At 35.0% G+C, this 72,089-nt stretch overlaps 2 protein-coding genes, 1 non-coding gene and 1 pseudogene across 3 annotated transcripts; 1 reads left to right on the forward strand and 3 right to left on the reverse strand.

The window, feature by feature from the left end:
• Positions 1-10,456: 10,456 nt before the first annotated feature.
• Positions 10,457-10,564, reverse strand: LOC148562132 (small nucleolar RNA R71). The gene has a single exon (XR_015887577.1). It is a non-coding gene; the product is annotated as a small nucleolar RNA R71 (small nucleolar RNA).
• Positions 10,565-23,824: 13,260 nt separating this feature from the next.
• On the reverse strand, positions 23,825-28,142 carry LOC148562133 (uncharacterized; annotated as a pseudogene).
• Positions 28,143-32,154: 4,012 nt separating this feature from the next.
• Positions 32,155-50,671, forward strand: LOC107604682 (secoisolariciresinol dehydrogenase-like). The gene is made up of 2 exons (XM_016306329.3): positions 32,155-32,265; positions 49,755-50,671. Exons 1-2 carry the CDS (start codon positions 32,231-32,233, stop codon positions 50,545-50,547), a joined length of 828 nt encoding a protein of 275 aa, XP_016161815.1. The 5' UTR covers positions 32,155-32,230; the 3' UTR covers positions 50,548-50,671.
• A 1,125-nt stretch (positions 50,672-51,796) lies between these two features.
• On the reverse strand, positions 51,797-53,441 carry LOC107648297 (momilactone A synthase-like). Its single transcript, XM_016352222.2, has 2 exons — positions 53,325-53,441; positions 51,797-52,732 (listed from the first exon to the last, which is right to left on the reverse strand). The coding sequence occupies exons 1-2, from the start codon at positions 53,342-53,344 to the stop codon at positions 51,883-51,885; spliced, it is 870 nt and encodes a 289-aa protein (XP_016207708.1). The 5' UTR covers positions 53,345-53,441; the 3' UTR covers positions 51,797-51,882.
• Positions 53,442-72,089: the final 18,648 nt, after the last annotated feature.

The following is a 72,089-nucleotide window of genomic DNA, read 5'->3' on the forward strand; positions in this document are numbered from 1 at the left end:
GACTGGGAGTAGATTAGTTGGAAGCCCTATTCTTGTTGAAGTACTCTCAAGATTAATTGATAATTGTAGGTTGTCCTGTTTAGTTATCCCTTACTAGGTAAGGGAAAGTCAAACAAGTTGGAATGCTACTTCTATTCACAAGTTCCAACCCCATCAATTGAAAGGGATTGGTGTCAGTGACTAGAGGGCAATCCAACAATAAACCCAATTACAATTTTTCTTTTGAGCATTCCAACTCAAGGGTTCCTTTCAATCAACTCCCCATCAAGTTAGGGAACTACTCGCTCATTGTGAATATAGAATTCATAACATAGGAAAGGGAATTAAAGAAAGACATGATAAATAAAAATCAAAGAAATCAATTAGAAATAAAAGTAATTCCTGTATTAATAAATTCTAAAATAATCCAATAGTAAAATTGAGTAAATTAAAGGACATGGAAGAGTAGAGCCAAGTAAAGAAAACGAACTAGAATAACGAAGTCTTGATGAGGTAATAACTCTTCTCAATATCCCAATGCAAAAAGCAATAGAAATAAACATCCTAAGAACTATGAATGTGTAAAGAGAAAACCTAGAGGAGGAGTAAAACTAGATCTAAAAACTAAAAATTGTGTAGAATGAATGTTGTTGTTAGTTTCTGCATGTTCTCTGGCTCTAGTCTGCTTTTCTGGGCCAAAAACTGGGTCAAAACAGGGCCCAAAATTGCCCCAAGCGAATTCTGCAGATTATCCAGATCGCGCACGTCATGCGATCGCGTCATTCATGCGGCCGTGTCATTCGGCGTTTTGCCCTGCCACGCGAGCGCGTTGTCCACACCTCCATGTCACTTGTGTTATTCCAATCCGCGCGGTTGCATGAGCCATGCGGCCGCGTCACTGCGATTTCCTCTTTTCGCGCGATCGCGTGAGCCATGCGGCCACGTCACTGCGATTTCTTCTCTTTCGCGCGGTCACGCGAGCCATGCAACCGCATCACTTCTCGCTGGTCATCTCCTCATTTTCTTGTGTTCCTTCCATTTTTGCAAGATTCCTTTCCAATCTCCAATTCATTCATGCCCTATAAAGCCTGAAACACTTAACACACAGATCACGGCATCGAATGGAATAAAGGAGAATTAAAATACGTAATTAAAAGTCTCTAGGAAGCAAGTTTTCAATCATGTAATAATTTTAGGAAGGAAATATAGATGCATGCTAATCATATGAATAAGTGGGTAAAGATCATGATAAAACCACACAATTAAACACATTATAAACCATAAAATAGTGGTTTATCAACCTCCCCACACTTAAACATTAGCATGTCCTCATGCTTAGTTGAAGGAGATAAAATAAATGAGTAGGAACATGTAAAACTCATGCAATGCAATGCAACCTATATATGTGAGTGCAACTATATGATTCTTGTCCACTTGATCAATAGTAAATAAGCTCTTCAAAACAATTACAAATCAAATTCCACTAATTCAATTCTTATACAGTAAGAACAGATAAAAATGCAAGAAGGTAGCTCATGAAAGCAGGGAACACAGAATTTTAAGCATTGAACCCTCACTGATGATGTATGTACGCTCTAATCTCTCTAGTTTATAGGGCAATCACTCTATCCTTCTCTAATCATGCTCTCTAATTTTTGTTCTTCTCCTAACCAATCAACAACATTTAATATACCAATGTAAACATCATGAGGTCTTTTCAAGGTTGTAATGGGGCCAAGGTAATGGTAAGAATACATATGTGGCTAAGTAAGCTTATAAACTGAATCTTTAATTAACCCAAGCTTTAACATAACCTATATATATTCTATATAACTTTAGAATTCATACCTAACTACCCAGAATTTCCCTTTCACATTCCATACTCGTGTATCAACTTTTTATTTTAATTTTATCATACATGCATTGATCTTTGAATTCTTAACTTAGCATTGGGGTAATTTTGTCTCCTTATTTATTTATTGAATACTTTTGGTTTTTTTTTTAACATAAACATAAAAATAAACATAGCTTATCAATGCACATAGATTTTTAATTCTTATAGTTTCACATGAGTAGGTATCCAAATTCTCATTGTATTATCATGACACATTCCCTTATTATCTTTTGTTCCCACAATTTCCCATACTTAATTAGCATACACAATTCTATCTTAAGCTAACCAAAGATTCAATTTGGGATATATAATTGTTTTTCCGCTTAAGGCTAGTAATGTGGTAAAATATAGAACAAATGGGATTTAAAGGCTCAAAGTGGCTAACAAAGGTAATTGAAAGGGTAGGTTTAATTTGGATAAGTGAGCTAAACAATTAATGGCCTCAATTATATGCAAATATACAAATATAATAAACATTGGACATATAGGATGAAACAAAATATAGATTACAATCATAGAGAAGTAAACACATAAGAATAAAATAATTATGGTTAAATAATGTAACCATGCATAAAGGCTCAAATCTCACAGGTTGTGTGTTCTTTAGCTTAAAAATCATGTTTCAAATACAACTTCAAGCAAATTTAACATAAAAGTTTTAATTAAAATTAGTGAAATTTTGTTCCAAAAATAGGGTCTTAGAGGAAAACTTATTGTCTTTTCAATCAAGTAGAACATGCATGCAACTAACCTATTACTATACAATTTATCCTATTCTACAAAAGAAAAACTAACTAAATATCCTAATTTATTGGTGTTTAGGAAAGAGAAATTACCTCCGGAAGTCAGGTACTAACCGACCTCCCCACACTTAGGTCTTTGCACCGTCCTCGGTGCCATCTGTCAGGAACAAAGGTGGGCTGGTAGCAGTATCTCCACAGTCGGGACCATCATGGCTTCCTGTGCTGGTAAAGGAAGTGGAGTCCGGGGTGTTCGAGTCCTTGAATTTTCCTATAATCAGCTCCTTGAGGTATGTGAATGGCGCTTGTTACGGCACTCTCTCATCTTAGCTTTGTGTTTCTGCCAATCCAACCTTTCGAGTATCTGATGGAGCAGTTTGTCTATTGTAGGTGCTTGTGGTGTTGAAGAAGGAATATCTTCAACCGGTTCAGTAGGATGGCTTGTGATGGCTGGTGGAGGTCTGATGTATTTCCCGTTAGGGACATACTGATCATCCCGTGGGAGCATGGCTTTGGTGTCCCCAGCTTTGTAGGAAATTTTGGCTGCTGAGACAAGATCTGAGACCAAGGCGAAAAAAGGTAAGTTGTCCGCAATTTGTACGTGTCCCATGGCATTCCAGATGTATCTTGGTAGGTTCAGAGGTTGGTCTGTAAGGATGCACCATAGTAGAACGGCCATGTCCGCAGTGAAGGAGGACTCGTGAGTGCTTGGAAAGACGTAATGGGACATGATCTGTGCCCATACGCGAGCCTCCAAGGTAAGTGCTGAAGCCGATATTCCCTTAGGGCGGGTACGATGGTATCCGTAGATCCAACGGCTGCCAGGTAGTGCGGTAACTCTAAGAACGGCATCCCAGTCAAATTGGTACATCTGGCGCTTGAGTGCGGCTTCTTGAAAGGCGTCCAATCCTTCTGGAATAGGGGGAAGACCTAGAGCTCTTTGAATGGCCTCTTCTGTAATGGGGACTTGCTTCTGACGGACAAAGACAGACTGCAGGGTTGGCAGGTGGAAGTTGGAGTAGAACTCGACTACCCAAGAAAGATTGACCTGCCTCGGCTGTCTCTGTAGGAAACCCCAGTGTATTTGTGCAATTTGCAGCTCAACAAAGGTAGCAATATGGTTTGGGAGGAAAAGAAGGTATTTGTTGTTGTAATTACTTTCTGCCAGGATGGGGAACATCTGCTCACAGTAGCGATTAGAAAATCGCGCAGTGTCCTTTGCTGGGAAGGCTTTTTCTTTATCATCAACCTTTATAATCCTCTTAGTTCTTTTTGTTGAGGGTTTAACCGCAGTTGAAGAGGGCTCTGCCACTAATGCTCTTTTTATTCTTCTTCTTGCTGGTGGTTTGGGAGTAGCTTTCTCTTTTCCTTTCTTGGTGGCCATCCTGAAAAGGGAAAAAAGAAAGTAACGTAAATTCAAAGAGATAGAGTAAGGTAGAGGGTTGTATAAGTGATAAACAATGCACGGTAAAGAGGATGTTGTTAACACATGGTCATGACTACATGTGAAAAGTTCATCAATGGAAATATAGTAAGTGCATTGGAGGATAATTAAATGCAAGGGGTTTATTGGCATGCAGGCAAAGGCATGAGTAGCATAGATCAAGCATTTAATTAGTAGAATGTGTTATCACTCGTAACAAACTAGCCATCACGTTTGTATTGACAATTAAATTCAATTAATACAATAGTAAAGGGAATTTGTGAAATGCAAGCATTGAATAGTAGAATAGAATAATGTAGAAAAATGCATGATGCCATATGGGCTTTTTCACAAACACATAGCATGCGTGGTAAATTAGGTATAGAAAGTATTAAAGTGAACATGCAAGCAACCCTTTAAAAAAAATAATATATAATTGCCAAATAATTTTACAACAATCCACAAGCATATAATGAGAAATAATGACTCAAATAAATTTCCAATACCAAGTAAAAAGGAAAAAGAAAGAAAAAGAAAATACGGATAATGAAAGTAAAAAGAAAAGAAAAGAAGATAACATATAAAAATAAGAAGAATAATAGAAAAGTAAGGGGGGAAGAAGAAAAGAAAACCTTGTTAATAGGGTGAGAGAGAGAGAGAGAGTAGAAAGTGAGAAAGAAGGAAGAAGGAAGAAGGAAGAAATAAGGAGGGAAAAGAGAAAATAGGATTTGGGGAAAAGAAAGATAAGATAATTGGAAAATCAGGGAAGCTGTGCGGCGCAAGTGACGCGGTCGCATGGGGCACGCGGTCGCGTGACTTGCACTTAAACTAATGGACGCGGTCGCGTCGGTCACGCGGTCGCGTGACCCGTTTTATGCTACTGGCGCGAGGGCAACCTCGCACTTGCACAACTCTCTGTTCAAACTCTTATTGCGCCAAATGTTGGGTGACGCGATCGCGTGGGGCATGCGATCGTGTGAGTGGCCATTAGAAGGATATGACGCGGACGCGTAAGCCATGCATCCGTGTGGGAAGAATTGTGCATTCAGCGCCAATCCAGCACCACTCTAGCACAACTTTCGGTCGTGCACCCTTTTCACGTCGAATTCCAGGGCACGCGGCCGCGTGGGTGACGCGGTCGCGTGGGAGGCCAATGTTCCCACTCGACGCGCACGCGTCGGCGACGCGGTCGCGTAGGGCGATTTGTGCCACGGGCACGCCTCCAGCCACGCTCTCGCGTGACTCTCTGTTCGTTTTATTAGTTTCTCCAATCACCTGCGACGCGGATGCGTCAATGATGCGGTCGCGTCGCGATTTTTTTTTTTAAAAAAATAAAAGTATGTAAATGCAGATGCATGAAATGTACTAATAAAGAGAAGAGATATTGAATAGGAAAACTAAGAATAAAGAAAAGAACGATCATACCATGGTGGGTTGTCTCCCACCTAGCACTTTGCTTTAACGTCCGTAAGTTGGACGCTCCACTAGCTCAGTCTTCGGCTATGTGGGGATCTTCCAAGAGGAAGATCTCGAGCTCCTTGTTTTTCTTCATCCTCTATCCATGGTACAGCTTTAAACGTTGTCCATTAACTTTGATAAGTTTAGAGCTTGAAGGATGACTTAGGTGAAAAACTCCGTACGGTTTGGCCTTCTCTACTCTGTATGGACCTTCCCATCGTGATCTCAACTTGCCTGGCATGAGCCTTAGTCGAGATTTGTAAAGGAGGACTAAATCCCTAGGTTGGAACTCTTTTCTCTTGATGTGCTGATCATGTACAGCCTTCATCTTCTCCTTGTATAGTCTTGAGTTCTCATAAGCTTCTAGGCGAAGGCTTTTCAGTTCTTGTAGTTGCAACTTTCTTTCAGCTCCGGCTTTCTCAATTCCCATGTTGCACTCCTTTACTTCCCAAAAGGCTTTGTGCTCTACTTCAACAGGGAGATGACAAGCTTTTCCATAAACTAAGCGGAAAGGACTCATCCCAATGGGTGTTTTGTATGCTGTTCTGTATGCCCAGAGTGCATCTTGTAGCCTGGTGCTCCAGTCTCTTCTATGAGGTTTGACTATCTTCTGCAAGATACACTTTATCTCTCTGTTTGACACCTCGGCTTGCCCATTAGTCAGAGGATGGTAGGCTGTTGCAACCTTATGAATTATCCCATGCTTCTTCATTAATCCTATTAGTCTCCTATTACAAAAATGGGTGCCTTGATCGCTCACGATTGCTCGTGGTGATTGATGAGCGGATAATTTATACGCTTTTTGACATTGTTTTTTAGTATGTTTTTAGTAGGATCTAGTTACTTTTAGGGATGTTTTTAATAGATTTTGTGTTAAATTCACATTTCTGGACTTTACTATGAGTTTGTGTGTTTTTCTGTGATTTCAGGTATTTTCTGGCTGAAATTGAGGGACTTGAGCAGAAATTAGATTCAGAGGTTGAAAAAGGACTGCTGATGCTGTTGGATTCTGACCTCCCTGCACTCAAAGTGAATTTTCTGGAGCTACAGAACTCGAAATGGCGCGCTTCCAATTGCGTTGGAAAGTAGACATCCAGGGCTTTCCATCAATATATAATAGTTCATACTTTGGCCAAGAATTGACGACGTAAACTGGCGTTCAACGCCAGCTTTCTACCCAAATCTGGCGTCCAGCGCCAGAAAAGGATCCAAAACCAGAGTTGAACGCCCAAACTGGCACAAAAACTGGCGTTCAACTCCACAAATGGCCTCTGCACGTGCAACACTTAAGCTCAGCCCAAACACACACCAAGTGGGCCCCGGAAGTGGATTTATACATCAAATACTTACTCATGTAAACCCTAGTAGCTAGTTTATTATAAATAGGACCTCTTACTATTGTATTAGGCATCTTTGGATTACCTTATGATCCTTTGATCACGTTTTAGGGGGCTGGCCATCTCGGCCATGCCTGGACCTTCACTTATGTATTTTCAACGGTAGAGTTTCTACACTCCATAGATTAAGGTGTGGAGCTCTGCTGTTCCTCAAGGATTAATGCAAGTACTACTGTTTTCTATTCAATTCTTCTTATTTCGCTTCTAAGATATCCATTCGGACCCAAGAACGTGATGAAGGTGATGATTATGTGTGACGCTCATCATCCTTCTCCCTTATGAACGCGTTCCTGACAAACACTTCTGTTCTACATGAAATAAGCTAGAATGAGTATCTCTTAGATCTCCTAACCAGAATCTTCGTGGTGTAAGCTAGAATGATGGCGGCATTCAAGAGAATCCGGAAGGTCTAAACCTTGTCTGTGGTATTCCAAGTAGGATTCAATGATTGGATGACTGTGACGAGCTCCTAACTCGCGATTGCAGGGCGTTAGTGACAGATGCAAAAGGATAGTAAATCCTATTCCAGCATGATCGAGAACCGACAGATGAATAGCCGTGCCGTGACAGGGTGCGTGAGCATATTATTCACTGAGAGGATAAGATGAAGCCATTGGCAAGGGTGATGCCTCCAGACGATTAGCCGTGCCGTGACAGGGCATTGGATCATTTTCCCGAGAGATGACCGAAAGTAGCCATTGACAGTGGTGATGTATCACATAAAGCCAGCCATGGAAAGGAGTAAGACTGACTGGATGAAGATAGCAGGAAAGCAGAGGTTCAGAGGAACGAAAGCATCTCTATTCGCTTATCTGAAATTCCTACCAATGATTTACATAAGTATCTCTATCCCTATTCTATTATTTATTATTCGAAAACCATATTATCATTATATATCCGCCTGACTGAGATTTGCAAGGTGACCATAGCTTGCTTCATACCAACAATCTCCGTGGGATTCGACCCTTACTCACATAAGGTATTACTTGGACGACCCAGTGCACTTGCTGGTTAGTTGTATCGAAGTTGTGACAATTATGAATTAAGATCAGAGCACCAAGCTTTGGAGCCATTACCAGGGATTGTTCGAGCCTGGAGATCACAATTTTGTGCACCAAGTTTTTGGCGCCGTTGCCGGGGATTGTTCGAGTTTGGACAACTGACGGTTTATCTTGTTGCTCAGATTAGGTAATTTTCTTTTTGTTTTGTTTTCAAAAATTTTTCAAAAATCTTTCAAAATTTTCTCCTTTGTTTTCGAAAAAAAAAATTTAATTAAAAATGTTTTCAAAAATAAATTATTCTATGGCTTCAGAATTTTTAAGAATGAATTCTAGTGTTTCATGAAGCATGTTGAAGCCTGGCTGGCTGTAAAGCCATGTCTCAATTCTTATACTCAAGAGAAGAGCTTCTTTATCTTTCTTAGCCAATTGGCTGTTGAATGTAAGGAATGTCAGGCGTGTCATGTCTGAGTTACATACTAAAGCTTGGCTGGCTATTAAGCCATGCCTGACCCTTTGATTGGAGCTTTAGAGCATAAGATTCCTGGAATTCATATTAAAAATTTTGGAATCCTTTTTTTTCTTTTTCAAAAGAATTTTTCGAAAAATATAAAATAAAAAAAATCCAAAAAAAAAATTTAGAAAATCATAAAAATCAAAAATATTTTTCTGTTTCTTGTTTGAGTCTTGAGTCATATCATAAGTTTGGTGTCACTTGCATATGCATCTTGCATTTTTTCGAAAATTTCATGCATTCATAGTGTTCTTCATGATCTTCAAGTTGTTCTTGGTAAGTCTTCTTGTTTGATCTTGATGATTTTTTGTTTTGTTTCTTTTCATGTTTATCATATGCATTCTTGAATTCTTAGTGTCTAAGCATTAAAGAATTCTAAGTTTGGTGTCTTGTATGTTTTCTTTGCATTAAAAATTTTTCAAAAATATGTTCTTGATATTCATCATGACATTCGTAGTGTTCTTGGTGTTCATCTTGACATTCATAGCATTCTTGCATGCATTCATTGTTTTGATCTAAAAATTTCATGCATTGCATCATTTTTCTTGTTTTTCTCTCTCATCATAAAAATTCAAAAATAAAAAAAAAATATCTTTCCCTTTTTCTCTCATCAAATTCGAAAATTGAGTTGACTTTTTCAAAAATTTTTAAAAATCAAAGTTGTTCCTTATGAGTCAAATCAAATTTTCAATTTGAAAATCTTATCTTTTTCAAAATCTTTTTCAAAAATCAAATCTTTTTCAAAATTCTTAGTTATTTTCGAAAATTAAAAAAATATTTTTCAAAAATCTTTTTCTTATTTTTATATCAAATTTTCGAAAATAACATAATCAATTAATGTTTTGATTCAAAAATTTGAAGTTTGTTACTTGCTTGTTAAGAAAGATTCAAACTTTAAGTTCTAGAATCATATCTTGTGATTTCTTATAAATCAAGTCATTAATTGTGATTTTAAAAATCAAATCTTTTTCAAAACTAATTTCAATCATATCTTTTCAAAAATATCTTCTTATCTTATCTTTTTCAAAAATATATTTTCAAAATATCTTTTCTAACTTCCTAACTTCTTATCTTTTCAAAATCTGTTTCAACTAACTAACTAACTTTTTGTTTGTTTCTTAACTTTTTCAAAACTACCTAACTAACTCTCTCTCTCTAATTTTCGAAAATATCTTCCCTATTTTTCAAAAATTTCTTTTTAATTAACTAATTATTTTTATTTTTAATTTAAAAAAAAATTTCGAAAAAATACTAACAATTTTCAAAAACCATTTTCGAAAATCACTAACTCTTTTTCAAAATAATTTTCGAAAATTATCCCTCCCCCATCTTATTCTATTTATTCATTCATATCCTAACATATCATCTCACATCTCTGCCATCCTCACAGTTGTGTTTCTTCCATTATATTACATTCTTTGTCTCCCCCTCTTCTTCTACTCACACAGGGATCCCTATACTGTGGTATAAAGGATCTCTATTATTATTATTATTTTTCTGTGCCCTTTTCTTTGTCATTATGAGCAGGAGCAAGGATAAGAACATTCTTGTGGAAGCAGATCCAGAACCTGAAAGGACTCTGAAGAGAAAATTAAGAGAAGCTAAAATACAACAATCCAGAGATAACCTTTCAGAAATTTTCGAACAGGAAAAGGAGATGGCAGCCGAAAATAATAATAATGTAAGGAAGATGCTTGGTGACTTTACTGCACCTAATTCCAATTTACATGGAAGAAGCATCTCCATTCCTGCCATTGGAGCAAACAATTTTGAGCTGAAACCTCAATTAGTTTCTCTGATGCAGCAGAACTGCAAGTTTCATGGACTTCCATCTGAAGATCCTTTTCAGTTCTTAACTGAATTCTTGCAGATATGTGATACTGTTAAGACTAATGGAGTAGATCCTGAAGTCTACAGGCTCATGCTTTTCCCTTTTGCTATAAGAGACAGAGCTAGATTATGGTTGGATTCTCAACCCAAAGACAGCCTGAACTCTTGGGATAAGCTGGTCACGGCTTTCTTAGCCAAGTACTTTCCTCCTCAAAAGCTGAGCAAGCTTAGAGCTGATGTTCAAACCTTCAGACAGAAAGAAGGTGAATCCCTCTATGAAGCTTGGGAAGGATACAAACAGTTGACCAAAAAGTGTCCTTCTGACATGCTTTCAGAATGGACCATCCTGGATATATTCTATGATGGTTTATCTGAGCTATCAAAGATGTCACTGGACACTTCTGCAGGTGGATCCATTCACCTAAAGAAAACGCCTGCAGAAGCTCAAGAACTCATTGATATGGTTGCTAATAACCAGTTCATGTACACTTCTGAAAGGAATCCTGTGAGTAATGGGACGCCTATAAAGAAGGGATTTCTTGAAGTTGATACTCTGAATGCCATATTGGCTTAGAATAAAATATTGACTTAGCAAGTCAATATGATCTCTCAGAGTCTGCATGGAATGCAAGCCGCATCCAACAGTACTCAAGAGGCTTCTTATGCAGAAGAAGCTTATGATCCTGAGAACCCTGCAATAGCAGAGGTGAATTACTTAGGTGAACCTTATGGAAACACCTATAACTCATCATGGAGAAATCATCCAAATTTCTCATGGAAGGATCAAAAGCCTCAACAAGGCTTTAATAATGGTGGAAGAAACAGGTTTAACAATAATAAACCTTTTCCATCATCCACTCAGCAACAGATAGAGAACTCTGAACAAAATGCTTCTAATTTAGCAAATCTAGTCTCTGATCTATCCAAGGCCACTGTGAGTTTCATGAATGAAACGAGGTCTTCCATTAGAAATCTGGAAGCACAAGTGGACCAGCTGAGTAAAAGGATCACTGAAATCCCTCCTAGTACTCTCCCAAGCAATACAGAAGAGAACCCAAAAGGAGAGTGCAAGGCCATTGACATAAGCGCCATGGCCGAACCTGTGAGGAGAGGAGAGGACGTGAATCCCAAGGAGGAAGACCTCCTAGGACGTCCAGTGATCAATAAGGAGCTTCCCTCTGAGGAACCAAAGGACTCTGAGGCTCATCTAGAGACCATAGAGATTCCATTGAACCTCCTTATGCCCTTCATGAGCTCTGATGAGTATTCCTCTTCTGAAGAGAATGAGGATGTCACTGAAGAGTAAACTGCCAAGTTTCTTGGTGCAATCATGAAGCTGAATGCCAAGTTATTTGGCATTGATACTTGGGAAGTTGAACCTCCCTTGTTCATCAATGAACTAAGTGATCTGGATCAACTGACATTGCCTCAGAAGAGACAGGATCCTGGAAAGTTCATAATACCCTGTACCATAAGGCACCATGATCTTTAAGGCTCTGTGTGACCTTGGTTCAGGAATAAACCTCATGCCCCTCTCTGTAATAGAGAAACTGGGAATCTATGGGGTGCAAGCTGCTAAAATCTCACTAGAGATGGCAGACAGCTCAAGAAAACAGGCTTATAGACAAGTAGAAGATGTATTAGTAAAGGTTGAGGGCCTTTACATACCTACTGATTTCATAGTCCTGGATACTGGAAAGGAAGAGGATGAATCCATCATCCTAGGAAGACCTTTCCTGGCCACAACAAGAGCTGTGATAGATGTTGACAGAGGTGAAATAGTCCTTCAATGGAATGAGGACTCCCTTGTGTTTAAAACTCAAGGATCTCCCTCTACAACTATAGAGAGGAAGCAGAAAAAGCTTCTCTCCAAGCAGAGTCAATCAGAGCCCCCACAGTCAAACTCTAAGTTTGGTGTTGGAGAGTCTCAACAAAGCTCTGCACATCTGTGAGGCTCCATGAGAGCCCACTGTCAAGCTATTGACATTAAAGAAGCGCTTGTTGGGAGGCAACCCAATGTTTATCTAATTCTTATTTTTATTGTTTTTCATGTTTTCTTAGGTTCATGATCATGTGGAGTCACAAAATAAACAAAAAAATCAAAAACGAAATCAAAAACAGCAGAAGAAAAATCACACCCTGGAGGAGCATCTGTCTGGCATTCAAACGCCAGAACAGAGCATAGTTTTGGCGCCGAACACCCAGAATGGGAGCATCCTGGCACTGAACGCCCAGAACAAGCATGGTTCTGGCGTTCAACGCCAGAAATGGCAGCAAAGGGGCGTTGAACGCCCAAAATGGGCACCAACCTGGCGCTGAACGCCCAGAGTTGTGTGCAAGGGCATTTTGCATGCCTAAATTGGTGCAGGGATGTAAATGCCTTGACACCTCAAGATCTGTGGACCCCACAGGATCCCCACCTACCTTCACTCACTCTCTTCTCTCTTCTCAATCATCCTCTATTCCCAATAAACACTCATCCCTTCTGTCTTCCATTTACCACTCACACCCATACACCTACTTACCTTCAAAAATTCAACATCTCTTCCCCACCCAATCCCACCCATATGGCCGAATACACACAGCCATCCATCTCCTCCATATCCTCTTCTTCTTCTATTCTTTCTTCTTTTGCTCGAGGGCGAGCAACATTCTAAGTTTGGTGTGGTAAAAGCATAGCTTTTTTGTTTTTTTCCATAACCATTGATGGCACCTAAGGCCAGAGAAACCTCTAGAAAGAGGAAAGGGAAGACAAAAGCTTCCATCAAGGGTCTATAGCTCAGTGGTAGAACATTTGACTGCAAATCAAGAGATCCCTGAGATACCTCAGGGGATACATTTTCTTCCACACAATTATTGGAAGCAACTAAGGATGGAACATCAAGAGAACTCCATCATGCTTCATGAAATAAGAGAAGATCAAAAAGCAATGAGGGAGGAGCAACAAAGACAAGGAAGAGACATAGAAGAGCTCAAGGACATCATTGGTTCCTCAAGAAGGAAACGCCACCATCACTAAGGTGGATTCATTCCTTGTTCTTAATTCTTCTGTTTTTTGTTTTCTATGTTATGTGCTTATCTATGTTTGTGTCTTCATTACATGATCATTAGTAGTTAGTAACTATGTCTTAAAGTTATGAATGTCCTATGAATCCATCACCTCTCTTAAATGAAAAATGTTTTAATTCAAAAGAACAAGAAGTACATGAGTTTCGAATTTATCCTTGAACTTAGTTTAATTATATTGATGTGGTGACAATGCTTCTTGTTTTCTGAATGAATGCTTGAACAGTGCATATGTCTTTTGAAGTTGTTGTTTAAGAATGTTAAATATGTTGGCTCTTGAAAGAATGATGACTAGGAGACATGTTATTTGATAATCTGAAAAATCATAAAAATGATTCTTGAAGCAAGAAAAAGCAGCAAAGAACAAAGCTTGCAGAAAAAAAATAGAAAGAAAAAGAAAAAGCAAGCAGAAAAAGCCAAAGCTCTTAAAACCAAGAGGCAAGAGCAAAAAGCCAATAACCCTTAAAACCAAAAGGCAAGGGCAATTAAAAAGGATCCCAAGGCTTTGAGCATCAGTGGATAGGAGGGCCTAAAGGAATAAAATCCTGGTCTAAGTGGCTAAACCAAGCTATCCCTAACCATGTGCTTGTGGCGTGTAGGTGTCAAGTGAAAACTTGTGACTGAGCGGTTAAAGTCAAGGTCTAAAGCAAAAAAAAAAAAGAGTGTGCTTAAGAACCCTGGACACCTCTAATTGGGGACTTTAGCAAAGCTGAGTCACAATCTGAAAAGGTTCACCCAATTATGCGTCTGTGGCATTTATGTATCCGGTGGTAATACTGGAAAACAAAATGCTTAGGGCCACGGCCAAGACTCATAAAGAAGCTGTGTTCAAGAATCATCATACTGAACTAAGAGAGTCAATAACACTATTCGAAATCTGAAGTTCCTATAGATGCCAATCATTCTGAACCTCAATGGATAAAGTGAGATGCCAAAACTATTAAAGAGGCAAAAAGCTATAAGTCCCGCTCATATGATTGAAGCTCTGTTTCATTGATAGTTTTGAATTTATAGTATATTCTATTCTTTTTATCCTATTTTGATTTTCAGTTGCTTGGGGACAAGCAACAATTTAAGTTTGGTGTTGTGATGAGCGGATAATTTATACGCTTTTTGACATTATTTTTTAGTATGTTTTTAGTAGGATCTAGTTACTTTTAGGGATGTTTTTAATAGATTTTGTGTTAAATTCACATTTCTGGACTTTACTATGAGTTTGTGTGTTTTTCTGTGATTTCAGGTATTTTCTGGCTGAAATTGAGGGACTTGAGCAGAAATTAGATTCAGAGGTTGAAAAAGGACTGCTGATGCTGTTGGATTCTGACCTCCCTGCACTCCAAGTGAATTTTCTGGAGCTACAGAACTCGAAATGGCGCGCTTCCAACTGCGTTGGAAAGTAGACATCCAGGGCTTTCCATCAATATATAATAGTCCATACTTTGGCCAAGAATTGACGACGTAAACTGGCGTTCAACGCCAGCTTTCTACCCAAATCTGGCGTCCAGCGCCAGAAAAGGATCCAAAACCAGAGTTGAACGCCCAAACTGGCACAAAAACTGGCGTTCAACTCCACAAATGGCCTCTGCACGTGCAACACTTAAGCTCAGCCCAAACACACACCAAGTGGGCCCCGGAAGTGGATTTATACATCAAATACTTACTCATGTAAACCCTAGTAGCTAGTTTATTATAAATAGGACCTCTTACTATTGTATTAGGCATCTTTGGATTACCTTATGATCCTTTGATCACGTTTTAGGGGGCTGGCCATCTCGGCCATGCCTGGACCTTCACTTATGTATTTTCAACGGTAGAGTTTCTACACTCCATAGATTAAGGTGTGGAGCTCTGCTGTTCCTCAAGGATTAATGCAAGTACTACTGTTTTCTATTCAATTCTTCTTATTTCGCTTCTAAGATATCCATTCGGACCCAAGAACGTGATGAAGGTGATGATTATGTGTGACGCTCATCATCCTTCTCCCTTATGAACGCGTTCCTGACAAACACTTCTGTTCTACATGAAATAAGCTAGAATGAGTATCTCTTAGATCTCCTAACCAGAATCTTCGTGGTGTAAGCTAGAATGATGGCGGCATTCAAGAGAATCCGGAAGGTCTAAACCTTGTCTGTGGTATTCCAAGTAGGATTCAATGATTGGATGACTGTGACGAGCTCCTAACTCGCGATTGCAGGGCGTTAGTGACAGATGCAAAAGGATAGTAAATCCTATTCCAGCATGATCGAGAACCGACAGATGAATAGCCGTGCCGTGACAGGGTGCGTGAGCATATTATTCACTGAGAGGATAAGATGAAGCCATTGGCAAGGGTGATGCCTCCAGACGATTAGCCGTGCCGTGACAGGGCATTGGATCATTTTCCCGAGAGATGACCGAAAGTAGCCATTGACAGTGGTGATGTATCACATAAAGCCAGCCATGGAAAGGAGTAAGACTGACTGGATGAAGATAGCAGGAAAGCAGAGGTTCAGAGGAACGAAAGCATCTCTATTCGCTTATCTGAAATTCCTACCAATGATTTACATAAGTATCTCTATCCCTATTCTATTATTTATTATTCGAAAACCATATTATCATTATATATCCGCCTGACTGAGATTTGCAAGGTGACCATAGCTTGCTTCATACCAACAATCTCCGTGGGATTCGACCCTTACTCACATAAGGTATTACTTGGACGACCCAGTGCACTTGCTGGTTAGTTGTATCGAAGTTGTGACAATTATGAATTAAGATCAGAGCACCAAGCTTTGGAGCCATTACCAGGGATTGTTCGAGCCTGGAGATCACAATTTCGTGCACCAGTGATCCAAAGCGACAAATAATGTGGTTTCTCACAAAGGAAACAACAGTGTTAGCATCATCAGTGCAGGTAGGAATTGCTTCCACCCATTTGGAAACGTAATCCACAGCTAACAATAAATAAAAATAACCATTAGAATTTGGAAATGGACCCATGAAGTCAATGCCCCAAACATCAAAAATTTCACAGAAAAGAAAAATTTGTTGAGACATCTCATCCCTCTTGGATATATTACCAAATTTTTGGCATGGAAAACAAGATCTACAAAATTCAACAGCGTCTCTAAAAAGAGTAGGCTACTAGAATCCACAGTCTAAGATTTTTCTAGCTGTTCTTTGAGGGCCAAAATGTCCTCCACTCTCAGATGAGTGACAGGCCTCTAAGATGGACTGGAATTCTGATTGAGGCACACACCATCTAATTACCTGGTCAGCGCCACATCTCCATAAATATGGATCATCCCATATATAATATTTAGACTCACTTTTCAGCTTGTCTCTTTGATGCTTAGAAAAGTTTGGAGGAAAGGTGTGGCTAACTAGATAATTAGCTACAGGTGCATACCAAGGGACTACCTCAGATACTGCTTGCAGGTTATCAAATGGGAAATTATCAGCTATAGGAGTGGGGTCATCTGTAATGTGCTCAAGGCGACTCAAGTGGTCTGCCACTAAATTCTGGTTACCACTCCTATCCCTAATTTCCAAATCAAATTCTTGTAATAGCAGTATCCAACGTATAAGCCTCGGTTTGGACTCTTTTTTAGCTAATAGATACTTTAGAGCTGCGTGGTCTGAGTACACTACTACCTTCGTACCAAGTAAATAGGCTCAGAATTTATCCAGAGCAAAAACAATAGCAAGAAGCTCTTTCTCAGTAGTAGTGTAATTGGACTGAGTGGCATCTAAAGTTTTAGACGCATAAGCAATAACAAAGGGGTCCTTACCTTCACGCTGAGCCAGTGCTGCTCCTACTACATGGTTGGAGGCGTCGCACATTATTTCAAATGGCTGGCTCCAGTCTGGTCCTCTGACAATTGGAGCTTGAGTCAGGGCGGTCTTCAGCTTATCAAACGCTTGTTTGCAATCCTCACTGAACTCGAACTCAATATCCTTCTGCAGTAGTCTAGATAAGGGAAGTGCTACCTTACTGAAGTCCTTAATGAATCTCCTGTAAAAACCTGCATGGCCAAGGAACGAATGGACTTTCCTCACAGAGCCGGGTAAGGTAAACTAGAAATAACTTCCACCTTTGCTGGATCTACAGAAATGCCAGTATTAGACACAACATGTCCTAGTACAATACCTTGTTTTACCATAAAGTGACATTTTTCAAAATTTAATACAAGATTTGTACGGACACATCTATCTAATACTCTAGATAATCCATCTAATCAAAGGCTAAAGGAATCGCCATATACACTAAAATCATCCATAAAAACTTCCATACATTCCTCAATAAGGTCAGAGAAAAGACTCATCATGCACCTTTGGAAGGTAGCTGGTGCATTGCACAAGCCAAAGGGCATTCTCTTGTAAGCATAAGTCCCAAAAGGACATGTAAAAGTGGTCTTTTCCTGATCCTCAGGAGCTATATGAATCTGGAAATAACCTATGTAACCATCTAAAAAAAATAATGTGATTTACCTGACAGGCGATCCAGCATTTAATCAATGAATGGAAGAGGATAGTGATCTTTACGAGTGGCCTGGTTGAGGCGTCTGTAGTCAATGCAGACCCTCCAGGCGTTCTGAACTCTGGTTGCCATGAGGTCTCCATGCTCATTCTTCACTGTAGTGACTCCAGACTTCTTGGGCACCACTTGTACTGGGCTTACCCATTCATTGTCTGAAATGGGGTAGATGATATCTGCCTCCAGTAGTCTGGTCACTTCCTTTTTGACAACCTCTAAGATAGTGGGGTTCAGTCTTCTCTGGGGTTGACGGACAGGTCTTGCTCCCTCTTCTAAAAATATCCTATGCTCACAGACTTGAGGGTTGATGCCTACTATGTCTGCCAAACTCCAACCAATTGCCTTCTTATGCCTCCTCAGCACACTAAGTAACTGCTCTTCCTGTTGAGAAGTGAATTCCCTTGCAATGATAACTGGAAACTTCTGCTCGTCTTCAAGGTAAGCATATTTGAGGTGTGGAGAAAGGGGTTTTAATTCTAACTTCTGATCATGGTCAGGCTCTGGGTTGTATGGAGCTGGTAACAATGGTAAAGCACTGTCATTGTCCTCTGAGAATGTCCCCACACTTGGACCTTGTCCTATGTACTTCTCTTCAAATTCCTCCTGGTGAACTTCTGCCACAGTTTCATCTATAATGTCATACTGGAGGATAGAATTATCCTCCGGAGGATGCTTCATAACTCCATTCAGATTGAAGATTACTACTCGGCCATCTATTTCAAAAGAGTATGTTCCTGAAAAAGCATCTAATTTGAACTTTGAGGTCTTCAGGAATGGTCTTCCGAGTAGGATTAATGATGGCTTCTCTGAGTCATTTTGGGGCATCTCCAGGATATAAAAATCAATGGGAAATGTGAGCCCCTTAATGCCCACTAATACATCTTCAGCAACTCCAGCCACTGTAATAATGCTTTTATCTGCTAACACAAAATGAGCTGCCGACCTTTTTAAGGGAGGGAGCCTCAAAATATCATATATAGACAAAGGCATTATACTCACACATGCTCCTAAATCACACATGCAATCAGAAAATACTACACCACCAATAGTACAATTAACCATACATGGACCTGGGTCACTACAGTTTTCAGGTAAACCTCCCATTAAAGCAGATATGGAACTACCTAAAGGAATAGTTTCTAATTCATTAATTTTGTCTTTATGTATACATAAATCTTTTAGAAATTTTGTATATTTAGGTACTTGTTGAATAACATCAAAAAGAAGAACAGTTACCTCAATCTTTTTGAATATCTCTACCATTTTGGGATCAGGTTCCAGCTGCTTCCTGGGCTTCCTTGCAAGTTGTGGAAATGGAATGGGAGTGGTGTCTTCTGCAGTGTCTGCGCCCTTTGGTGCTTCCTCCTGTGGTTGAATTTCTTCTTTTTCAGCCATGTCCTGTATGTCCTCTTCCTCTTCAACATCTTCTATTTCCACTACCTCTTCAGCTGAGGCGTGTTATGGTGGGCTTGGCTCCTCCTGATTCCTCTCCTACAGTGTGGTTCTGGACCTTAGGGTGATAGCATTAATGCCACCCTTTGGATTGGGTAATGGTTGAGAGGGAATTCCACTGGAGCTCAAAGGCTGGTTATTGGAGTTATTCATTGATCCAATCTGTGAGACAAGAGCTTGCAAAGTAGAGTTCAGACCATTTAGTGTAGCATAAAGGTTATTTTCCATGGTCTGTTGTCTCCGATCAATAGATTGTAGTAAGTCGTTATTAGAAGATGAAGAAGGATAAGTAATTTGAGAGGTCTACTATTGGGTATTCTGTGGTCCTTGGGATTGCCTCAGGTGAGGTGCTCTATAAGGCTGGTTCTGGTTCTGCTGCCAGTTCTTGTTATTATTTCACCTCTGATTTCCCTGATTGTCTCTGCCTCCTCTATTGTTGTTGTCCCTCCAATTCTGGTTAGAATTGTCCTGCCATCCATGGCTGTAATTGCCACCTTGATTGTGCCCTTGGTTGGGGCGGTCATAGAAGTTATGAGTGGCTGCCACGGTGTTGTCTTCCTGCTGGAGCTGCGGACATTCATCAGTATAATGGCTATAATCAGCACAGACTCCGCAAACTCTCTGTGGGACTAACTGTTGGCTTTGCTGTGGTGGAGAAGGTTGAGCTTGCTGAACTTGTTGTTGATTCAATTGCATCTGCTTCAGCAAGTTGGTCATTTCACAGATACTCTGAGTTAGAGCAGCAGTCTCTCTGCTAGAGGATACTTCTGCAACGGTTTTTGAATGGCCTTGTTTCTGCCTGTGATTCCGAGTAGATTCAGCTAAGTCGCTGATCAATTGCCATGCCTCATCAGTATTTTTGTACTTTTTCATAGACCCATTGCTAGCACTTTCCAATGTGGTCTTATCTTGGGGCCTCATGCCTTGTGTGATGTAACCGAGTAACACTATCTTGTCAATCATATAGTGGAGGCATGCTTCCAGAAGATTACTGAAGCGCTCCCAGTATTCATAGAGAGTCTCGGATTCGTCCTGAATAATCATGGAAATGTCTTTCCTTAGTTTATCAGTAACTTCAGCTGGAAAGAACTTTTCCAAAAATTCTCTTCTAAGTGTATCCCAGTCGGATACAGTTGCTGCGGGTTGAGTGTAGTACCACTCTCTTGCCTTTCCCTCAAGAGAAAACGGGAAAGCTTTCAACAAAATTGAAGTTTTATCTGCACCATCACGCCTGACAGTAGAACAGGCTGCTTGAAAATCTCTCAGGTGCTTGATAGGCTCTTGAGCAAGTAAGCCATGAAACTTGGGCATCAAATTGAGCAGTGCAGTCTTTATTTCAAAGTTTGTAGCCACCGCTGGGTGATGCGCTTGAAACGGTTGCATTGTAAAATCAGGGGCTCCAGCCTCCTGGATAGTAACTCTCCTAGGTGCTGCCATGTCACCTACACGTAAATCAATTGAATCAGTAGAACGGGGGCTGGTTTCTTCCTCAAATGACGTTTCAGATCCGCCCTCTGAGAGGACTAACTGCGCCGAGCTTGCCTTATTCGTGAAATAGTTCTTTCAATCTCAGGATCGAATACTGGCAAGCTTGGATCAGGAAGTGAACGCGTCATCTAACGAAAGAAACAAGCATCCCATAGTAGCAAAATAAAATAAAATGCAAATAAATAAATTCCAATCAATAACTTAGCACTCTATTGCAACTCCCCGGCAACGGCGCCAAAAATTGACGTGGCGAAAATTGGCGAGTCAAGAATTGTTATAAGATATGCGTTGCAAGTATAGTTCTTAACCAACCAGAAATCCGCTTATCAATTTAGAAGGGTGTCACAAAAATTAAAATTAAAATACTGGGAGTATGAATCCCAGGTCGTCTCCCAACGAGTTGCAGAAAGGTGTGCTATTTTATTAATCAGATGTTTTCAAAAAGGATTTGAGTTGAATAAACAGGAAATTAAATTAGAGAAATTAAATAATTTAAATAAAATCCTTGACTGGGAGTAGATTAGTTGGAAGCCCTATTCTTGTTGAAGTACTCTCAAGATTAATTGATAATTGTAGGTTGTCCTGTTTAGTTATCCCTTACTAGGTAAGGGAAAGTCAAACAAGTTGGAATGCTACTTCTATTCACAAGTTCCAACCCCATCAATTGAAAGGGATTGGTGTCAGTGACTAGAGGGCAATCCAACAATAAACCCAATTACAATTTTTCTTTTGAGCATTCCAACTCAAGGGTTCCTTTCAATCAACTCCCCATCAAGTTAGGGAACTACTCGCTCATTGTGAATGTAGAATTCATAACATAGGAAAGGGAATTAAAGAAAGACATGATAAATAAAAATCAAAGAAATCAATTAGAAATAAAAATAATTCTTGTATTAATAAATTCTAAAATAATCCAATAGTAAAATTGAGTAAATTAAAGGACATGGAAGAGTAGAGCCAAGTAAAGAAAACGAACTAGAATGACGAAGTCTTGATGAGGTAATAACTCTTCTCAATATCCCAATGCAAAAAGCAATAGAAATAAAAATCCTAAGAACTATGAATGTGTAAAGAGAAAACCTAGAGGAGGAGTAAAACTAGATCTAAAAACTAAAAATTGTGTAGAATGAATGTTGTTGTTGGTTTCCGCATGTTCTCTGGCTCTAGTCTGCTTTTCTGGGCCGAAAACTGGGTCAAAACAGGGCCCAAAATCGCCCCCAGCGAATTATGCAGATTATGCAGGTCGCGCACATCACGCGATCGCGTCATTCATGCGGCTGCGTCATTCGGCGTTTTGCCCTGCCACGCGAGCGCGTCGTCCACGCCTTCGCGTCACTTGTGCTATTTCAATCCGCGCGGTTGCGTGAGCCATGCGGCCGCGTCACTGCGATTTCCTCTCTTTCGCACGGTCGCGCGAGCCATGCGGCCGTGTCACTTCTCACTGGTCATCTCCTCAATTTCTTGTGTTCCTTCCATTTTTGCAAGCTTCCTTTCCAATCTCCAATTCATTAATGCCCTATAAAGCCTGAAACACTTAACACACAGATCACGGCATCAAATGGAATAAAGGAGAATTAAAATACGTAATTAAAAGTCTCTAGGAAGCAAGTTTTCAATCATGTAATAATTTTAGGAAGGAAATATAGATGCATGCTAATCATATGAATAAGTGGGTAAAGATCATGATAAAACCACACAATTAAACACATTATAAACCATAAAATAGTGGTTTAGCAGGGTAATTTTGGGAAGGAAATGTAAATACATGCTAATTTAATGAATAAATGGGTAAAGATTTGATAAAACCACACAATTAAACACAATATAAACCATAAAATAATGGTTTATCACATGCCTGACGCGAACACATGGATTGGAAACTGCACGAGTGACGCGAATGCGTGGACGACGCGCACGCGTGGCAAGGCAAAACGTTGGATGACGCAAACGCGTGGATGACGCGATCGCGTGACGTGTGCGATCTGCAGAATTTACAGAATTCGCTAGGGACGATTTTGGGTCATGTTTTGACCCAGTTTTCAGCCCAAAAAAACAGATTATAGCTGGGGAACATGCAGAGACCAGGAGAGAGATTCACTCCGCATAATTTTTAGTTTTAGATCTGACTTTATTCCTCCTCTAGGTTTTCTCTCTACACATTCATAGTCCTTAGGATTTTGTTTTTATTGCTTTTTGGATTGGGATATTGAGAAGAGTTATTACCTCCGCCAAGACTTCATCATTCCAGTTTGTTTTCCTTACTTGTCACTTACTCTTTCATATCCTTAATTTGTTCAGAATTACTATTGGATTATTTCTTTGAATTTAATAATACAAGAACTATTTTTATTTTTAATTGGTCTTTTTGATTATTATTTATCATGTCTTCCTTTATTTCCCTTTTTTATTTTGTGAAGTTTACATTCATAATGAGCGAGTAGTTTTCTAACTTGATTGGGAGTTGATTGTAAGGAGAACCTTGAGTTGGAATGCTCAAGAGTGAAATTGTAATTGGGTTTATTGTTGGATGGCTCTCTAGTCACTAACACTAATCCTTCCCAAGGGAGAGAATTAGAACTTGTGAATAGAAGTAGACTTCCAACTTGCTTGACTTTCTTCTACCTAGTAAAGGATAACTGAACAGAACAACCTTCAATTATCAATTAATCTTGGGAGAACTCCAACAAGGATAGAACTTCCGATTAATCTACTCCTGGTCAAGATTCTTATTTAAATTACATAAATTCTCTGATTTAATTTCCTGTTTATCAAACTCAAAACCATTTTGGAAAACATCTGATTAATAAAATAGCACATCTTTCTGCAACTCGTTGGGAGACGACCTGGGATTCATACTCCCAGTATTTTAATTCTAATTTTGTGACAAACCTTCTAAATTGATAAGCGGATTTTTGTTGGTTAAGAACTGTACTTGCGATGTATCTCTTATATTAATTTCTCAATCCGCCAATTTCTGCCACGTCAAGCAGCTAACATGTCAAGGTCCACTCCTGAGCTTTTTTGTTGTAGCATCATCTTAACAAGTGATTTTAGTTAATCTAATTCTTTTTACATCACATCAACCTTGTTCTCTAATGTTGCTTTCTCAGTTGCATGTTGCTGCTTAAGGGTGGCAATTTCTTCATTTTTCTTCAACAAAGTTGGTGTGGTAACTCTTCCGTGACATCGCACTCTCCCTGCCTTCTCTTTCCCAAATATGGATCGGAAAGCTCTAATTGCTAATTCTTTAGACTTTTTATTCTCAGCTTGCAAATGTGCCTATATTAATGTGAAGAAAAATAATAGTAATAAAATAAGAGTAATACACAATTGGACTAAAAGCATATATCATTTGACAACATCGAAACAAATAGTAGAGATTAAGAATAATGTCAAGATTCTTTAACTCAACGCAAGCATAAAAGTAACCACAAGTGATGGAAAAATTGCCAAGACACAAGAAATTCATAACCTATTTTAACCAAATTAACTTCTAATACTTACAATAACATCCAGAGTGTCTTCATCCAATGATTTTTCCTTTGTGCTTTGGCGAGTCTCAACAAACATTTCTGCTTGAGTAGGTGGTTCATTATTTTCCTTAGAAGCAGCCTATAGGTCCAATTCAAATAGCATTTACACAGAGTTAAAAGGCACATCATACATACACATACAAATTCACAAAGAATTAAAAATTGTACCAATCTTGCACGTATTCTTACAAAATTTATTGGTCCCTTTCGATGCCTAAATTTCTGTTGTGCCCTATTTTTCTTATTCTTCGCAGACATTTTCTACATAACAAGAGACAAGTATTATCAAAAAATAATCATACTTCACTCATATGTGTATATAATATAATTGCATAAACAATTACACTAAGTTTCACATGTCTTACCTTAACTTTCTCAGTTCTCCAATAAGCAACTAAATTGCGAAAATGACTCTCAGGTATGCTCTTAGGACGATTTTTCAGCATCTCATTAACACATTTGTATGGTAGAAAATGAGTTCGCTTTATTGTGGTCTTATACCTTCTCCAGTTGTCATTGATACGAGCAAGGACCATCCTCTTTCCTTCAGTTGGAATAATGAATTTAGCCTATAAAACACAAATATTATTTGCTAGTAAGAATAAAATACATGTGTACATTTCCAGATACTTTCTAAAAGAAACAAGAGTAAAGTTCTCACTTGAACATATTCCCAAATGGCTTCTTTATCTTTAATCCCCTTTCAATTTGTGTAAATTAATGGACAAAAATCTGAATTCCTTGCCACTATGCCCAAAAATTTGCTCAAGTTGTTTACAGCTTCATCAGTAGGACCAATTGCCTCTCCTTCAGTATCTAGAGTAATTTCTTCTCTATCTTTCAACTGTCTTGCATGAATCTTCAAGCATTGTGTAGGTCCTCATATTTTTTTCACTGTTGTCTCTATACAAAGATACTAATTATATACTATCCCTCTTATTGATTTATAAGATATTTAATTGAAAAAAAAAACAAATTAAAGTAACCTATTGAGTTGAATTTGGTCACAAAACAAAACTAAAGTAACAAATTACCAAATTCAATTCACAAATTGGAATTCAATTAACACAAATTTTTAAAAATTTTGGCAGCATTCTGACAGTAAATAGGACATTTCTGAATTTAAACAAACAGCAAAATCAACCCATATGAACTCACTAGAATCAAATCAGCACTAATTAGGATCAATTTATATGAATTAAATGGAAGCACGCGAAAATGGCAATTAGCAGCAATATAAAAATTAGCATAATAAGGCCATCATCATCATTGCTCAATCAAAAGAAGGCATGAAATCAGCCATTAACAAGGATAAAGCAGCACTATACAATTTGAAACAAAACTACAATAACCATCATTTGTCAATTAAAACAGTTAAAAAAAACCATTCAAACCAGGCATCAATAACAACCAAAAAGTTTAACCTAAATCCACTACAAAAGAGAACATCTCAACCAATCATGAGACTAACAATTTGTATCTAACAAACTATGCAAAGAAGCTTAAGCAATCAATTAATATATTCTTAACAATTAAATGTTCAAACAAATTTAAAAAGATAATATATTAAATGATTTACCTGTAGTGTAGCTCAATGTCTAAGGTAGTCGCAGTTACAGAGAGACCTGCTATTTGATTCTCTTTTTCTGGTTTTAAAGAGACAAACTAAAACAGCAACAAAGAATAAAAATATAAGTAATTCATAACTAGATTTTTTTAACAAAAAATTCACTTTTAAAACCAGTTTTTAGAAATCTTATTTTCAAAAGTGATATGTAACTAAAAAATCAAACAATAGAATTATCAAGTTTAGCAACACAGATATCCAGAACACAATGCACTAACAAAATGTGTTCATCTTCAAATAGATAGCATCATCATATGTTTCTTCTACTACACTCTATCCCCAAGAAAAAATCTAAAACAATTAGTACAATGATGAGTTTTGCTAACTAGAACTCAAATTGATGAACAATGCACAAACAGTTTTTGAACAATACAAATTTGAACAATGCACAAACAGCCAAATACAAATTTCTCTTTCTATCTTATTAGCCAAATAAAACCTCAAAATAGTTTTTGAACAATGCACAAACATCACCACTTTCCTTTCTTCTTCTTAAATCCAACAAAAATACCCAACAGCCAAAGCCCTAACTAAGCAACAGAAAATCAGAGAAGAACACTTACCACAGATGATAACCCACAAACGGCCGATGCAGTGAAGCAGCAGCAGCAAAGAGACAACCCACATATGACAACCCTTTTTTTTTATTTTAAAGAGACAAACTACAACCGTAACAAAGAATAAAAATAGTAATTTTAGTCAATATTCTTAAAATACTTGTTATCAAAAATCAAAAGCAATATTAAAAAGAACACAAAATGAGAACAGCATTTTGAGATAACAAATTACTAAATCAAAATTAGAATAGCACTGTACCAAAAAGTATTTCAATTGAAACTCTTCTCAAATGCCTTCTATAATTGAGGTCCAAAAAATTATTTTGTTAATATAATTTGGCCCACTTTTAAACTAAAGGACTTTTAATAAAGTATATTTAAGTCTGTCAATTGAAGGTCTTTTATATAAAATTTAGTTCTGATGAAGTTTCAGAACAGAACCCATGACCAAAATAAAAAAGATAGGAATGTTGTAACTTTTTGTATAAGAGTGGCAACTGGCATACATGGTAGTGCACTTATGGGTAGCAAGTAGCAACTAGCAAGCAATTATCAGGGTAGTTCAAAGAAGAAAATGATAAATTTTATTATCATTAAACTAATTCAAATGAAAAAAAAATAATCTATTCCATCAAATATTTTAAATAATAAATATTTATCCTGATTAATTGAGGCATGTAGGAAGAATAGTAGAATTTATGCTTATCTCTAAGTCAAATAGTTGGAATACGCATGAAATTCCTCTGTTAAAGTATATTTAAGTCTGTCAATTTAAGGTCTTTTATATAAAATTTAGTTCTAATGAAGTTGCAGAACAGAACCCATGACCAAAATAAAAAAGAAAGGAGTTTTGTAACTTTTCGTACAAGAGTGGCAACTGGCTTGCATGGTAGTGCACTTATAGGTAGCAAGTAGCAACTAGCAAGCAATGATTAGGGTAGTTCAAAGAAGAAAATGATAAATTTTATTATCATTAAACTAATTCAAATAAAAAAATTTATCTATTCCATCAAATATTTAAAATAATAAATATTTCTCCTGATTAATTGAGGCATGTAGGAAGAAGAGCAAAATTTATGCTTATCTCTAAGTCAAATAGTTGGAATAAGCATGAAATTCCTCTGTTATCCCAGATGAAACCAACCAATATAAAAAGCAGTCCACAACTCACTGAAATAATAACATTATACAACAAGGCTAAAATAAACAAAGCAGATAAATAAAATAAAAAATAAAGGGGTAAGTAGTGTTTTGGTCCCTAAAGTTGAGCGTGAAAATCGAAATCGTCCCTCATCTAATTTTCAATTTAGAATCGTCCTTAACATTTTTTTCGTATTAAAATCGTCCTTTTAATTTTTTTGGACAAAAATACCCTCACCACTACCAACACAATTACCTCCACCACCACCATCACCACCAACACCAACACCAACACCAACCAATACCAACACCAACACCAAGACCAAGAACAAGAACAAGAACACCAAACATGCAACAGCAACAACACCAAACAACACCAAACCAAGAAGCAGAAACAGTGACAACAGAAATCATCAAACACAGCAGCTCCGTTAGCAATTTCCAGCACCAGTTTCCATGGCAGCAACAGTGACAACAGAAAACGGCCTCCTCTCCTTTCCGGTTTGTGATTCCAGTGGCGGCAGCAACATTCTCGAAACAAGACAGAATTAGAATGAGTAACGGAAACCTCCGACCAGTTCCAGCGGCGGACTTCATTCACGGCGATGGCGACGAAGGTCACAAACGACGGCGGCGTGGAGCACAGCTCCTTTTCTTCTCGGTGGTGACCCTAACTCTCGCGTTTCTCTCCTTTCTGTCGGCGACGGTGACGGCGACGGCAGCTCCAAGCTTCGCCGGCACCAGCACCGGCGCCGTCCCCCTCCCCCTCCCCCTCTTCCTTTCCCCTCCCCTCCCCTCCCCTCCCCCTCTTCCCTTCCCCTCCCCTCCCTTCCCCCTTCGTATACCCTTTTCTTCCCCCCTCCCCTCCCACGCGTTTTCTCCCCCCCAACACGCGTTTTCTTTTTTTTTTAATTTTATAACTTTTATTATTAAAATAGGAATAGGGATAGTTTAGGAATAACATAAAAAATTTTATTAAAAAGGACGATTTTAATACAAAAAAAAACGTTAAGGACGATTCTAAATCGAAAATTAGATGAGGGACGGTTTCGATTTTCACGCTCAACTTTAGGGACCAAAACAATACTTAACCCAAAAATAAACAATTGAGAAACAGCGATATAGAAATTACTCTATAATCCTCAATAAAGAGTTATTGGGAATCCACCATAGAACACCTCACAGAAAGCAGAGAAACAGAACCATAATGCCACCGAATACACTACTCGCAGATAATAAAAGTTTTGCTACCTTAAATAACAGACTAACCTAAGCCCCAGGTTCATTTCACAAGTACGCAGTCCAAATTCAAACCAGAACAGAAAATCGGTCAACATTCAACCCTCATCTTGCTCATGTTCACAAACATCACCACTTTCCACAGCCAACAAAAATACCTGATGAGCGGATAATTTATACGCTTTTTGGCATTGTTTTTACATAGTTTTCAGTATAATTTAGTTAGTTTTTAGTATATTTTTATTCGTTTTTAATTAAAATTCACTTTTCTGGACTTTACTATGAGTTTGTGTGTTTTTCTGTGATTTCAGATATTTTCTGGCTGAAATTGAGGAACTTGAGCAAAAATCAGATTCAGAGGTTGAAGAAGGACTGCAGATGCTATTGGATTCTGACCTCCCTGCACTCAAAGTAGATTTTCTGGAGCTACAGAACTCCAAATAGTGCGCTCTCAATTGCGTTGGAAAGTAGACATTCAGGGATTTCCAGCAATATATAATAGTCCATACTTTGATTAAGGATAGATGATGTAAACTGGCGTTGAACGCCAGTTCCATGCTGCGTTCTGGAGTCAAACGCCAGAAACAGGTTGCAAAGTGGAGTTAAACGCCAGAAACAGGTTACAAACTGGCATTCAACTCCAAGAAAGACCTCTACATGTGTAAAGCTCAATGCTCAGCCCAAGCACACACCAAGTGGGCCCCAGAAGTGGATTTCTGCATCATTTACTCAATTCTGCAAACCCTAGTAACTAGTTTAGTATAAATAGGACTTTTTACTATCTTTGGAAAAAGCTTTTGATTAGTTTTATGCTATCTTAGACTTTTGTGAGGGCTGTCCATTCGGCCATGCCTGAACATTTATCACTTGTGTATTTTCAACGGTAGAGTTTCTACACACCATAGATTAAGGTGTGGAGCTCTGCTGTTCCTCAAAGATTAATGCAAAGTACTACTGTTTTTCTATTCAATTCAACTTATTCCACTTCTAAGATATTCATTCGCACTTCAATATGATGGATGTGATAATCGTGACAGTCATTATCATTCTCAAATTATGAACGCGTGCCTGACAACCACTTCCATTCTACTTTAGATTGAATGGATATCTCTTGGATATCTAATACAGGGGACCGAGTCTGTGTTATTAGTGTCTTCGTGGTATAAGTTAGAACCCATGGACGGCCATTCTTGAGAATCCGAAAAGTCTAAACCTTGTCTGTGGTATTCCGAGTAGGATTCAGGGATTGAATGACTGTGACGAGCTTCAAACTCGCGAGTGCTGGGCGTAGTGACAGACGCAAAAGGATCAATGGATCCTATTCCAGTACGATCGAGAACTGACAGATGATTAGCCATGCAGTGACAGCACATTGGACCATTTTCACTGAGAGGACAGGTGGCCATTGACAACGGTGATGCCTAACATATAGCTTGCCATGGAAAGGAGTAGGAAGGATTGGATGAAGACAGCAGGAAAGCAGAGGTTCAGAGGGACAAAAGCATCTCTATACGCTTATCTGAAATTCTCACCAATGAATTACATAAGTACCACTATCCTATTTTATATTTTATTTATCTTTTACTTATCAATTCATAAAATCCGTTGAATCCGCCTGACTGAGATTTACAAGGTGACCATAGCTTGCTTCAAGCCGACAATCTCCGTGGGATCGACCCTTACTCACGTAAGGTTTATTACTTGAACGACCCAGTGTACTTGCTGGTTAGTTGTACGAAGTTGTGAAACAGAATTAAGAACATGAACGTGCGTATTGAGTTTTTAGCGCCGTTACCAAGGAAGAAATGATCACGATTTCGCACACCAATACCCAATAACCAATCAAGCCCTAACTAAGCAACAGAAAATTAGAGAAGAAGACCACTTACCACAGATGACAACCCACAAACGGCCAATGCAGCAAAGCAGCAGCAGCAAAGCACAATCCACAATCAGCCAAGACAGTGAAGTAGAAGCAGCAAGGTAGAAGCAGCGAAGCAGAAGCAGAACAGGGGAGAAGCAAGGACGCCGTGGAGAAGCAGTAAAGCCTCGGAGAGGGGAGAAGCAGCGACGCCACGGAGAAGAGAGACTCCGCGACGCTGGGAAGAAGGAGGCAGCGATGATTCGGGAAGAACGCAGCAACAATGATGGTGCGACGATGGTGACTTGCGATTTGGGGCTTCCTGGTGACTTGCGATGATGGTGCGATTTACGGCTTCATAGAGAGCTGCGGTGCGATGACGTCTCTGATTCTGATGGCGTGGGTTAGGGTTCGGTACGGTGGAGGGAGGAAGAGCGTTCTTCGCTCTTTGGTTTCGAAGAGAAGATAAGGGCTTTCTTAGTTTCGTTTTGCTGTATTCCTTTATTAATTAGGAAAAAATTAATAATCAATAATAGATATGTAATATTTATTTTAAAATTATTTTAATTTTATTTCTTTATATTAATATTTATTATATATTTATAATAAAAAATATATAATATTTATTATAAATTTATTTTAGCTTTATGTGTTCAAAATATAATATTTTTTATATATTTATAATAATATATAATATTTATAATAAATTTATTTTAATTTTATTTTTTTAAAATAATATTTTTTATTTATTTATAACAATAGTTTTTTAGTATTTTATAAATTCAATATTTATAGAAAAATAGTTTCAATTTATATAATTATTTGAAATTATTTTTATTAGTATTGTTTAATTTGTATAATTATTTAAATAATATTAAAAAATAATTGTTTCATAAATAATTGTTGTAATGGTTGTAAAACCGTTCTTTAAAATAGTTAAAGAGAACGGTTTTATTTTATTACTATAGCATAATGAAAAAATAAACTTCAACAGCAATACTGTAAAAATCGTTGTCTAAGACTATCTAATGGAACGGTTTTAAAGTGTAGTATTTCGGCAACGGTTTTAATGCGTTTCTTTTGTGCAATTCTTTAAACAACAATAAAAAATCGTTGCTTAAAGTCAAATCATGGTAACGGTTATAAAACTATTCTTTAAAATAGTCAAAGAGAACGATTTTAATTTGTTGCTATAAATTGATAAAAAATTAAATTCAACAGTAACACTTTAAAAAACTGTTGTCTAAACCTTTCAATTGAATTATAATTAAATTAATTAGACTAATAAATCAATAAATGAATGACTAAAGTAGTTCGATAACCGACTCAATATTCAATTCTCAAAAACTTGGGTAAGACACCTAGATGGATATCCCAATACAATTAGCAATATAAAAGAGAAAAGTATGTTTGGTCTCTGGTGCTTCATCATTGCCATTAAACTTGTCTCTAGTTTCATATTCTAACAAAGCCCTAAATTATCTCTCCTCTCACTCGTTTCTACTCATCAGAAGTAGAATGGCAGGATCATCCACCTCTGCAATAAACAGAAGGTACGTACCAAATAAGAAACAATATCTTCTTTCAAATTAATATTAAGTTTGCGTTGTGTTTCATATCATCATATGTAAGAATAGTAGCATATACTACAACGTTTCTCAACTCATCCATGACATAGAACTTTAATTTCTGCCTCTTATTGCTTGCAAAAGCTTAATTTATGATCTTATCCCCCCCAAAAAAAAAAAAAACCTCTTGTTGTAACAATGAAATAGGTTAGACTTTTTTTAATTACTTTCAATTCAAGGGCAAAACTAGGTGGAATATTAAAAAATGACCAAAAATTAATTTCATCATAAATAAAATTTAAATAAAAATTTTAAGGAGATTAAATTAAAATTTAGGGGATACTATGAGGTTCCGCCTCTGTTTCAGTTTAGAACTATTTTTTATTAAGAAAAAGAACCTCCAAAAATTTGATAAAATAAAAAAGTAAAAATAATTTTATATAATTATTTTTAAAATCCGCAACTATTTTTTTTTAGAATCAATTTATACCTATTTTTTAATTTATACCAATTTTTAATTATTTCAATTTACATCTATTTTTTTATTTACAGTGCACTCAATAAATTCTTTTATAATTAATCTTAAAAGAGAATTAAAAATGGAATTAAAAGAACTTCTTTTTATATCGTTTTATATAATTCTTCTTAAAATCTACAACTTTAAATTTTGTTTTATTCTCAAACTTTATTTTTTAAAAATCCTTAAAAAATTGAATTTGAAGAGTACTAATTGTATAATAGTGATATGCAACATTATAACAGTTTTTTAATTTAATCCAACCAAAAATCACTCTATAAAAATCTTAGGACCATTTTTAACATTAGTCTTATTCATTAAATTCAACAACTTTTTGTAAAATCCACCATGACCCAAAAACGATGTGTTACACCACTTTCTTTCCCATTCTAAAATTAATTTGCGACAAGTTGATACCGCTGCTTAATTCAATTTCATTATTCCAAAAATGATTTCTTTTTATCAATTTGGTGTGTCAATTTAGGCACCTCGGTGAGATTCCAACTCTTTTCCTGTCGATAGCAAGATCCTACTTTGTCGTATTCCTCATTTAATTGTTTCCCCTCATGACTCATGTATATTACAAGACTCTAGCAATAACAGCCGTTTGATTGGAAGTTGAAGGCCACTCAAATAAATACACCTAAAACGTCTTTTTTTAAAGATATTTTTATGTTGTGTTTTAATTGGTTTCTGTATAATTTATTCGGTGTTCCTCATCACATATTATTGAATTCCTCAAAAGATTTTCTTTCCAGAAATAATAAAAAATATTTAATTTAGACTAAAACAAAAAAGGTAATAAATTAACTATTAGATTTTCTTTTTTTAAAAGATTATTTACATAAAAAATATATCACATTCATCAATATATATATATATATATATATATATATTATAAACAAGCTCTTAAAATTTTTATAAATAAAAAAATAATTAATTTATATTCGTACAATATATAAAATAATTACTATATTATTATTATATTATATATTAAGATTCACTAATTTAAATTTTTTTTTTATTTTTAATATAAGCATTAGAAATAAATAAAATTTTTTATAACTAAATGTAGTGTAACAAAATATATATAATATTAATTAGTTCTTAAAAAATTCTAAAAAGATAGTTTCTTTCATTTTAGTAAAATAACTATTTATTAAAGTAGACAAATTAATTATTTTCTTCTCATATACAATTTTTCTAAGACATAAAAGTAATTAATTAGGAGATTGGTTAAGATAATTAAAGTCACTATTTCATTAAATTTTTAATTTAAAAAAAAATTCTAGTTAATTTTGGTATAGAAATTTCGAATTTGAAAACATTAATAAAAATTATGTTGAATTTTGATTTATTTGATTCTCATTTAAATTAATCACTACATAAGTTAAAGTTCTGTTTTGAAGTTATGTTCGAGCTTTAATCTGATTTTTAAAGTTTAAATTTACTTAGTTTGATTTTTTAACTTAGGTATCCGTGACTCATATTAGGGTTTTAAGTGTTTAATTGAAAAAAAAAATAAGGTAAAAAAATTTCAATTATCACATCAAACAGTCGCTAAAATGTATAATGTAACAGTCGTTAGTCCATCTCAGCATGTCGTTAACGATTTTGTGAGACAATGACAAAAATAAGATTAGGAACCAATGTGAGTTATAACTATTAAGTTGGGAGACTAAATTGAGTAAATCGAAATTTTTGAAATTATATTGAAACATAGTTGTTAGAACTGAACCAGTGATCGAACCGGTCAAGCTACTGGTTCATTGGTTTATTGGTTCAACCGATAAATCACTGGTTGAACTGATAAAACCGGTCTCACGTAAATATAAAATATAAAATAGTTAAAAACTTAAAATTAAAATTTTAAATACATATCTTCACTAACATTTTATGAAGAATCAAGTCTCAACTTCTAAAAATAACTAATATAAAAAAATCATAAAATTTTAATACTACAATAGTATCTTATTTTGACACAATAAAAAAAATAATTAATTCACAAAGCCTATCATCTAACTATAATATCAGTAGATTTTAACACTATCATCAAAACAAATAACCTTAATCACAATACTAGCAATAAAATAGATCAAGTAAATTAATAAATTTTTAGTAAAATTTATATTTATATTAATAATGGTATATAATTAAAATATAATTAATTTTAAAAATAGAAAAAACAAAAATTAAATTAAATTAGATATTTATGTATACTATATAATTAGTATTTGTCAAATATATTATTCAAAAGTGCAATGGCTAAGTGGCAAGTAGAGGTTGCTTTTGCTCCAAGGTTCTTGGTTCGAGCTTGTGGAGACATTTTAAAAAAATTTTCAAGTTGACCAGTTCGGTTAGACCGATTTACACCGGTTCTTATCGGTTTGCACCGGTTTTATTTCTTAAACGGTCCAAGGAGTAAATCGAACCGAACTAGGGTTCGGTTCTAGTCCAGTTCACTAGTTTTTCGGTCGAACCAGCCGATCCAGTTTTTACAAGTATGGATTCAAATACGAACATAATTTCAGAGACCAATAAGTATTATCTCTTTGTTGACAATTAAGTTATTTTAATGGTAATTAAGATCTAATAATGGTTTATAATAAAAGAAGCATTCTTTTGCAACAATGAACCTATAGTAGTAGTTAGGGGTGTTTATAGATTAGATCATATCCATATAAATCCACAGTATTTATCCGTATCTGATCTGTAATTTGAGGATATGATCTGATCTGTAAGATGATCGGATTGGATCGAATCGGATCCACACTCTAATCAGATAGAAGTAAATATGTTTACAAAAGTAAACAAAAAAAATTATTGACTTTTTTTATAAAATAATTTTTTTTATTTTTTTTATTTTATATATGGATATATTTGATATCTGATCCAAACATAAAAAGTGCAAATATCGAATTTGATCTAATGAGTTTAGTACGGATTGGATCGAAATTTCAGCCATATCCCATCTGTAAACACCCCTAGCAATAATAACTAAAAAATTATAATAATTATATTTTTAACTAAGAGGAAGTGCAAAAAAAAGTACTAAATACAAGAACATTTAATCAAAAATTAAAAGAAAATTTTACTTTAAAACAGTTGGACTTTTTTTGCTCATATATATATATATATATATATATATATATATATATATATATATATATATATATATATATATATATATAATTGTTTTATATATCACACAAATATAAACGTTTTTTTATATGATCTTAAGAAAAGTTTTGTAAATTCCTAACCTTGTTATCGATTTTTGTAGTGTTAGCCCTCATATTATCAATTTGATTCATATGTAATTCGGATGATAAATTATTTGGTGACGTACTTTCTTTTTTACTGTGATATACTTGTTGTTTTTTATTATTATTATTATTATTATTATTATTATTATTATTATTATTATTATGTACATTAAAAAATAACAGGCCAAATTATTGCCATAACATAATAGAAGTATGGAAGTTTATCATTCTTCTCTAATGGAGGAAACAAAATTCTTTTCAATGGTTTATTTAACGTTTAGTAGAATAAAAATAAATATTATTAGAATAATTTTAGTACGAGTTTAATATTTTTATTCATCATAAAATATTTATAGAATTACTCGTAGATAAATTTTGGAAAAAAGAAAAAAAAAACATTATTTTTAATTTTATTTTTAAATAAACTTTATTTTTAATTTTAAAATAAATTTTATTTTTATTTTTTAATAACATTAATTTTTTACCCTAAATAATTATTCAATTATTTTTTAATCATATATAAATAAATTATTCTTAATAAGTCAATTATCTTTTTTAAAAAATAATTAATTATTAAAATAATTAAACTTTTCACAACAAAAATAATAAAAAAAATTATGAACGAAAAAAATTAACTATCTTGATAATTTTTTGTATTTTTATTCATATTTTAATTATAAACATAAATATAATTTAATTATATTATTTATGAAATGTGACTATAGATGTAGATAAAATTTAGTTATATTACTTATATATAGTTTCATTGTATTGTATTGCTTATAAAGTTAGATTATAATTATGACAATAGAATTGTTCTTGTATTTTTATATGTGTGACTAATTGGTGGTGTTAAAATATTACTCTTAATTATAAATAAGGTTTATAATTTAAAAAATCAAAGACTCAATTAAAAAGATATGAAAAAATGATATTAAAATATTCTAACTCTTTAAAATAAAAATATTCAAAATTTAATTAAAAATTATTTAAAATTTAAACTCAATAAAAATTTATATTCAATGTGTTTTGTATTAAATATATTTAATAACCTATTATATCATATTGGTTGAAATTAGTTTTTATAATATTAATTTTTTAATAACATTTTATTAAAAAAAAATCATCTTTTCAAAATTTTTTAAGAACTAATTAATATTATATATATTTTATTACACTACATTTAATTATAAAAATTTTATTTATTTCTAATGCTTATATTAAAAATAAAAAGAAAATTTAAATTAGTGAATCTTAATATATAATATAATAATAATATAGTAATTATTTTATATATTGTACGAATATAAATTAATTATTTTTATATTTATAAAAATTTTAAGAGCTTGTTTTATATATATATATATATATATATATATATATATATATATTTTGATGAATATGATATATTTTTTTATGTAAATAATCTTTTAAAAAAATCTAATAGTTAATTTATTATCTTTTTTGTTTTAGTCCAAATTAAATATTTTTTATTGTTTCTGGAAAAAAAATCTTTTGAGGAATTTAATAATATGTGATGAAGAACACCAAATAAATTATACAGAAACCAATTAAAACACAACATGAAAACATCTTTAAAAAAAGACGTTTTAAACGTATTTATCTGAGTGGCCTCCTTGTAAGTTTTAACAAAAAATAATAACGAGGGAAATAATATTGACATTTATAAATTCGATATAGTCAATTTATTTTTTTAAGTTATTGTTTATTTTATTATTTTAACTATTTAGAAAAAATAACACCTCCTCCTTCTTCTATTTATAAAATATATACTCTTTTTTTTCTTTAAGATTAAAATACTATACACTTTATTCCAATAATTAACATCCTATCCATAATCATATATCTATTAGAGATAATTATTTAATTGATTCAAATAATAATATATTTATTATTTTTGTAATAAATTCAAATATTTTATATTATGTAATAAAATATTAAAATTAAATAAAATTTATTACAATAATAAATATATTTATATTATTATTATTTGAATTAACTAATATATTTTCATTAATTTATATGTAATTATAATGATTATGAATCAATATTTTAATAAAATAGGATAAAATATATGTGATTTTAATTTCATAAAAAATATATATTTTATAAATAAAAAAGAGAAGGATATTTTTTTATTTTTTGTAATAACTAAAAACTTTTTATGATAAAAAGAATTTAAATAGTATCTATTTCGTACTAATGATTTGGGTTTGGGATTATACCTAATGATGGAGTATTTTTTTTCTTTTAAACTTTTTAGTTTTCGTGATTCTGTTAAGTAGGTGTTAGTCCCAGTACATTCTTTCCTCTATCCTAATGTTAACATTTACTCATGTAATTCAAAAATAAAGAGATGAATTTCACCTTACTCTATTTTTATTCTTAAATAGATTAAGTAAACTTTTATAAGCACTAAAGCATTTTTTAATATAATATTCCATCTTTCTCATATTTCTTGGTCCGCACAGCGGCTGCAAACTATATTGTATTGTATTACTTTGATAATTGTGAACAACTGAACATGTTGTAGGTAGTGATGAGTGACATATAGAAAACACTCGGTTGTGATGATCGAGGTTATGTCAGATTAATTAAATAAATTTTAATAATGGAACTGATTTAAATTATTAAATTAACTTTACCAGCATTGGATTGGAAAGTTGTGGAATAAACGGTAAGCAGCTTAGTTTAATTTGTGGGGAGAATGATACAAATTTAAACTTTGACAATTCTATTTATTAAAAGAAAGAATAAATTTAATTACTCAAATTTCCGAAATTATAAGAGCATTATTGCATTGCTTAGCTTCCTACAATTACAAAGAAGAAAATAATTTTATGTAAATTTACATCTAATATGCATGATTTATAGTATTTATTTGTATCCTATTTAAAATTTACATATATGATCTGATTTGTAAATTTATCAGATCGACTCTAATTTGATCCGCAGATAAGTAAGAATGAATAACAAATTTTAGATAATATCTACGAATTCAATCCGTAAATTTAAATAAACAATGTAAATAAAAATATATATACAATATAAAACCTATTTCTCCTCTCCTCCTATTTCGATTGCACTTTCTTCACATCACTTCTTCTCTTCCGTCCTCAACGATACCATCGCCAATTCTCTGTTGCAGCCATGCCAGAGTGTTGCTTGTCATTGGTGTTGCTCATTCCTCACTCCTCTTCCTCGATCGGTTCCTCCAAAGAAGTTGAAGATTCCTCACTCTCAGTTTTCATAGCTTGCTGCTTTTTTATGTTCATCGCTAGTTCTCTGCTTTTCTATCCTTCACTTCTTCAGTTTTTTGCTACAAGAAAATTATTGGATACTATCGAATTTATTGGTGGATTTACCAAAAAAATCTTATGATAATCTGTTTATTATCAGATTTAGCGACAGATTAAATTCGACGAAATAAACCTCTTCGATAATTATTTACCGGTGAATTTTTTTGTCCGCCGCTAATTATCGACGGATATTTTCTGCCGGTAATTATTTGCCGTCGAATTTATTCCTCGGTAAATTCGATGGCAATATATTATTTGCTAATAATTTAATTAATAACTATCGGTGGATTTAACCGACGGTAAATCCGCCAGTAAACTTAACTCTTTTTTTTTAATACTAACAATTAACTAATTTATCGTCTATAACATCAACCATACATTATCATAAATTAAGCCAATATAATAATTAAATCAAACACCAATTCATATTCAATAAAAATTTCATTATCAATAATCTCATAATCATTACAGCAATTTGTGATGCAATTGCATAACATCGCTATGAGCAAATAGAAATTATATGTAGATACTAATGATTTATCTAAATTTGTAGTATCTCACCCTATAGATATTCAAGAGAAACTAATACTAAAGTTATTGGGAGCAAGAAAATTTTTATATAAAAAATTTAACATTCCAATCATAACATCATGAACAAGGCAACAAAAACAATCTCTCAAGAATGGAATCTGACATTTGAAAGCATGTCATCAAACTTCTTCATAGCTTGAACCTGAAGAAAAAGAAAAACCAAATAGTTTAGTTCCAGTCTCAACAAATTATAAAATAAACAATATTTGAAAATCATTGAGCATGGCCAAAAATGGATAAGTGCATTATGTTCATGATATATGCACATAACTGATTACTTTAGCACATTATAATAATTCAATATTTTTTTATATTGTAGCTTTTTTACCTAAAAAATAATCTAACAAAAAAGAATGAAAATGGATTTTGTAAGCATACAATTTTAGAATAGGATGCATATCTCAAGAGTATAGTTCAATAAAATATTCAATCTTAAACCCTGAGTGTAATACAAGTGAATGGTAAATTATGCAGAAACTTTAAAATATAAAATTGGCTACAAATAGCTCTGGTAACAATAAAATTGATCTACAGATTCTTTGAATGGCAATGGCAAATTGATAGCTACAAGGGTGAACTAGCATTATATATTTGCAATATAAGTAACACTACCTTGTGCATCATCGATAAAGATACCATCAATTCTTCCTTCTTTTGAAAGAAATTAAATAAATGTCAGAGAGTATGTAAGCATTGCTTAATTAAACTTCATTTCAAGTAGCTATTCTTTTAACAAAGTTAAATTCACACCTTCAAATTTAAAACATAAATGCTGAAGAGTGAGCATTGCCTAATTAATTCAAAAAGGAAGGCATAAAAAAGATAACCATTTCATTTAAGAGTGTGATTTTATAAATCAACATACAAATACAATGTTATTTTACACAAACCATGGACAAAACCCATTTGTGCGCCAAATAATTTCAGATTTATGAAACCAATTCTTTTTTCTTTTGATTCTCAAAATATCCACAAAATCTAAAATTGTTATCATAGTCATAAATCTCAAACAAAAGCAATTCACCAAAAGTGACAAGGTCATACTTTTGGGACAACTGTGGAAGAAAGAAAAAATAGACACTTATGGGGAGCTAAAACAATAACACAAACAACAAGTAGGAGTGTCAGCGACACAACCAGTAGCAACAGCAACTAGTGAACAGAGTTTCTGATGAGAAAAAATTAAAAAGATGTGCAACAACAACACGAACAAAGGCTCAGCAAAATAGAACTTTTGGTGAGAAGCATACACGATGGGTTTAGGTTTTCATTTTGCGCCATTAGAGTTTATTTAAATAAATTACAAAAAAAAATAGGGAGAGGGAGAGAGAGGACAACCTACTAGAGGGAGGAAGGAGGCAGTTCCGGCGACAAAGGGAAAGTGGCGGCAGCAGTGTGCGAGAGCAACAAAAATGGCGGCGACAAAGCGACAAAAGCGGTGCAAGGAGCATCAGTCGAGTCCACGCTGTCTTTGGATGTTGGTGGTGGTCGCCGACGCTAGCAGAGGGGCTGGCAGAGGTAGCTTGGGGGAGAGAAAGAGAGAAAGAGTAGTTCGAAAAAATGAGGCGGAGTGGGTTTGAGATTCAAATTTAGGGCGAATATTACCATTGATAACACTTTGCGAGTGACCAAAACGTAGCGTTGGACTAATTAAGGTTATCATTGTATTTATCTGTCGGTAATATTCTCCCTAATTTTTTTTCTTTTGTCCTCTAATTATTACTGGTGAATTTACCATCGAAAAAAGAATCTGTCGATAACTATTTTACCCAACAAATTTATTGCCAAATCCACCGTAATCCTGCCGCTAACTTCCAATGCTAAATCCGAGAAAAATTTTGACCTTCCAATGTTAAATCCGACAAAAATTTTGACGATATTTAATATTTTTCTTGTAGTGTTTTCAGCTCGTCACCTCGTTCTTTGCCATGCGCGAAAGCTCGTGCGCTTTCCTATGTTCATCATTAGTTCTTGCTTCTCTTTTATGTAGATCTAGTTCCAATTTGACAGGTCTCCTTTATCTAGTTCTATAGTTTTGTTTGATTTTCTGCTTTCTTATTCTCTAGTCCCTGCATTCAATTACTAGTTTGATGGTTTAGCTTTCTCAATAATTTTGTACTTATGTTTCAATTTAGTTAAATTTTTTACTTTATTTTAAGAGTACAAAATTAAAGATATTTCTCAAAGAAAGGTTAAAGATTATTTTTCTATTTTTTTAAATAATATTCGATTCAATCTAATAAATTATGTGTGGATTAGATCGAGATTTTTATTGATGTCTGCACTTATATGATCTACAAATATTTTTAAAAGCAAATTTATCATTAATTCTATAGTCTTCAATTCAAATTTTCAACAAATAAAAATTACATGTTAAAAGAAATATAATCACAATTTTAAATTAATTAAATTTTTCATAATAAAATAGAATGAATATTAAAGACATAAAATAGGTACCTTATTATTTTTACCATTTCAAAATAAATCATTAAATATAATAAAAGAATTAAGAGAGACAAATGTATTCTTAATATTATATATCTCTCTATTAATTTTTCTATTCTTCTAACTTTTTTTTTAGTTGTTAATAGAAAATATAATAGATAAAATCAATTAATGACTTTTTAAAATTAAAAAAAGAGGGGATTAATATATTATCTATAATCATTTTATATTTGAGTTAATACTAACAAATTTTTCTTCGACTTATATACAAAATAAGCACTAGCATCATTTCTTCATTTAAAAGTAAGAATTTACATCTTAAAAATATTTTTCTTATATAAGATTGCTTCATCATCATTATTATTAACATCCTCAATCTTTATTGATTTTAATTTTATTTTATACAAAATTACTTCATTATTACTATTAACATCCTCAATCTTTATTGATTCTAATTTGTGAACCTGCAAAAAGAATAATAAAAATTTCACAACACTCTTTTTATGTGTATCACTCAAATTAGGACACTTATATTTACATTCAATTTATAATTTTTTTTTGAGTTTATCACTCTTACCTTTTTTCACTCTTGAATTATTTTATACAAGTTGCTCTTTAGAAATAAAAAAAAGGACTAAAATAAGATAATCTTAATAATGAAACTTTTAATTATTTGACAAGAAAAGAAAAACAAATTAAAGACACAATTATAATCTCAATCCTAATTGATACTCTAAAGTACGTAACAAATCTGAAAATATTTGTATACTTAAAAATTGAAATCAATAATCTTGTTAATTGTATGACCTTCTCCTCATTTTTTTTTTCTTTTTGTTATACTACACTTTTTTAGAACACTACCTCATTTTTTTGTTTTTTTTTAATTCTCCACTTTTTCTTTTTTTTTTCTTTTCCTTAATTTTTGATTTTTTTAATATCACTCTAAAAAAAATTACAGAAATAAAAGATAAAGCATATGACTCTTAAATTAATTCTAACTAGCTAATTTAAGTCATATTTGATTTTATTAGATTAGATTTAAATATTAAACCACCAAAAATTTGCTAATTAAATTAAATCAAATTTAATCTTCATAGATTAAATAAATTTTGATTAAAATTTTAAACTCCTAAAAATACTATAAAACAAATCAAAATCAAATAAAATCTTTTAATAAATTCTAAAAATCAAACTTAAATCTAAACTATTCTATTTGAAATTTAAACAGAAAAAAAGAAGTCTAATCTTAAAGTAATTCTAAAATTTTAACTAAATCCAACTAACTTAGAGACAATTTATATATAGAAAACTTTTCATAATTATTTGTAATAAAATTGTGAAAGAATAGGAAAATAAAAGAATTGTGAAAGAAAAAGATGAAGAAATTTTATTGATTGTTGATTGAATGAATTGTAAACTATAAAGGTAAAATTAAGTATATATAGAGTATTGGCCTATGAAAGATAAAAGTAGATAAAGATAAGATATAGATAAAGATAAAGATAACTATAAGATAAGATAAAGACTAAATTATCATTTAATTTGTGTATTCTGTTGGGCTGAATTTGTGGGCCGTGAGACGTCTTTATTGTTGTCATGGGCTAAGGTGGAAGAGTGGTTTAATACGCCCCCGCAAGCTGGAGGATGAAAGATGTCAAGAACACTAAGCTTATTCAGATTAAGATGGAAGGGTTGAGGAGACAAAGGCTTGGTGAAGATGTCAGCTAGTTGCCCAGAAGAGGGAATTGGGAGAAGTTTCATCACTCCAGCTTGAGCTTTTTGTCGAACCAAGTGACAATCAACCTCTAAATGTTTGGTCCGTTCATGAAAAACCGGGTTAGCAGCAATATGAAGAGCACTCTGATTATCACAATATAAAACTGGTGGGCGGATAGGAGAGATGCGTAAAAATTGTAACACATTTAGTATCCATTAAAGTTCACAAGTTGTGTTGGCAAGTGCACGATATTCTGCTTCCGTGGAAGAGCGGGCAACGGTGGTTTGTTTCTTGGTCTTCCAAGAGACTAAAGAACTGCCTAAGAAGAAACAATAACCTGTTAAAGACCGTCGAGTGTCAGGACATCCGGCCCAATCAGAGTCACTGAAGCCGAGAAGCTAAATTTCTGATTCCCTTGGAAAGAAAAGTCCTTTGCCGGGACTAGTTTTCAGATATCGTAACACATGCTTGGCAGCTTGAAGATGAGATTCCGTAGGAGATGCCATGAATTGACTTAATTGTTGAGTGGCATACATGATGTCTGGTCGAGTAGTGGTGAGATAGATAAGACGGCCAACCAAACGACGATATACAAAAGGGTCGGATAGCAAGGGACTTTTGTCTTGATATAGTCTTGTGGTACTATCCATTGGAACAGAGGCAGGTTTAGCACCTAATAAACCAGAATCCTCCAAAAGATCAAGACAATATTTTCTCTGAGATAAGCAAATTCCCTTCTCTGATTGAGCAACTTCAATACCCAAAAAATATTTTAATGGGTCCAAGTCTTTAATTCGGAAGTGTTGGTGTAAAATAGATTTAATGGCAGCAAGTTCAGAAATGGAATTACCAGTCAGAACAATGTCGTCAACATAGACTAAAAGGATAGAAATTTGATCACCAATGAATTTGACAAATAAACTATAATCAAATGAGGTCTGCTGATATCCATGAGATAGCAAAAGATGAGAAAGTTTGTCATACCACATACGACTAGATTGTCGTAAACCATACAGTGACTTTAGTAGCTTACAGCATTGATTCGGTTGAGGAGATATAAATCCGGGTGGCAGAGTCATATAAACATCCTCAGAAAGATCCCCATGTAAGAAAGCATTATTGACATCCAACTGATGTATAGGCCAATGCTTCATAGAGGCCAATGCCAAAACTAATCTGATAGTGGCAGGCTTGACAACAGGAGAGAAAGTTTCCAAAAAATCAACACCTTCAGTTTGAGTGAACCCTTTAGCCACAAGGCGTGCTTTATATCGATCAACTAAACCATCAGGCTTGCGTTTGATGCGATAGACCCATTTACAGCCAACCGGCTTAACCCCTGCAGGGCAATCAACAAGACGCCAAGTTTTGTTCAGCTCAAGAGCATCCAACTCATCTTTCATAGCACTACGCCAATTAGAGTGTTGATTGGCGTCCTTAAAAGACTTTGGCTCAACGTCAGAATGTAGAGATAAAAGAAACTTTTTATGTGAAGATGAAAGAGAAGAAAAAGACATGACTGAAGATAAAGGATACTTGCACTTTGAGGGAGATTGATTTGTAGAGATGAGAGAGGAATTACACAAGTAATCAGAGAGATATGCTGGAGGTCGGTGAGGCCGGTCGGAATGACGAGGATGGGGTTGCTCAGGTGGTGAAGAAGGTGACGGGAGATGAGAAGGTGATGGTGGACTGATGTCTAGTGTTGAAAGTGATTCGGTGGTCATGGGTTCAACTTGGTTAGGAAACGATAGTAAGGAAGAAGGAGAGGTTGTTGGAGAAAATAAAGAACTAGGTGGAGTTGGGTCAATGGGTATAGGTGAGGGTTCAACTGGAAGACTAACTGAATCTTGTTTTTGAGAAGGTGTGTTTGGCAATGTTGGGCTGAGTGTCTGGAATTGGACATTTTTTGTGACTAAGGGCAAGATCTTTTCATAAAAAATCACGTTTCTAGAAATCTCAATTCTTTTATCTTCTAAAACATAAACAATATACCCTTTAAAACCAGATTGAAAGCCAATAAATACAGACTTTTTGGCTCTTGGATCAAATTTTGATCTATTTGCCATTTGGGTAGAAACAAAACATAAGCATCCAACAACTTTAATGTCATGATAATTTGGTGGATGATTGAATAAAATCTCAAATGGTGTTTTAAAATTAATTGCAGATGATGGAACTCTATTAAGTAAATAAACAGCATGTCTAACAGCATAAGACCAAAAAGATTATGGTAAATTAGATTGAAACATAAGAGCACGAGCTATATTCAAAATATGTTGATGCTTGCGTTCTACCCTTCCATTTTGTTGAGGAGTTTCAACACAACTACGTTGATGAATAATGCCCTTTGAAGCATAAAAATCAGGTAAAATAAATTCTGGTCCATTATCGGAACGAATAGTTTTGACTTTGGAGTTGAATTGTGTTTCAATTAAAGTAATAAAATTTTTTATTTGATTATGTACTTCTCCTTTTGATTTTAATAAAGTAACCCATGTAAAGCGGCTAAAATCATCAACAATAGTAAAAAAATATTTATGATTATGAATAGAATTTTGTCGAAACGGACCCCAAATATCAAAGTGTAATAAATCAAAACTTGCATTGGCTTTGTTAAAACTTTGAGAAAATGAAAGTTTCTTCTGTTTAGAAAGATGACAAATGTCACAAGCCTCATCATGATGCATAGAGATAAAAGGAAATTGTTTATGTAAATGATTAAGTCTTTGCCCAGAAAGGTGTCCTAAACGAAAATGCCATATATTGGAAGGTGTAATGGGTGGAGATTGGATGGAATTTATGGAGTGTGTAGTGGATGAATTTTTACCGAAATTGGGTTCAAAGACATATAATCCCTTTCTCATTCTGGCCAAATCAATTGTCCCCAAATTGTTGCTCTGTAGAGTGCAAGAAGAAGATGAAAAAGTGAGTTCACATATGAGTGCTGAAGTAATTTTTGAAACAGAGATAATATTAAAGTTGAAATGAGGTAAATAAAGAACATCATGAAGAACCAAGGATGGTGAAAATTGAACGATGCCTTTATAAGAAACAGTAGTTCGAGAACCATTTGGTAAATGAACAATAATAGGAGAAATTTGTGTGTAAGAAATAAACCAAGACAAATTTGATGCAATGTGATCTGTGGCCCCAGAATCAATGATCCAAGTATTCAAGAATGAATCTCGATTTGAAGAATTGTTAACAGTAGAAAAGGTATTGAAAGAACAAAGATAATGAGTAGTTGGACTTGGCAGAAGCTCAAGTTGGTTTGAAGGACGAGCTTCTTCATTGAAAGGAAGTGCCATGAAAGAAAAGTGTTGGGCTGACGAAAGGTCCAAAAGAGACTCCGGATGAAGTTGCTGGTGTGCCATTTTTTCTTGATCCATGGATGTCAGCAGAGCTCAAGAGAAGCTCTGATACTATAATAAAATTGTGAAAGAATAGGAAAATAAAAGAATTGTGAAAGAAAAAGATGAAGAAATTTTATTGATTGTTGATTGAATGAATTGTAAACTATAAAGGTAAAATTAAGTATATATAGAGTATTGGCCTATGAAAGATAAAAGTAGATAAAGATAAGATATAGATAAAGATAAAGATAACTATAAGATAAGATAAAGACTAAATTATCATTTAATTTGTGTATTCTGTTGGGCTAAATTTGTGGGTCGTGAAACGTCTTTATTGTTATCATGGGCTAAGGTGGAAGAGTGGTTTAATAATTTGTGCCCCAAGTAACTTCAAAAAATTCATATTCTTTACTCCTCAAGTTGATGCAATTCCGTGCAATTGAAATAAACTCTTGGTCTCTTTAATTTTTAAAATCGACATAATATAATTTTCTAATAATTAAATCCTTAAATATAATAAGATTACCATTTTATTTTTTGACACTAGAAAAAAAATACTTTCTTAAACACGTATCAATAATCTATCTCCAAAACAAATAAAAAGTCATAATCATATAAATTTAAAAACAAAAATTATACATTAGAGTAATAGGTGCGTTTCAATTTTGTGAATCTAATTTATAAAAAATATTAGAAGATTAATATTTTTAGGGAAAAAAAAAGTTAACGCGGACAATTTTTAAATTTTTAATGTATAATTTTTAAATTTCTAAGATTGAGAACTGGCAAGAACTTATTAAATTTGATAAAAATTAGTCCAACCAAATTGTTAAAGTATAAATTTCAAAATTGATAAAGATAAGATTTAAACTAAAGTTCTTCTTATTACTACATACTTCCTTTATCATTAGGCTATACTATTTCTTGTTATATAATATAATAATTATTAATTATAGTAAAACATACAATAATTTTATTAGATATTATTTTAATTTTATATTTACTTATATTTAAATTAATTATATTTTTTATTATACATAATTATTAATATAAATATAAATGTTATTAAATATGTATACATAAAATATTAAATATTTTTATTAATTTTAATATAATTATATAATATTTATTAATATTATTTTTTAATAAATACATATAATATATAGTAATATAATAAATATAAATTAATTAATTAGTTATTAAAATTAAAAATAATGACTTTAATATAAAAATAAAAATAAATTTTTTTATTATTTTATATAATTATTTAATAATAATTAAAATATAATTTTTGGATTATAATTTGTTGAGATTTAATTATTTTTAAAATATTAAAAAAATATATTTTAAATTTTTATTTACGTAAAATTAAATTAATCAATTTAACTAATAACTTACTAGTTGAATCAGTGAATTAAGTTAGTTATTAAAATTAAAAATAATTATTTTAATATAAAAATAAAATTAATTTTTTTATTATCTTATATAATTATTTAATAATAATTAAATTATAATTAATTGATTAAAAATTATTGAAATTTAATTATTTTTAAAATATTAAAAGAATATATTTTAAAATTTTAATTATTTTATATTTTTATTTATATAAAATTAACTAATTTAATCATTAACTTATTAATTAAAATTAACGGTTAAAATAATTGAAACACCAAAATTTTTGATACATTTAAAATTTTTCTAATTTTCCAATAGTTTAATCGATATGATCTCCCATTTGGTTCAGATAACTATATAAAGATGCAGGCTACATGGGAGTAAGCATAGAGTGGCATGTGGAAGTGTTTGACCTTCGAATGTTGAGTGGACTCGTGCGTGGGTTCTTAGATCCAATTAACGAGGAAGTTCACACATATATTTTTATAATGATAAATTTATAGAGATTTTAATCATTTTCTAAAAACAAAACAAAAACACATGACTATTAATTAATTTAAATATATTTATTATTAAATTTTGTTAAAAAATATAAAATTATTTTTAAATTTTATTTATTTTACTTCTATTTTAAAAAAAATTTATTTACATTAAATATACTTTAACAATTAAATTTTTGGTAAATTTAATATATACAAACAAAAAAAAATATTAAAAACTATTAAAAATTATTATTATTTAATTATTAACTCAAATTTTATTTTTTATTTTTAAATATTAATAACTAATTAATGATTAAATTTTTAACGAGGAAAAAAAAAAGAAGTTACTTCTCTTGTTTGACCGGACAGTATGAACCTTTCTCAGGCTGGAAGGAAAAGTGGCATTAATAACTGGAGGAGCAAGCGGAATAGGCAAACGCACGGCGGAAATATTCGCAGAGCACGGAGCCAAAGTAGTGATCGCAGATGTCCAAGACGAACTAGGCCACGCGGTTGTCCAATCCATAGGACCATCCACATGCACCTTCGTCCACTGCGACGTCACCGACGAGGACCAAGTCAAGCGCGCCGTCAACACCGCCATCGAAGCATACGGCAAGCTAGACATCATGTTCAACAACGCCGGCATAGCAGACCCCAACAAGGCCCGAATAATCGACAACCACAAGGCCGATTTCGAGCGCGTCCTCAGCGTCAACGTAACCGGAGTTTTCTTGGGGATCAAGCATGCCTCGCAGCCCATGATCAAGGCCGGTGGCGGCAGCATAATCTCGACGGCTAGCGTCAGCTCGTACGTGGGCGGCGCCGCCTCCCACGCCTACTGCTGCGCTAAGCACGCGGTGGTTGGGCTGACCAAGAATGCGGCGGTGGAGCTCGGACAGTTTGGGATCAGAGTGAATTGCTTGTCGCCTTACGCTCTTGCGACTCCTTTGGCTACCACGTTCGTCGGGGTGAACGATGAGGAGCTTGAGAATGTGATGAACTCGCTCGCGAATCTTAAAGGTGTTACCCTTAAAACTGATGACGTGGCCAATGCTGCGCTTTATTTTGCTAGCGATGATTCCAGGTATGTCAGTGGACAGAACTTGCTCGTTGACGGTGGCTTCAGCATTGTTAACCCCTCCTTTCACATGTTTCAGTATCCACAAGACACTTAGATTTTGAAAAATGTAAGCATACAACACATCGCTTTTAGTCACATTTATATGAAAATTGACTATATAATTAGTTTTGAATCAGTTTTATCGTAAAGATGTCTAAAAGTGATGTGTTAAATTTGTAATAGAGTGCATGTTGAAGAAATAATACTTCAATAATATGGCTCCAACTTAACAGAGTCCATGTGTATTATTGACTTATGATTTGTAATATTCTACATTATTTTCCCCAAGCCACCAGCTTATTATAACAATGTTCTAAATTGATAAACTAAAAAGGGCAAAGGAACAACGATTTAAGAACTAAATATTATAATTGTCTAAGAATGAAAAGTTATTTCTATATAATCTTGAAGCCTCTTCTGTTTGTTCAGCTAGAGGATTCCTGATATTCCCCATCTCTCAACAAATGGTAATGTTGCATCACTACTTTATTTATCTCTTGAGCTTCAGTTGCCTTATCCAATGTTGAGTTGGACTTTGTTGCCAAATTCCAAGTCCATTTATCACTAAGCTAGTTCTATATATAATTATCTATAGAGAGCTTATGGATAAGGAATACACCATGTTCCTTACCATACCACTTTATCTGGTTACAAGTAAGCCAGTTCTAGATGGCTACCATGGCTATAAATTGACTCAACAATAATGCAATTACCAATGGTAAGCAATTAACTGTTGATGCTAACATTATAACCTTTGTGATTTATTCTTAAATAAGCTTACTAACTAATTTGGGTTTTCAATTATTTACTTAAAGAAATAAACCATCTGCTTTATTTACTTATTAATTTGATTTTGAAATTATCTGAAACATTAGTAGAAGTTCTTCGGTGCAGCCGACCTCGTCGGCTGGTGGAGGGCGATGGACAAAATCGAATTCGCTAAGAAGGTCCATCTCCTTTGTGACAACCACAACCTCAGCTCCATCGTGTGTGCCACCATAGCCACTAAAATTATAGTCATTGTAAAACGCACCTTACATGTATTGCTACCTACCATCCCATAGAGGAAAAACTACGGTAACCGTTATAAGAGTACACACAAATTATAGCATAAACTCACATTATAGACTACAACACATTCATTTTCTGTAATTTAGAGAGACCATCCAACCTTGCAGTTGTCATATAATTTTGCAATTAATTTAGTCCGATCCACGTAACTTGACTAAGTTAACTACAAATTGGACAACAATTACAAACATTTTTAAACTATAAGAACCCATTCGATCACGAATAAAGTGAAACTATAAAAACTTATGGAGTGATTGGATATTATTAGAACACACACTCATTACTCACAAAACAGAATATATTATTAGCTAATAGCGGCTTAGGCATCAATGCAATTGGTGGTTTGGTTGTTTTTGAGAACGTTCGCTATCATAGCGAATGACGCATTGGTTGAGCTATAACCCCCATCCACCACAAGGTTTACTCCACTTATGAACCTCCCCTCGTCGCTGCTCAAATAAACCGCCGCCTCCGCCACATCCTCCTCCTTAACCACCCCACCTTTCAGCACCCCCACCGACTGCAGGATCTCCTCCGTCCCCTCCCTCTCCATCTTCAACCAACCGTTCAGCATTGGCGTCGCAATCCCCCCCGGAGCAATGCAATTCGCTCTAATCCCATGCTGACCAAGTTCCACGCACAGATCTTTCATCAGCCCCACCAAGGCGTGCTTGGATGCGCTGTAAGCCGGTTTTGCCTGGCCTCCGATCACAGAAGTAATGCTCGTCGTGAAGAGGATAACGCCTCCCCTCTGTGCCTTTACCATGACCCTCGCTGCATGCTTGGCGCCCAAGAAAGCCCCTAAGACGTTGACATCGAAGATTCTCTTGAAGTCTTGGACGGTGGAGTTCTCCATCGGCCGCTTGATGTTGTCACCGGCGGTGCCGGCATTGTTGTACATGATGTCAAGGTGGCCGTATTTGGAAACAGCCAAATCGACCGCGTTTTTGACGTCTTGTTCGGAGGTCACGTCACAGTGAACGTAGTCGATGTTGTTGTTGTTATTAGTGGCACATTCTTTGGTGATGAGGGATTTGCAGAGAGAGATTCCCAGTTCGTCTTGGACATCTGCGATGATCACCTTAGCTCCGTGTTGAAGGAATAGTTTTGCGGTGGTTGCACCAATGGCCCCCGCACCTCCTGTGATTATTGCCACCTTACCTTCTAGCCTGCAACGTTTATAAATATAAACAATTAAATGACATAACATTTTTATGAAAGACGAATTTAAATTAAAATAATCTTTTTCAAAAATACTTTTTATCTTTAATTTTATTTTTAATATTTTAAATTTTTGTCAAAATTATCCTTAAACATTAACTCTATCTAAAATATAAGACAAAATTAAATATATTCAGGGATAGCATTGGCATAACTTAAAAATGTTTTAAAAATAAAATTAAATGAATAGAAAAAAGAAAAAATTTGAAAACAATTATTACTGAATAAACATTTTTCTTTCTTTTTAAATAAAATGTGTAAGACCAAGGACTTAGGATGTAACAGTGTCACAATTAAAAATCCACAATAATATCTATTCTTCTACTTCGACATCCCAACTTAAGAGTACATATAATTGTAAATCTTGGAGAGCTAGAGTTAGAGTGATAGAGAAAGGAGAGGGAGGGGGATTATCTAATTCAAATATTAACTATAAATCATTTTCCTATTCAAGCCTTTATTTTACTTTTTTGTGTGTGTATTTTCTTGTCAAAATATCAATCCACAGATATAATCTATAAGAATAGGTATGGAAACGACCTTTTAGCAACTGGGGCCATGGGGGAGGATTATATTTGTTCTTCTTGGAGTAGCAATGTATCAAGTGGCAGGCTATCAAAGGATGAATTAGTGAATGCTAAGATGATAAGATTCCCCTACTTTATAGAGTTTATAAGGAAGTAATTTTTGGAGTTGAATTGTGTTATTAAAACACGGTGCGAATTAATTAAAATAAGGAACAAAACTATGAAAATGTAAGATATAAATGAATGCCGACAAATGGTATGTATGTAAAATGCTCCTGATTAATGCGTTCAAGTCAACTATATTGTAGGTCAATTAATTAGGCAAAAAAGGAGCTAATATTCTCTTTTTAGTTTTTATCTCTCTCTTTGGTTGAATATCTCATGATCAAAACATTAAATTAAAAATAAAAGATAATATAGATTAACAAAAATATTATTTATATACTAAAGTTAATCAATAAAATCAGTTAATATGTATTTATATACAAATATATGTTTAATTCAATTTGTCATGATACGTTTCACTTATTTTTCGTCATCTTTAACAGATAATATCAAAATGAGCTTGTATCAAAATTTCATTTCAGGAGAAGATATAACTTCTCTCTCAAAATGGTGAGCTCGACCCGAAATTTACTTAATCAATACCTTTGTTAGATCAATAAATTACGAAATTTTAATCGATGAACTTAGTGCAAGTAAAGAACTTGATAATAATATGAAATAACCAATAAAATTAACAATATATGAAAAGTACAATGATAATGAAGAAATGAAACGATAAAATAAATTGCAATAAAAGAAATTGTAAAAACGGACACACACACACGTTCAGAGTCGACAACAGCAAGAAGTGAAATGGCTTCTGGTTCAATGTACGCTATCTTGCCTAGTTCAATCAATGGCAGAAAAAACGAAAAGAAAATGAAGAAAATAAGAAAAAAGTGATGACATTCAATGCTTACATGCACAAACACTTCATTCTTTTGGGAATTTTATAAAGTTTTAGTGTTGCTCAGAGTAGGTTGCAACGCATATTTGTGTTGATTTCAATCTTCTTATTTATAAAGATAAACATTGGCAGATACTCATTTTCCTTCCCACGTTCTTCCTTTAACTTGTTCCCCAAAATTTGCACCATGTTCTCTATAACACCCTAACTTTTAGCACCTCACGATCGCACTAAAAGTCCAAGCGCTACCTATCTCTAATCCTTTATTTTAGTACTATATTTATCTAATATTGAGCCTTCATGAATACAAACTGGATTTTTAATTATGAAAACAAAAAAAGCCTTTACTTTAAACCACATAATCACAAAATTATATCCACATAATATTAAATACATTGACTTATTCAAAATTTCAAAAATAGAAGTCCTACCCCTTTAAAACCCAAAATAATAAACAACGAGGAAAAAAATAAAATCTAAGACTAAACCAAATACAGAAAATAAAAACATATATATACATAAAGCTTTGTAGTTTGGTCGTGGCTTCGAGCCAAAACTTTCTGAATATGTCACTGAAAAAGAAAATCTGTAGGGGGTGAGAACATCGTCCTTGCAGGTTCTCAGTAGGAAAGGGAATACCATTAAAGCAAAGAAATACTTGCAAATAGAAAAAATTTCATTATAAAAATAGTTTATCCATGAAATAATTTTTTAAAAAAGTTTTGTAGAAAAAGTTACTTTGAAAGGTCGTAAAGAAACTTCTTTAATTTACAAATCAATAAGGTGAATAGTTTAAAGAAATGAAAAGGACCAAAGACGTGCCTAGGGCTTCCTACCCCACAACTTACATCACTCATTCCTATCCATCCAGTACATAAATTAGAGAAATAAGCTAAGGCAATATCTAGTCCATCGTACCTCAACCTCTATCACCACATATCAGAAATAACCTTCAGCATCACCACCGCCAGCATGAGGGATCTCTTAGTTGTTCAAACACAAGCAAGACAAGCAAATAAGACACAAGTATATTCAAGTAATGCAATTAGCACATATGCATTTAATATGCATAACTAAGCAAGCCATGACAAGTAGCAAACTCAACCAAGTCAAACAAATGTAAATGATGCATGCCTGCCCTATGGCCAATGAAATTATTTGTCGATTATACAACCAAACTCAACATGTCCGGAAGCGAACCCTGGATAGTCCCTGCGTGTGCGCATCCCCAAGAATTATTCATATACGTATTCATTCATTTATCATCTCATTGGGGGGAATTATCCGGAAAGTTAAAGTGTCCGGCCACATCTTACGACGGAGGATCAACAGAGTATTGATGAATCCACATTTCATGATATTTATTTGCTCTATTTGGGTGGATTTTATCAACTTTTCCTACACTTATTTAATGAAATAGCTTAGTTTTGTGATTTCTTCCTAAATTGTGCTTGAAAGTAAAAATATACTTTTTAGGCCTTTTAATTGCTAAATTTTATTCACTTTAGTCCCATTTGATGCCTTGATGTGTTTGCTAAGTGATTTCAGGTTTTCAAGGCAAGTATGGGTTGAAGAAGTGAGAAAAAGAGTTTGCAAAAGGGAAGAAACCATGAAGAAATGGAGTTTGGAAGATTCAGCGATCCGTGCGTGTGTACAGTGATGCGTGGTACGCACAAGCGCGAGCTTGGCGACACGTACGCGTGGAAGTGAATTTTGCTCAGTGACGCATACGCGTGACCCACGCGTACGCGTGACCCGAGTCACGAGTCATGTGAACTCAATAATGCAAATCGCTGGGGGCGAATTCTGGGCCTCCAAAACCCAATCCAACTCATTTCTGAAGCTATTTCAACCTCAATTCAAGTGGAAGCACGGGAGGGGGGGCAATTAGGTTTATTAGCTTTTACATATTTTTCTTTTAGTTTTCTAGAGAGAGAAGCTCTCCCCTCTCTCTAGAATTAGGTTAGGTTTAGTTTAATTTCCTTTAATTTCAGTCTTTTAATTCTTGTTCTAGTGTAGTTCCCTTTATGTTTTCATGCTTTCTTGTCTTTATCTTCTTCATCTCTTTTGTTATTTCCTTTATTTTGTCATTTTTATATTTATGGACACTTTTGTTGAATTTAATTTTAATTAATGCAAATTTATGTTTCCATGTTATTCTTGCTTTCTTTAGTTGTTATAATCATTTTCTTGCCTTGGGTAGTTAGATTTTATTTTTAATGCAATTTAATGTTATTTTATTTTCATACACACCAAGTGTTTGATAAAATGCTTGGCTTAGTTTTTACTTAGTTTTTCTCCACTCTTGGCTTAGAATTGATGACTTTGGTGATCCTTGAGTCATTGATGTCCATTCTTGTTTGATACAGTAGAGTAGTTAGTTGATTTAGTTTCCCTTGACTCTAAGTGACCCATTAATAGTGTTGACTAGGACTTAGGGATTGGAATCAACTATGCCTATTTGACTTATCCTCGATGTAGGGTTGACTAAGTAGGATTAACTCTTCATAATCATCATGTGTTTGTGGTCAATGGCTGGGATAGGTAACCTTAGCTCTCAATTACTTGCCAAGAGGTTTCTTGCATTTTAATTATCCTTTCCTTGCATTTAATTGCTTTGAATTTAATTGCTTTGACTTTAATTTCTTGCATGATCATTTAATTGCTTTCATTTAATTTCTTGCATGTTAAGTTAATTTCTCGCTATTTACATTTCTTGCCTCTCTTGCAAACAATCATAGCCAATAATTGAGCACTTCAATTGCAACTCCTAGGGAAAACGACCCGGGATTTCAAGCTCCCGGTTATTGTGTTTTGATTGTGACATCTTTAGAGAATTTAAATTTGATTGGGATTTAATTGTTGATCTAGACTATACCTGCAACGAAGAGATTCTATTATGTGAAAATCTAGATCAACGATAAATTCCATCTATCAAGTTTTTGGCGCCGTTGCCGGGGAGTTGCAATGGTGTTGTTTTTGTCTATTGTATATATGTTAATATGTAAAAAGCTTGCTTTTTGGTTGTCTTTTGTTTTTGTCAATGGTTAGGATTGGGATCTCGGAGGACATTGGACATTCTAGCATTGGTGGGGAAGTCAAGCACAAGCCACCATAGCAAAGGCTCTCCCAATTGTCTAACTTAAAGATATTAAATAAAAGTGTTTGGTAACATCTTTCTAACTCTCCCTCTCCTTTAGCACTTGCTTGTTGAATTTTGGCTTCTTTTAGTTAGCTAAGTTTGGTAGAATTTTTGTGTTGATCTTGTAGTTTTAGGGTAGAATAAGTTTTGGGGTTGGAAATGCTATTTTGGATGTAATGTTTGGTGCCATAGAGTCCTAAAATTTTTTGAGAAAAACAGAGCATGTGCGTGCTGGTATGCGAAATTGTGATTACACTTTTCACAACTCCGCACAACTAACCAGCAAGTGCACTTGGTCGTCCAAGTAATACCTTACGTGAGTAAGGGTCGATCCCACGGAGATTGTCGGCTTGAAGCAAGCTATGGTTATCTTATAAATCTTAGTCAGGAGATTAATGATAAAAATGATTTTTGTTTATGAAAAGTAAATAACATGAAATAAATGGTACTTGTGATTCAGTAATGAGAAACAGGCTGAGGTTCCGGAGATGCTCTGTCATCTGAATCTCTGCTTTCCTACTGTCTTCTTCTCCAAACACGCATGGCTTCCTTCAATGGCAAGCTGTATGATCCTCTCGGATGAAAAATACCAGGTACGATCTCTGCATGGCTAATCAACTGTCGGATTTCTCGTCTCGGATGAAAAATACCATGTACAGCTACCGCACGGCTAATCATCTATCGGTTCCCACTAGCGTCGGAATAGGACCCTTGTCCTTTTGCACACTGTCACTGCACCCAACATTCACAGGTTTGAAGCTCGTCACAGTCATCCCTTCCCGTATCCTACTCGGAATACCACAGACAAGGTTTAGACTTTCCGGATCCCAGGAATGCTGCCAATTGATTCTAGCCTATTCCACGAAGGTTCTAACCTCCGGACTCAGTCCGTGGATTAGAGACCCAAGAGATATGCACTCAAGCTGTCGCCTAATGACTACGTTGAGCTCAGATAGAATGGGAGTGGTTGTGAGGCACGCGTTCATAGGTTGAGAATAATGATGAGTGTCACGGATTATCATATTCTCTATATTGAAGTACGAGTGAGTATCTTAGAATAGAATCAAGCATGATTAAATAGAAAACAGTAGTAATTGCATTAATCCATTGAAACACAGCAGAGCTCCTCACCCCCACCTATGGGGTTTAGAGACTCATGCCGTAGAAGATGCAATATGAAGTGTAAAATGTCATGAGTTCCAAAATGAATCTCTAAAAGTAGTTTTTATACTAGACTAGTAACTTAGGTTTACAGAAAATGAGTAACTAAGTGCAGATAGTCCAGAAAATCCACTTCGAGTGCAGGAGGGTCAGAATCCAAAAGCATCTGCAGTCCTTTCTCAGCCTCTGAATCAGATTTTTGCTCAGGTCCCTCAATTTCAGCCAGAAAATACCTAAAATTACAAAAAAACACACAAACTCATAGTAAAGTCCAGAAATGTGATTTTTGAATAAAAACTAATAAAAATATAATAAAAAGTAACTAAAACATACTAAAAACTATGTAAAAATAATGCCAAAAAGGGTATAAATTATCCGCTCATCACAACACCAAACTTAAATTGTTGCTTCTCCCCAAGCAACTAAAATCAAAATAGGATAAAAAGAAGAGAAAATACAATAAATTTCAAATATCAATGAAGCTCAATTCCAATTAGATGAGCAGGACTAGTAGCTTTTTGCTTCTGAACAGTTTTGGCATCTCACTTTATCCTTTGAAGTTCATAATGATTGGCATCCACAGGAACTCAGAATTTAGATAGTGTTATTGATTTTCCTAGTTCAGTATGTTGATTCTTGAACACAGCTACTTTATGAGTATTGGCCATAACCCTAAGTATTTTGTTTTCTAGTATTACCACCGGATACATAAATGCCACAGACACATAACTGGGTGAACCTTTTCAGATTGTGACTCAGCTTTGCTAGAGTCCCCAGTTAGAGGTGCCCAAGCTCTTAAGCACACTCTTTTTGCTTTGAACCACGACTTTAACTGCTCAGTCTCAAGCTTTTCACTTGACACCTTCACGCCACAAGCACATGGTTAGGGACAGCTTGGTTTAGCCGCTTAGGCCAGGATTTTATTCCTTTAGACCCTCCTATCCATTAATGCTCAAAGCCTTGGATCCTTTTACCCTTGCCTTTTGGTTTAAAGGGCTATTGGCTTTTTCTGCTTGCTTTTTCTTTTTCTTTCTTTTTCTTTTATTTATTTATTTTTTTAAAAATTTTTTCGCCATTTTTTTTGTTTTTTTTCGCAAGCTTTGTGTTCTTCACTGCTTTTTCTTACTTCAAGAATCAATTTTATGATTTTTCAGATTATCAATAACATTTCTCCTTTTTCTTTATTCTTTCAAGAGCCAACAATTTTAACATTCATAATCTTCACAATAAAAAATATGCATTGTTCAAGCATTCATTCAAAAAACAAAAAGTATTGCCACCACATCAAAATAATTAGATTATTTTCAAGATAGAATTCGAAATTCATGTACTTCTCTTTTTTAGAAAAATATTTTTCATTCAAGAAAGGTGAAGGATTCATGGACATTCATAGCTTTAAGACATAGATACTAGACACTAATGATCATGTAATGAAGACACAAATATAGGTAAAACATAAAGCATAGAAACGAAAATAGAAAAGAAAATAAACAAGGAGATTAAAGAATGGGTCCACCTTAGTGATGGTGGCTTCTTCTTTCTCTTGAAGAACCAATGGAGTTCTTGAGCTCCTCTATATCTCTTCCTTGTCTTTGTTGCTCTTCCCTCATGGCTCTTTTTGAGGTCCATGAGTGGGCTCTCTTGTTTGCTCCATCCTCTTTCTAGTGATGGGCTTTTGAGATGAATCTCTCCATCTTCCATGACTCAGAGTTGGAAGTAATTGCCTTCCCTTTCCTCTTCCTAGAGGTTTCTCCGGCCTTAGGTTCCATTAATGGTTATGGAAAACAAAAAGCAGAGCTTTTTTTCACACCAAATTTAAAAGGTTTGCTCGTCCTTGAGCAAAATAAGCAGAAGGGAGTAGAAGGAGAATGATACAATTAATTTTGAAAATTTATTACTTTATGCAAGAAAAATTTAAAAAGAGTTGAAAAGAATTTGAAAAGATATGTAAGTTTTGAAAACGTTTTAGAAGGAATTGAAAAGAATTAAAAAAGAATTAAAAAGTATTGGAAAGGTAATTAATATTTGAAAATAGAAATTGAAAGATGAACGTTTAAAATATATTTGATGCAAAAAATTATGAATTAAAACATGAAAAATTGAAAAAAAAAAACGAATTGGAAACAAAATTACCTCCCTTGTGTCATCCTGGCATTAAACACCCAGAATGCTATCTATTCTGGCGTTTAACGCACACTTGACTGCCTCTTTGGGCGTTTAACGCCCAGCCAGATACCCTGGCTGGCATTAAATGCCATGAATTCTTCTTTACTGGGCGTTTTTCTGAACGCCCAGAATGCTGCCTGCATGGGCGTTAAACACCCATTTTGCTATCCTTACTGGCGTTTAAACGCCAGTAAGCCTGTCCTCCAGGGTGTGCTGTTTTTGATTTTGCTTTAATTCTGCAGCTGTTTTTATGACTCCACATGATCATCGACCTAAAGAAAACATAAACTAACAATGAAAAATGAAATGAAAAAGTATTTAACATAGATAAATAAGATTGGGTTGCCTCCCAATAAGCGCTTCTTTACTGTCTTTAGCTGGACTTTTACTGAGCTTTTAATTTAGTCTCAGTTTTGAGCACTCTTGCTCAACATTGCCTTCAAGATAATGTTTGACTCTCTGTCCATTAACAATGAATTTTTTGTCAGAATCAAAATCTTGAAGCTCTACATAACCATATGGTGACACACTTGTAATCACATATGGTCCCCTCCACCGGGATTTCAATTTTTCAGGGAACAATCTAAGCCTAGAGTTAAACAGCAGGACCTTATGTCCATTCTCAAAGACTCTAGATGACAGCCTTTTGTCATGCCATCTTTTTGCTTTCTCTTTATAAATTCTAGCATTTTCGAAAGCATTGAGTCTGAACTCCTCCAGCTCATTCAACTGGAGTAATCTTTTCTCTCCAGCTATCTTAGCATCAAGGTTTAGGAACCTGGTTGCCCAGTAGGCCTTGTGTTCTAGTTCCACTGGAAGATGACAGGCTTTTCCATACACAAGCTGGTATGGAGAGGTCCCTATAGGAGTCTTGAATGCTGTTCTGTATGCCCACAGAGCATCATCTAGACTTCTTGCCCAATCCTTTCTACAGGTACTTACAGTCCATTTCAGGATTCGTTTTCGTTCTCTATTTGAGACTTCAGCCTGCCCATTTGTCTGTGGATGATATGGAGTTGCCACTTTATGGTTAATTCCATATCGGACCAGAGCAGAGTCAAGCTGTTTATTGCAGAAATGAGTGCCTCCATCACTGATCAGTATCCTAGGGACACCGAACCTACTGAAGATATGCTTCTGGAGGAACTTCATCACTGTCTTAGTATCATTAGTGGGTGTTGCAATTTCCTCTACCCATTTAGATACATAGTCTACTGCCACTAGAATATAAGTGTTTGGGTATGATGGTGGGAAAGGCCCTATGAAGTCAATACCCCATACATCAAACAGCTCAATCTCTAGGATCCCTTGCTGAGGCATGGCATAACCGTGAGGCAGATTACCAGCTCTCTGGCAACTATCACAGTTACGTACAAACTCTCGAGAGTCTCTATAGAGAGTAGGCCAGTAGAAACCACATTGGAGAACCTTTGTGGCTGTTCGCTCACCTCCAAAGTGTCCTCCATATTGTGATCTATGGCAATACCATAGGATCTTCTGTGCCTCTTCTCTAGGCACACATCTGTGGATTACTCCATCTGCACACCTCTTAAAGAGATATGGTTCATTCCACAAGTAATACTTTGCATCAGAAATCAATTTTTTCATTTGTTGCTTATTGTACTCTTTTGGTATGAATCTCACAGCTTTATAGTTTGCAATGTCTGCAAACCATGGTAATTCCTGAATGGCAAAGAGTTTCTCATCCGGAAAGGTTTCAGAGATCTCAATAGGAGGGAGGGACGCCCCCTACTACTGGTTCTATCCGGGACAGGTGATCTGCTACCTGGTTCTCTGTCCCTTTTCTGTCTCTTATTTCTATATCAAACTCTTGCAGAAGCAACACCCATCTTATGAGTCTGGGTTTTGAATCCTGCTTTGTGAGAAGATATTTTAGAGCAGCATGGTCAGTGTACACAATCACTTTTAATCCTACTAAATAAGATCTGAACTTGTTAATGGCATACACCACTGCAAGCAACTCCTTTTCTATGGTTGTGGAATTCTTCTGTGTGTCATTTAAGACACGGTTAGCATAGTAAATGATGTGCAGAAGCTTATTATGCCTCTGTCCCAGTACTGCACCAATGACATGGTCACTGGCATCACACATTAGTTCGAATGGTAATGTCCAGTCTGGTGCAGAAATGACTGGTGCTGTGACCAGCTTAGCTTTCAGAGTTTCAAACGCCTGCAGACACTCTGTGTCAAATACAAATGGCATGTCAGCAGCTAGCAGATTGCTCAGAGGTTTTGCAATTTTTGAAAAATCCTTTATAAACCTCCTATAGAATCCTGCATGTCCCAGAAAGCTTCTGATTGCCTTAACATTGGTGGGTGGTGGTAATTTTTCAATTACCTCTACCTTAGCTTGATCCACCTCTATTCCCTTGTTTGAAATTTTGTGCCTAAGTACAATTCCTTCAGTCACCATAAAGTGATATTTTTCCCAGTTTAAAACCAGGTTAGTCTCTTGGCACCTTTTCAAAACAAGTGCTAGATGGTCAAGACAGGAGCTGAATGAGTCTCTAAATACTGAGAAGTCTTCCATGAAGACTTCCAGAAATTTCTCTACCATATCAGAGAAGATAGAGAGCATGCACCTTTGAAAGGTTACAGGTGCATTGCACAGACCAAATGGCATGCTTCTGTAGGCAAATACTCCAGAAGGACATGTGAATGCTGTTTTCTCTTGGTCCTGAGGATCTACTGCAATTTGGTTGTAACCTGAATAGCCATCCAAAAAGCAGTAGTATTCATGACCTGCTAGTCTCTCTAGCATCTGGTCTATGAATGGTAAAGTAAAATGATCCTTTCTGGTGGTTATATTGAGTCTTCTGTAGTCAATACATATATGCCACCCTGTAACTATTCTTGTAGGAACCAGTTCATTTTTTTCATTATGAACCACTGTCATGCCTCCCTTCTTGGGGACAACTTGGACAGGACTCACCCAGGGACTATCAGAAATAGGATAAATAATCCCAGCCTCTAGTAACTTAGTGACCTCTTTTTGCACCACCTCCTTCATGGCTGGATTCAGCCGCCTCTGTGTTTGAACCACTGGCTTAGCATCATCATCCAATAGGATCTTGTGCATGCATCTGGCTGGGCTAATGCCCTTAGGATCACTTATGGACCACCCAAGAGCTGTCTTATATGTCCTTAGCACCTGATGTAGTGCTTCCTCTTCCCTTGGCTCTAAAGCAGAGCTTATGATCACGGGAAAAGTGTCATCTTCTCCCAGAAATGCATATTTCAAGGATGGTGGTAGTGGCTTGAGCTCGGGTTTAGGAGGCTTCTCCTCTTCCTGAGGAGTTTTCAGAGGTTCTTCTATTTTCTCTGGTTCCTCCAGATCAGGCTGAACATCTTTAAAAATGTCCTCTAGCTCTGATTCGAGACTCTCAGTCATATTGACCTCTTCCACTAGGGAGTCAATAATATCAGCCCTCATGCAGTCCTTTGATGTGTTTGGATGCTGCATAGCTTTGACAGCATTCAACTTAAACTCATCCTCATTGACTCTTAGGGTTATCTCCCCTTTTTGGACGTCAATGAGGGTTCGTCCAGTCGCTAGGAAAGGCCTTCCTAGAATGAGAGTTGCACTCTTATGTTCCTCCATTTCCAGCACTACAAAGTTAGTGGGAAAGGTGAATGGCCTAACCTTGACAATCATGTCCTTAATTACGCCTGATGGAATCTTAATGGAGCCATCAACAAGTTGGAGGCATATCCGGGTTGGTTTAACTTCTTCAGTTAAACCAAGCTTTTTGATAGTGGATGCAGGTATTAGGTTGATACTTGCCCCAAGATCACATAGAGCTGTCTTGGTACAAGCACCCTCTAATGTGCATGGTATCATAAAGCTTTCGGGGTCCTTAAGCTTATCTGGTAAGCTTTTCAGAATGACTGTACTGCATTCTTCAGTGAGGTAAACTTTTTCAGTTTCTCTCCAATCCTTCTTATGACTTAAGATCTCTTTCATGAACTTAGCATAAGAGGGTTTTTGCTCAAGTGCCTCTGCAAATGGAATCTTTATTTCAAGAGTCCTGAGATAGTCTGTAAAGCGGGCAAATTGTTTATCCTGTTCCACTTGGCAGAGTTTCTGAGGATAAGGCATCTTGGCTTTGTATTCTTCAACCTTAGTTGCTGTAGGTTTATTTCCTACAGAAGTGGTTGGAGAAGCTTGCTTAAGGGGGTATCAGCACTTGCAGGTGTCTGATCCCTTATTGGCGTTTGAACGCCAGAACTGGCCATCCCTTGGGCGTTTAACACCATTTTCTTACCGTTTTCTAGCGTTTGAACGCCAGAATCATTCCTCTCTGGGCTCTTACTGTCCTCAGAGGGGTTTTGGGTGGTGGGTTGGTCATCCTCTGTCAGTTGTTCCTTTCTTGGCTTTCTGCTGCTTTGAGGTGAGACATTCAATGTCTTCCCACTCCTTAATTGAACATCTTAGCATTCTTCTGTTATTTGTTTAGATAGTTGCTGTCTTGTCTGATCCAATTGTGCTTCCATATTCTGGTTAGAATTTTTAGTGTCTTGGAGCATCTCTTTGAATTCTGCGAACTGTTTTGTTATAATAAGCAATTGCTGATTGAGTTCAGCAACTTGTTCTTGAGGACTAAGTTCAGTGGATACTACTTTAGCCTCTTCTTTCATGGAGGTCTCACCACTTGAGTACAGGTGCTGATTTCTGGCAACTGTATCAATGGGCTCTTGAGCCTCTTCAATTGTCTTTCTCATATGTATAGATCCACCAGCTGAGTGGTCTAGAGACATATGGGCCTTTTCTGTAAGCCTATAGTAGAAGATGTCTAATTGTACCCATTCTGAAAACATCTCAGAGGGGCATTTTCTTAGCATCTCTCTGTACCTCTCCCAGACATTATAAAGAGATTCATTATCCTCTTGTTTAAAGCCTTGGATGTCCAGCCTTAGCTGTGTCATCCTTTTTGGAGGAAAATATTGATTCAGAAATTTGTCTGATAACTGTTTCCATGTTCTTATGCTTACTGTGGGTTGGTTATTTAACCACCTCCTAGCTTGATCTTTTACAGCAAATGGAAACAGTAATAATCTGTAGACATCTTGATCTACTTTCTTATCACGTACCGTGTCAGCAATTTGTAAGAACTGTGCCAGAAACTCAGTAGGTTCTTCCTGTGGAAGACCAGAATACTGGCAATTTTATTGTACCATGATAGTGAGCTGAGGGTTTAGCTTAAAACTGCTGGCTCTGATGGGGGGTATACAGATACTACTCCTATATGAGGCAGTAGTGGGGTTAGCATATGACCCCAGAGTCCTTCTAGACTATTCATTTCCACTTAGGTCCATGATGGAGAAAGGGAGATGATGTGGATTGTGAATAAAAATTTTATTCCCCCCTTTTTTTTTTGAATTTAACGAAATTAAAAATAAAGTAAATAAATAAAATGATGCAAGTTTCGAAAATAAATAAAAAAAGAAAAAGAAATAAACGAAATTGGAAAAATAATTTAATTAATTAATTAAAAAGATTTGAAAATTTTTGGGTGAGGATTTTCGAAAAATGAAGAGAGAGAAAGTGGTTAGGAAGTTTTGAAAAAGATATGTTTTAAAATTAAAGATACTTGTAAGAAAATAAATAAGAGAAAAGATTTGAAAAAGATTTGATTTTAGGATTTAAGATTAGAAAAGATAAGATAAGTTAGGTAAGAGAAGACAAGAAATTTAAGAGAAGATAGGTTTTTAAATTTTGAAATTTGAATTTTGAAAAAGTCAACAATATAAGATAAAGATTTGAAAAATATTTAAATTTTGAAAAAGGTTTGATTTTTTTTAAATTTTAAATTTAAATTTTAAAATTTGAATTTTGAATTTTGAAATTTAATTAAAAATTTGAAATTTGAATTTGAAATAAGATAAGATAAGATTTTGAAAAAGATATGATTTTTGAAAAAGATTTGAATTTTGAAATTTAAAACTAAGATAAGATAAGATAAAATTTTAAAATAAAAATCTGAATTTTTAAATGTAATTTTTGAAAATTCAATTAAAATTAAGAGAAAATATATTTTTGAATTTAATGAGGAGAGAGAAAAACAAGTAAAAGACACCAAACTTGAAATTTTTAAGATTAAAACAGAAAGAGAAACAAGAACACTTTGAATGTCAAGATGAACACCAAGAACACTTTGAAGATCAAGATGTACACCAAGAACAAATTTTAAAAATCATTAAGAAAATAAAAACACAAAGGACACCAAATTTAATTTTTTTTTATATTTTGGACACTAATAATTCAAAAATGTATAAGATAAATAGCAACAAACACCAAACAAGAAATTTTAAAGATCAAATGAGGAAAATTATCAAGAACAATTTGAAGATCAATACAGAACTAAGAACATATAATTAAAAATATGAATAAAAATAAAAACATGTAATTAACACCAAACTTAAAACATGAAACTAAACTCAAACAAAAAACTCAATTATTAGTTTATTGATTTTATCTATTTATTAAAAGTTTTCGAAAATTATCTAGAAAAAGAAAACAAGGATTATAAAATTTTAACAAAAACAATAATAGAAGACGCAATTTTAGTAACTCTAAATCAAAAAGATAAATTTTTCCTAATCTAAGCAACAAGATAAACCGTCAGTTGTCCAAACTCGAACAATCCCCGGCAACGGCGGCAAAAACTTGGTATGCGAAATTGTGATTACACTTTTCACAACTCCGCACAACTAACCAGCAAGTGCACTGGGTCGTCCAAGTAATACCTTACGTGAGTAAGGGTCGATCCCACGGAGATTGTCGGCTTGAAGCAAGCTATGGTTATCTTATAAATCTTAGTCAGGAGATTAATGATAAAAATGATTTTTGTTTATGAAAAGTAAATAACATGAAATAAATGGTACTTGTGATTCAGTAATGAGAAACAGGCTGAGGTTCCGGAGATGCTCTGTCATCTGAATCTCTACTTTCCTACTGTCTTCTTCTCCAAACACGCATGGCTTCCTTCAATGGCAAGCTGTATGATCCTCTCGGATGAAAAAAACCAGATACGATCTCTGCACAGCTAATCAACTGTCAGATTTCTCGTCTCGGATAAAAAATACCATATACAGCTACCGCACGGCTAATCATCTGTCGGTTCCCACTAGCGTTGGAATAGGACCCTTGTCCTTTTGCACACTGTCACTGCGCCCAACATTTGCAGGTTTGAAGCTCGTCACAGTCATCCCTTCCCGGATCCTACTCGGAATACCACAGACAAGGTTTAGACTTTCCAGATCCCAGGAATGCTGCCAATTGATTCTAGCCTATACCACGAAGGTTCTAACCTCCGGACTCGGTCTGTGGATTAGAAACCCAAGAAATACGAATTAAGCTGTCACCCAATGACTACGTTGAGCTTAGATAGAACGGGAGTGGTTGTCAGGAACGCGTTCATAGGTTGAGGATAATGATGAGTGTCACGGATCATCATATTCTCTATATTGAAGTACGAGTGAGTATCTTAGAATAGAATCAAGCGTGATTGAATAGAAAACAGTAGTAATTGCATTAATCCATTGAAACACAGCAGAGCTCCTCACCCCCACCTATGGGGTTTAGAGACTCATGCCGTAGAAGATACAATATGAAGTGTAAAATGTCATGAGTTCCAAAATGAATCTCTAAAAGTAGTTTTTATACTAGAATAGTAACTTAGGTTTATAGAAAATGAGTAACTAAGTGCAGATAGTCCAGAAAATTCACTTCGAGTGCAGGAGGGTCAGAATCCAACAGCATCTGTAGTCCTTTCTCAGCCTCTGAATCAGATTTTTGCTCAGGTCTCTCAATTTCAGCCAGAAAATACCTGAAGTTACAGAAAAATACACAAACTAATAGTAAAGTCCAGAAATGTGATTTTTGAATAAAAACTAATAAAAATATAATAAAAAGTAACTAAAACATACTAAAAACTATGTAAAAATAATGCCAAAAAGGGTATAAATTATCCGCTCATCACGTGCGCACACACCTATGCATATACACAACCCCAATTTTCACGTTCTGTGTGCGCGCACCACTCTGTGCGTGCGCACACTAGCTTTTGCACCTTTAGCACACCTTGTGCGTCTGCATCCCCCTCTTTTTGCGCCTTGTGCGTACGCACGGACCTGTGTGCGTATGCATAGACGGCGAGATAGCTTGCAATTTTGACGCTTCATGTTAAAAAAAAAATTTATCCTTTCTGTGCGTGGGCATAGGTTTGTCCCCATACACACCTCAAAACAAGGCCCCTGTTCGCAGCGTTTGCACACATAGTGCGAATACACAACCCTTTTTCATTTTTTCCCACCACGTGTACACATACATCACGCATACGCGTCACCTTGCATTTTCTCTATTCCACGCGTACGCGTTTCTCAAGCGTACGCGTCGACCCCCATTTTTTCACACATCGTGTGCACGTGTCCCCACGCGTACGCGTGACCCATTGTGCGTGCGCACGGCCCTGTGTGCGTATGCACGCCCCTGTTTTTCACTACTACACTTCTTTTCTTCTCTTCTCTCTACTTTTTCTCTTCTTTTCTCTTCTCCTCTCTTCTTTTCCTCCTTAAACGACACCCACCACTATACTTCACCACCCACAACACTCACCTTTAGTTAGTTAGTTAGTTAGTTAGTTTAATTTTCTATTTTGATGCTAAGTGTTGGATGATTGAGTTGATTTGTTGATTGTGTTGAGATATTGCTACTGAATTATTATTGTTGTTACTATTTATTGAGGTTGTAAATTGTTGCTTGGTATTGAATTTTTCATGTTTAATTTTGCACATACCAAGTACTCATAACATTGCCTTTGAGAAACTCTTTTGGATTTCTAAATTGCATGTTTTGGCCACCATGTAATTTGATTTCATAATCTATCATTAGGCAATTTAATTATAGTTGATGCATTTTTTGTTAGGTGATGTTTGCTATGATTGATTTTTCTTTAAGTCACCTAGTTCATGCATTGAAATTAGGGAATTGTGAAATTGGATCATAAGCTTGCCTAATGACACTTTTTGAGCTTTTTAAGCTTTGTGGACTATCCTTGTCATGTTTTTCACTTCATGTCAATTAGGTGTTGCTTCATTACCCAATTCATAATTCCTTGATTCTTGCTTGAATACTTTCATGCCTCTTTATTGCTTATTTGTTTATCTTAACCTAAAAGTTTTCTTTAAAGTATTTCAAGCACACTAGAATGAATGAAGTGCATGCTTATTTTATCTAATTGTGGCATAACTTTCTTTGCTAGTGTGTGTGTTCTACACCGCACAACTTAGATTACACACACTTATTTTATTCATGTCACAAACTTATTCACTCACTCATTCTAGTGATTTACACCTCATTCCAACAATCTTTGCTTCCTTGGCTTTGCATTTACTCACCTTATTATCTTATCTTCTATGTTTCATGGGTGAGCCACTATAAGCAACAAGGGAAGCGGGAGGAAGAGCATGCAGCAGCCGATTGATCCACCAGCTGAAGGTGGCAATCCGAAGTCACTTCACCCCTAGCTCACCTTTGAGTGCACGGAGGACCATGCAACCCTTTAAGTGTGGAGAGGTCGTCACCGATCGGTAATCTTGGGTGACATACTCTAATCCTAACACTTTCATATTCTTTTTGAATTCTTAGTTGTATTTTTTTTCTTCTTGGCTTGTATATATTTTAGTACCTTAATTGCATTTTTCTTAGTTTATTGCATTTCTTTGCATACATATAATAAGCTTAGTTAATTTAATGGAATTTTCTAAGAGAAACATTCTTGATAGGGCATTGATATCCTAATTGATTTGAGTTAGAACTTTTGATTGAAACTTGCTTGAAATATATTGTGGAACATGTTTTTGAGTTATGAACACATAAGCATGTGAGTTTTGAGCCTAATTATATGGTTACACCATATAACCACTATTTTCGTTCTTGTGTGTGTTATTCTCTTTTTATGATTGCAATCTTTGATTTGTTTAATTCTTTATGTCCATTGTTTGATGTATATATGCATTTATATGATTGAGGCCATCTTTTCATTAAGCTCACACTTATCCCAAATAGCCTACCCTTTTATCTCCCTTTGTTAACCAACTTTGAGCCTATTTCAATCCCCTTTTTGTTCTTAAAGTTAGCACATTACTAGCCTTAAAGTGAAAAACAATAAATGTCCCTTATTTAGATCTTTGATTAGCTTAGGCTAGTGAGAGTGTATCATCTAAGTGAGGGGAAGTTTGGGAACTTTGGTTGAGGTAAAAGTGGATTTTTGTACTTTTATTAAAAATCTTGGGAATTGGGTACATACTCATGCATCAAATACTTAAACCATATGCATTGACACCTTTGTATATATTATGTATTGAAAAAAAAGAGGATAATAAAAAAGGGACAAAATGCCCCAAAGTAGAACAACAATAACAATGCATATGAGTTGTGATTAAAAAGAAAATGCATGAGTGTATAAGGAAAGTGAGGAATGGGTAGTTAGGGTTGCTTTGAGTTGTATAAGTTGTTGTGTAGGTTTGATGAGAGATTAAGTTAGTCAAAGATTCAAATTTGAAGCTCACTCGACCACATATAACCTTACTGTTCATACACCGGTCCGAGCTATAAGGACCGGATTGGCCAAAGACAACGGGGCCGACCTCTTGAAAGATTGACCCCAAACCGACCTCTTCACAAAGAGGTCGGGAGATCACCACAAAAGGCTCAGAAAGGCCCAGAATAGAGAACCACCGCATACTGAGACACGGTTAACAAAAGATACGACCTCACCCACAAAAGATAAGATAAGATAAGATAAGATAATAAACTTATCTCAAGGAAGGTTGCACAGCACTACTATAAATACACTGGAGCACCTAGATATAAGATATATTCCAATTCTACAAAAAACCTGCCTAAAGCCCTTGCTGACTTAAGCATTGGAGTCTCTTGCAGGTACCACCACCCCCGGTGATCCAGGATCAAAACAGCACCTCAAGCTACAACAAGTCGAACACGACAGTCATGATCATACCAGAAGATCTCCCCCGAGATCGACCTCCCAGTTTCAGGTAACCCTCAGAACATTGGCGCCATTGCCGGGGAACCCTGAAGTCATCCCATCACCATGGCAAACAACCCTACCAACGACCATAACTCCAGCTTGGAAGAAGGAACACTGCTTAAGAACACGGATGCCACATCAAAGGACACGCCCCAATCCAAGGGAGATAAGCAACCTCAGAACACGAAAATTTTAGATGCCATCTGTGAACAGCAGGATGGCCTCAAACAGCTCGAACAAGAAGCTGAACGTCAGCGAGAATCCGAGCAGGATCTCCGGAGA

The sequence above is a fragment of the Arachis ipaensis genome, chromosome B6 (genome assembly GCF_059453495.1).
Source record: "Arachis ipaensis isolate K30076 ecotype BB chromosome B6, ASM5945349v1, whole genome shotgun sequence".
In the NCBI taxonomy this organism is placed as follows: Eukaryota; Viridiplantae; Streptophyta; class Magnoliopsida; order Fabales; family Fabaceae; genus Arachis; species Arachis ipaensis.

Bases quoted from the DNA above. Each gene is read 5' to 3' on its own strand.
- LOC107648297 (XM_016352222.2), bottom strand. From the start codon at position 53,344: ATGGCCCCAGTTGCTAAAAG. The intron at 52,733-53,324 runs GTCGTTTCCATA...TAAACGTTGCAG, and splicing joins ATGGCCCCAGTTGCTAAAAG to GCTAGAAGGTAAGGTGGCAA.
- LOC107604682 (XM_016306329.3), top strand. From the start codon at position 32,231: ATGGCAGGATCATCCACCTCTGCAATAAACAGAAG. The intron at 32,266-49,754 runs GTACGTACCAAA...AACCTTTCTCAG, and splicing joins ACCTCTGCAATAAACAGAAG to GCTGGAAGGAAAAGTGGCAT.